Raw genomic sequence first — 72,089 nt, 5'->3', positions numbered from 1 at the left:
CGGCCCTAAAACGCAACGATTTTGTATTAAGCGGGTTCTTAAGCGTTTTTGAAAATTAAGCGGACTATTAAGCGGATTAAGCGGTCGTTAAGCGGATTAAGCGGTACTTAAGCGGTCAAAATGATTTTGACTTGCTAATTTTTCAGTTTTAAAATATTTTTTTATATAATATAACTATAATTATATTAAAAAATTAATATATATATTTTTAAAAATTTAAATTCTTACCACAATATAACATTATTTTTGAATATATTAATATTAAAATTAAATATTTAATTATATTTTATTAATCCGCTTATTGGCCCGCTTAAGATTCCGCTTAAGCGTCCGCTTTACCGCTTAAGCGCTAGAAGGTCCTTTCACCGCCTAGAGCCGATTTGCGCTTTTCATAACACTGGTAATTATATGATAGAATTTAAGATGCTAAAATTTGGCGATGAGTAACTATATGATAGACTTTATGATGCTTAATAAAATGTAAATGCATGGAGTTTCTCTAAACCACTTCAGAAAAGTTCTAACAAGTTAATTTATAAAGTATAGAGTTCCTCTAAACCACTTCAGAAAATTTGTGGAACAAGAAGAACAGCTTCATTATATTATTTTTTTTTTAAATAAATCAGCTTCATTATATTTAATTGTTAAATTGAAAATCCAACCTCATGGATGTGAAATCCCATCCTTTTTTTTCATATATTTTAGTAACTTATACCGATCATTTATTAACAAAATATCATAGCCAATCTCTACTATTGTCATTATATAAGATACTTTATTATAAAGTTAATATTTTATGACTATATTAGAGCAACTACAAGGGCTCTCTAAACAAAATCTTAAGTTTAAATTTTAAGAGCAAATCAAAATTTAGAACTCCAATGAGCTCCTAGATGCTCTTTAAAAATTTAAGAGCCCACTCTCTCTCCTTTCTTTTAAAGAGCATCTAGTAGCTCTTAACTCAATATTATATTAATTTTCCTTCAACCTTCTCTCTCTTTTAGTTAACTTTTTCCTCTCATTTATATAAAATGAATATAAAATGTGAATAAGGAGTCAAAGTATAAGGAGTTGTCACGTTTTTCAGTGTATTAACTTACTAGGAGCCACATTTTATATTATTGTTTAAAGAATGATTTAAGAGCACCGTTGGAGATGAATACTCGTTCCATCTAACAATAATAGTCTTGTTTCGATTTAATTTCGTCAAATTGATCAAAATTTTGCCGACATTTACACGTATTATATAATTAATACTACTTTAAAATTATATAAGATATATTTTTCAGAATCTGAAAATAATAATATTATAATTATTTATTTACAACCAAAAATTGGACATTTTGACTAAAAATTGAACAATACTATTATTCGGATATGGAGGGAATACTGTATAAGAAGCTGTCGTTGTTATAAATCATTATTCTATTAGAGTTGAGTTCAATGTAATATACTCCCTCCGTCCCCTTTTACATGTCCACATTTGACTTTTGACCGGTCAAATTGACCAAATTTTAACTAAACATTATAAATTATTTTTTCATTTTTTTTGAAATCTGAAAGTTGCACAATACACTAAATATACTTTATAATGATATAATTTTTATTATTTTTTGAATTATATGATATATGTAAAATTTCAGTCAAAATACAGTCAATTTGACTGGTCAAAAATCAAACGGGGACATGTAAACGGGGACGGTGGGAGTAATGTTTTTCGTAGTCTTTCTAACATTTGAATAGAAAAGTAGGGAATGGCTAAGATTAAATACAACGAAATTAGGTGGACTTATCCTATAAAAATACAAAAAATATACTCCCTTCGTTTTTTGAAAAAAAAATTGGTTAGATATAATTTTATCTCATGTATCATTAATTAGTGTATTGATAAGTAGGAATAGAGTTGAATTTCAAAAAAATCACAATACATGCGGAAATTTAGTGCAATGAGAAATAAGAATAATGTTGAGTTTCAAAAAAGTCACAATTAATATAGTAATAAATTTGTATCGAAAGAAAAAAGAGACAAGTATTTTGGGACAATTGTTTTTAATAAAACGGACTTATATTTTGAGACGGACTTATATTTTGCGAAAGAGGGAGTAGATATTATCAATGAAAACCAGTGTTCTAAAAAATCCTCGATTTAACCGATTAATCTCCTGCAAGGTCGACCACCGATTCGATTTTTGAAATCCGATTAATCCTTATATATATTTCTTAATTGAAGTATATATGATAAATTATTATAATTAAAATACTATATTACTGAGTACGATCGGATATCCCAGTGGTTAAGGGTTTATCCTCTGTCGTCCCAGGTAATGGGTTCGACTCTGGCTCACCCCGAGAATATCTTCGAACAGATACTCACTTTATAAGGCTATAAGCCATATTAGTCAAAAAAAAAAAAATACTATATTACTTTAAATATGAGTAATTATAAAGTTTATGAGTATAGTAAATATATTAGTTACTAAATAGCTAATATAATAATAACTAAATATTAAATAATATTTTAATATTAAAATAAATCCGATTTTTACACCGATTAATTTTTCCTATTAACTCCGATTTCCGATGAATCGGTAGCTCAACCGATTAGGTCTGATTCTCAATTTCTGTAACACTGATGAGAACCAATATAAAAACAAATCAAGATATTTATCAAATCCAGCTCTTATGTTTTTACAACCCTAAAACTCTTACGCAACTATGAAATTATACTGTCATGCTCAAACTTCAAAAATATCAAAACTAAAATTTTATCAAAATCCTCTGTTAAGAATAGTCATGCACTCTATCCACGATCATTTCTTTTCTATCAATATCTTGATGTTTAGCGGTGATTATGTAATACTCATCAGCATATTCATTCATGTTGTTCATTGCGATCTCAATATAAACCTTGCTGCATCGAACAAAATAAAATAATCTCTATTTTGTGGCCATATTTTATGCTCGATCATCAATTTTGGATAAACCTGATAGGGATAATCCGGATCCACCTGATCTGGACCCCTTAAAAGCTACTACCCGGGTAGGCTGGCGGTCCAACGCGGCCGGAGGTCCTAATCCGGGTAGAGTCCCTCACACACAACAACGAGACAACGAGGCTCATCCAGCTAGTCAAGTCCAAAGACACTTGCCGCACAAGTCACAGACTGTCATGATAGGGACCACACGCAACGGTCAATCATTGGGCGATACAAACAAACAAGGGAACATTCCAAAATGCTATTCAACCGCCGACACCCAAGATCCCAGGTACGTCCCTCTAAACCCTAATCATTAGATACCTGGGCACTCAACTAAATACAAACACTAAAGTCATCCGGCCACCACACAGCAGCCATACTCCCATACACTCACCCTCTAAATTGTTAGATAACTTATTTTCCGTCTTTTTATTTCCGACGCCTGTACTCACTCTCACGCCGGAGATGCCGCAGGGTTCAAACCCTTCTCCGACGTTGTTTTGCAATTACCCATCCAGCAATTACACCATGAGACAACTGTACATGGCGGAGGAAGCACCAAGAACGGGATTTGACGTTATCAAAACCTACAAAATAGAGGATGTTTGTGAAGGATTGAATGAGCCTTGATGTTGCAAATTAGCAGTCGTGCACACTGCACACTTCTATCCAAAACCAAAAGAAGAGAAATAATTATAATCAAATACTAGAAAAGAACAATTGACTAGTATAAAATTGTCGCATATTATAATATATTAAAATAATAAAATATAAGACGTAGTTGGAAAGTGTTTTCTGTAATAAAGCCAAAAACAAGTGATTTGTTTCAAGAGTCAAACACTTGATGCCTCATTTGTCGGATTCTACAAGTGTACAAAAGCTGGCAGAAGCTGACCAACTAAACACATGTATATAATTATACTACATACATTACGTCTGAGTTTATCTCACCTTACTTTTCTTAATGCAGCACCAAATTCTGTGATCAACAATCTAATCATCACTTAACAGCTTCTTCACCACAACCCATTTAGGTGACACTTCACATTCAAACCCCACCAAATCATTCGTGACTCCTAAACCACCATCTCACACCAAGTTGTTAAGTCTATTTTTGATCCAAATTGGTTAGTTTTTTTAGCACTGCTTTCTTGATTTTGCAGAGTGCTGATCTGGGTCTGATTAAGTTTTAGACTAATGGTAATTTGAATTCTGCTTCTGCTGTTGTTGTTGTATTGATACATGTAATGGGTAAATTGCAGTTGAGTTTATCTGAGTCATTTAGTTTTAGGCCTTCCCCTGTAAGAATTTTTAGTTTGGGAAACTATAAGAGTTGGGTGTCTCAGGCATTTAGTGGAGGTTTAATTGTTGTGGCTACATTTGTGTTTTTTGTCATAGCTATGAATTTTGGGTATTCGTATGTTGTTGTTGATGATGATTTTCAGCCAGCTGTACAAACTTATGATATGCTAAATGGCACAGCTTCTGGAGAAGAATGCAACTATTTTCAAGGGAGTTGGGTGTTTGATGAGAGTTACCCTTTGTACAATGCTTCAGATTGTCCTTTCGCGGAGCGTGGTTTCAATTGTTTGGCTAATGGTCGTAAAGATAAAGATTATCAGAAGTGGAGGTGGAAGCCCGAGAATTGTGATATCAGAAAATTTGATGTTCATGAGGTTTTGGAAATGCTTCGTGGGAAAAGGGTTGTTTTTGTTGGTGATTCATTAGGTAGAACTCAGTGGGAGTCTATGATATGTTTGTTAATGACTGAGGTGGAGGATAAGACAAGCGTGTCTCAAGTCATTGGGAACAGGATTACTAAACAGATCAGACATATAGGGGTTCAGTTTAAATCTTTCAATTTGACGGTTGAGTTCTATCGTTCAGTTTTTTTAGTGCAGCCTGGTGCAGTCCCAAAACGTTCTCCAAAGAGGGTTAAGTCAACATTAAAACTCGATGTCTTGGATGATATTAGTAAGAAGTGGATCCAGTCGGATATTCTTATCTTCAATTCAGGGCATTGGTGGACTCCTGGAAAGCTCTTTGACATGTAAGTTACACTTATCTTTAGCAATAGTAGTTTTATCAAACATTGAACCAATTCCAGTTAATGTAGTGGTCTAGTTTATGTTTCTTTTTGACTTTTAACCCTATATAGCTTCAATGCAAAAATTTCTCATATTTTGCTAAACTCAACAAGAGAAACTATGCAAGTATCATGTATTTGCTAATATACAAGATAAGGAAATGGTTCATCGAGTTTGTTCTTTATTAACTACGAAGAATCCATATTAATACGGTATCATGTGATGTATTTGCTTATATAAAAGATAGAAATTGCTTCATTAGGTCCTTCCTTTATTATCCATAACAACCCAATGTGATTCACCAGCCGACTGTATAAAGCTCATATAGTTGCAATTTTGTTAAGCATTTTTGCCCTATATGTTATCTGTTTTCAGTATAATAAGATCCTTGTTACACTTAGTAACGTTAGCATTATATGCATATAACAAGGTTAAATGTTGTGCAAAATTAAGCTCCTAGTGATCCACTGGTCAATCCCGAAAACAGAACTATATGAAAAGTTGGGAGAGCAAAGCTGTTGAAAATTTTGTAATAGGAAAGAATGGGATAAAGTCAATCTAAAGAGGGTGGTGATTTTCTCTGGCTTTTACTTTGATGGAATCATTCCCGTAATCCCATTACTCAATTCAAATTTCTTCTTTAGTTTTAGAATTGATTTTGGAAAATTCGGATCGCATTAAGGGGTTTCTGGTCTGACAACTATATCATGGACCATAGTTTGGGTTCAGAATATATAGCTTTAGATTGCTGCTACATTTTCACAGTGTCAAGGTTTTTTGAATATGGTGGTTGGCTGGTTGCAATTGTTTATGATCATGGTTCCTGTGGTGTTGCTGATGATGGATACAGGAGTGTTCATGGCTGCAGTGATTAATTGAGGTATTGATTGGAGTGAAGATGGCACTATAACATCGGGTGGAGCATTTATTTTCTTAACTTTCTTTCAACCTTCACTTTCATATTATGGACACATGGGTCACCACCACAGGATGTGTTGAGACATTTCTTGGTAAAGAATACACAGAGTATATTTACCAATAACTACTTGGCTAAAGGGGGGGAATTTTGTACTCAGGTGTTGACTTAGGTAAAGGCATAGGTGCGCCTTGTTGTCAAGCTTGTGTTGCATTTCAAGAATGGAAATGGTTTAATTTTCATATGTAGGTATAAAGTACAAAATAATGTGATTATATAAATGGAATTACATTTAGGAGAAGATAGATCATCCTTCTAGTAGTAATATATAGACATAATCTGTGTCCTGAATGCCTTCCTTTTTTTGACTCCTATAATCATGTACACCATATTCTATACTGAATTAGACCTGTCAGAATATAGTTTTGGATCAATTTTGGTTGATTAATATGGATTTGGACTGGTTTATGAACCAAAACCATATATTAACTATATTATACCAAATATGGTTATAATTTGGTTTGGTTTTATATGGTTATGGGTTAAAATATAGATATCCATATTTGTATCAAAATTTTAAAAATTCCAAAACAACACAAGTAAAAAACTTGGAAAGCTGTAGATGAGCTGCAGCTGCTACTAGACTCGTTGCAAGTCGAAGGCCTTGCCTGTGGTATCATCGTTGTTCACCATTACATTATCATCCCCTGACATATATATACAACTTTACGGTTGAATTTTTTTCTTGCATAGCTATGCCAGTTACACATAAACAAAATACTTTTGCGCTTGGAGTACTAAGCTCCAAAGCTTCTTAGGAATGGCTACTTAACTGTTAGATCACTGACCAATTTCCATGAAAAACTAATTAATTGTAAAGAACAAGAATGATAAAGTTAGTCCAGAGCTACGTCCAGTAATCATCACTCTGGATTTGGGCAATCTAACTATAAAATGTGAAGTCTTTTTCTTTGAAATATGGATATCATATATTTGGTCCATATTTTGGATAAAAAAGGTGATTTCAAAACCAACCAAATCCCAATAAAATATGTGACTTTTTGTTGGGCCAAGTTTTAAAAATTGGTTTGGTTTGGACTTGGATATATGGTTTTGGGCCTATATTGTCAGGTCTATACTGAATTTCACATTCGTTTTTAGAAACTATGAAGTGAAAAGTGAGTACACTTGAGTTTGAAAATGCATTATGTTTTCCTTTATATGAGCCATTTAACATCCATGTTTTAAAGGCAAAATGGCGGCTGTAGGTTTTGCAATTAAGATCATAAGCTATCCCTTGTCTAGTAGCGGAGAGGACATCTCTCTCTTTCTGGTAACAAGAGGTTGAGGGTTCAAGGCTTAATAAATGCGTGGCTGTTTGAGTATTTGTTGAAATTAAGATCATACGTTTCATTTCATGTCTGCAATATTGTTTTGACTGGTTTTTTTAGACAGGCGCTGCTATTTCCAGATTGCTGGAAAATTGAAGCTGGGAATGTCAACTGCTTCTGCATACAGAACAGCATTAACTACATGGGCTTCTTGGGTGCAAAATATGATTGATACAAATAAAACACGTGTATTCTTTCGGACATTTGAACCCAGCCATTGGAGGTGCGTAAACTGCTTAATGTTATTATTGTCAAAATAAGATTGTATCTTCACAAAATGTCAGTAACCATAGTCGGTTTCTAATTGGCTTCCACTACTTGAACTCTACTACCAGTCAATTAATAATTGTATCTTTGCGTATTTTTCCAACAAAGACTGACGCAGTGCCGTTTAAGTGTTTTTATTAGGAGATATATGAAACTTAAGTGTTTTTATTAGGTGCTGTTTAAGTCTCATGCAGTGCCATATAAGTTACATTTGCATCTGTCTGTTAATTACTTATCTTGGTTTTATTTCAAGAGGTATCAATGTGCCAAGAAACTTCAACAGAGGGAAATATTTACAACATTAGCTATTTCTTAACAAAAACTGATGTTTGACTGTGTTTCTTCTGTTAATCCATACTCCCTCTGTCCCAACCATTTCTTTACACTTTCCTTTTTGGGATGTCCCGTCTAATTCTTTACATTTTCAAAACTTACCAAAAAATAGTCAATAGGTCCCGCACTTCTCCATTTTTCTTCTCTTTTCACACTACTTTTACTCCACTATCTTTTTTTTATACATTAAAAATCAATGGGTCCCCAATCACTTCACCCACTTTTCTGTCTCTTTTCCACTATTTTATACTCCCTCCGTCCCAACCATTTCTTTACACTTTCCTTTTTGGGGTGTTTCATCCAATTCTTTACATTTCAAAACTTACCAAATATAGTCAATGGGTCCCGCCACTTCTCCACTTTTCTTTCCTTTTCACACTACTTTTACCCCACTATCTTCTTTTTATACATTAAAAGTCATTGGGTCCCACCACTTCACCCACTTTTCTTTCTCTTTTCTGCTACTTTATACATATTTCTTAACCTCCGTGCCCAACCCATTTGATAAGAAATGGGAGGGACGGAGGGAGTACATATTTCTTAACCTCCGGGCCCAACCCATTTGATCAGAAATAGGAGGGATGGAGGGAGTATTTGACAACAAGTTGTACAGTTCAAGTTGTCTATATTTATACTCTTCCCTGGTATTAAGGTATTACTATTACAACTTATAACAGACACCCACATTTAGCTGTTGAGTTCCCCTCATACCAGACTAATGGCGAAAGCTTATTTACCTCTTGTCAATAGTTTTTAGTATTTAATCTTAGCAAGTTGATTGGCATTATTGTTGTTACCAGTGGTAGGAACCATCTGACTTGCAAAGTAACAAGGTTGCCTTTGAACAAAACCAATGGCAAGGAGCAAAACCCATTCTCAGACACTATCATCAATGTAGTGAAGAATATGACAGTTCCTGTCACCGTGATGCATGTTACTCCCATGGGGGCTTCCCGGAGTGATGCGCATGTTGGTACTTGGAGTGACAATCCATTAGTGCCAGACTGTAGTCATTGGTGCTTACCAGGAGTTCCTGATGCGTGGAATGAAATTCTATTCTCACATCTACTTTCTCAGGATTGAGGTACAACTCAGTACATTATACTGCGACACCATCTTGGCTCTAACCTATACCTACTTCTGGATAATGTTGCCCTTCATGAATGACTACTTTTGAATTTACACCTTCCAAAAAGGTCAAAATATGGTAAAAGGGTCAACACTTCTCAAAAATTTTAGCACCAATTCTTTGTGTGGAAGGCTTGTACCAGGGGCTTGTTACGACTTAAGTGAATCAATCTGCAGAAAACATTACAGTAATGTCTATAGATACACATATAGTTTTTAGACAGAATGTCCTTTTTTTTACTAGATGTAAATTTTGTGAATTTGATGTTGTAGTCCTCTGAAATGTGTTCTTTTTGCTCCGGAATGATATATTTAATCTCCCTTGCAATTTTGTAGCCATTGCATGTAACTACAGTGAGCAACATTTCAATATTGTTAAACTGAAAACAGAGTCAAGTGAGGAGATACTTGCTTGAGTTGCACTCTTTAAGATATTAAAGGAGTGTTTTCTAATCTAAGATTTGCCTGCAAGTTGTAAAACTTGAAAGCATTGGCTTTTGCTTTCTTGCATTCGTCTTGGTTGCCTTGTGTTGCTTCATCAAGTACAGAAAGAAGGCATCTCAAAAAGCTGACAATGTATGCGTTAAGTAGATTGAGGAAGACATCTTAGAAGGACCTCAGGAACAAAAGCTGTGGTGTTAACAGTTGAAAACGATGTTCATATCAAACAAGATATCAGCAAAAATGAAAAGTTTGGTGGAAGAATGGTTGCAGTATCTGCAGATGAAAATGTTGCAGAAATATCTTTAGGTTAAGCTCATCAACAACTGGAGCACTGAGGCTCAGCGCTACTAGAAAAACTCAAATACCAAAATATAGTAGTAGGTTAATATAATTTTAATCAAATTTCAATTTATTTTTACTAAAATATTAATAAAATAATATTAAAATTTAAATTATAAATAATAAATTTTGAACTACATATTAGTGCGAAGCACGGGTTTATGGCTTGTATAACATACAAGCTAAGAATGCACACAAAAGTTAAGAATGGAGTTGAATTTAAAGAATTTGAATAAACCAAACTCGTATAAAATATTGTATGAGATACCAAAAATAAATATTAATTATTATTTATAATTTAAGTTATAAATATTTTATTTGATAGTTTATGTAGATTTATTGCGATCTTAATATGTGTGGGTGTGTGCGTGTATCAATTTTTTATATTCAACATATATGAATAAAAATTATGATCCACATAAGTATGAAGCTCAAAAAGAACTTTTTTTCGGTAGATATTATCAATATTGTCTTTCCCACAATTTACGATTTTTCTAAAATTTCGAAACTTAAAGAAAAAGTCTTTATTTTTCAATACGATATTTCCAACTCATTATAAACTTCTTTCCAAAATATATTCTGAACATTTTTCTAATCCACCACACTAGTCCTGATTCAACAATAAATCCAGACTATGCCTTTTAAAATGTGTTTTCTAAGCAACCATACTAGTCCTGGTTCAACAATAAGTCTGGATTATGTATTAGACCCTTATCACAGTCTTGCCAGGACAGCAGCCAGTCCTAACCCGGATCTCAGTCTTTCAGGTACAACAGCTAGTCATGATCTGGATCTTAGTCCTGCTAGGACATGAGCCAGTCCTGACTCGGATCTTAGTCCTGCAGGACAACAGCTAGTGCTGACACGGATCTCAGTCCTGCTAAAACATCAGCCAGTCCTGACCCATATCTCGGTCCTTCTAGAACAGCAAACAAACTTAAGCCGAATCTCAGTCCTGTTAGGACAACAGCCAGTCTAGATCCTCTACATCAACCCGGATCACTACTCTTGATCCAGACAAGATATCATATATGGACTAACTAATAAAACAATCTCCCTTATAATCCTGGTCCTTTACACCAATCCGGGTCAAAACATATAAAAGCAAACACTACTTGTAATCTGTATCAATCCGGATTGAGAGGCAAAAAAGCAAACATCACTCCTATTCCACATCAAGCTGGACTGAGGAGCAAAAAGGCAACCACTCTACTCCTGATTCAGATTAATCCGAATTGGGGGACAAAAACGCAAACAATCAAAACCTAATCTGGATTGGGGGCAAAAAAACAACCACTCTACTCTGAATCCATCTTAATCTGGATTAAGAGGCAAAAAGGCAGCCACTTTACTCCTAATTCGATTTAATCCAGATTGGGGGGGGGGGGGGGGGGACAAAAGCACACGATCAAACTCTAATCCGGATTGGGGGGTTATATTATAAATATAATTCAGTTCGGCTATACTTCATGATCCTGGTACAATATCTAGTTCTGGTTCGGGGAACCCAGTCCCGCTAAGAAGCATGATCCTAGGAATGAGCCCAATCCATGTTGGAATGGTTCAATCCTTCCAGGAAGCATGTCCTAGAAATGAGACCAATATGGATAGGGATGGCTCAGTCCTGCTAAGAAACGTGGTCCCGGGAGCAAGTCTAGTCCAAGAACAACCAACCCGGTCCCACGACCCAACAACAATATAAGTTCAAAAATCGATACTTGCTGCCCAAGCAACGAATCAAAACCTCACGAACGGTCAATTATTGGCCCAATAAGCCATATTCCAGAATGTTCCAAACAGTGCTCCATGATTGTCACCTGGACACTTGTAAGTTGTAAAGTATTCGGAACCTACAGGTGTATAGCTAGGATGCAAGGTACCCATCCTTAAACCCTAATCCTTGGGCTATAAATACTCCAAGAATGAAGGGTTTAAGGTTTACTCTCCACATTCTCTCATTCACTCACATATACAGTAGCCTATAAACACACCCTCCACAATATAAAAATCTTTTATATATTATCATCTCCTTCCAAAGCCACCACGTATTCTCACGCCGGAGGCGCTGCGGGGTGAAAACCCCCCTCCGTTGTTGTTCTGTAGACACCCACCAGCAGGCAGCAGCTACACCATGAAGGACTGATACACGGCAGAGGATGGACCCGATAGGAGATTGAAGTTATCGTTTGGCGCTAGAAGGAGGGGTGTTCTCTGTCATTTAGTTACGGTGCCACTAGACTCGCCACCATCAACACGTTCTCGAAAGAGAGTCCCGAGTTATGTCTGTAAGCTCTAAAGCCACTAAAATCTCTAAAATGCAACCTTCGCCTTATTTTTCTTGTTTTGTGCATAATAATGAAACTAGCTACCCAGAAACCAAGATTTTGTCCTATAACTCTTTAAAATCTTTGTTTTCATTTTACCATTTAGTCATTTCTTCCATTTGTAGTCTATTCTTCTCCACTCCTTTCACTATTTTTTTTATCATTTAGTCTCTTGCATACAAACATTTTCTTTTGACAAGCAATCATAAATCATGTAGTAGAGATCTTGTTTTGCTATTTGTGAAAGCCACTTGCAAAATCATGGTAAGAGGTGGAAAGATTCCTGGAACCAGAGCCACTACTTGGAGAGGTTCTTCAATGTAAAAAATTATCAGGTTGAGAAAACAATCTCACCTGAAATTTTGAAAAGCCTTGTGTTTTATTAATTTCATGTTAAGCAATTTATTCTTCTCATTTTTAATATAATATCTATTCAAAAAAGTTGAAAATTTATAGATTGTATTCAGCCCCCTTCTACAATGTAATTGCATTGTTTGTATTGTTAAATAACAATCTTGTAAATCTTAGCTCTTCATTCATATTGTAAAGCAGACGAGTATTCAAACTTGGAAGAGTTCTTCAATATAGAAAATTCTCAAGTGGAGAAAACAAATCCACCTGAAATTTTGTAAAAACTTGTGTTTGTTTTAGTGTTCTTACTTAGCAACTGACAGTTCTCTGTTGAATGTAATTATTATTTTAAATATTGAAAATTTGTAGATTGTATTCAACTCACCTTCAATATAGTCACAATTATTGTATTGTTAAATAACAAGAATTTCACATTTTTAATATCTTTTTCGGAAATCCAAAACTATGTAGTAAAAGATTACGTAAAAATTAGGGAGTATCTCAAGTTAGGTAAAAATTGGTAGTCTATGCGATTTTAACTCATACTTGAATATAAAATTTGAAAATTTACTTATATCATATAAAATTTTTAATTCATTCTTATCTAATTTAAAAATTATTCAATAAGTTTAAGATATAATTATAATGAGGTGAAACGTCTAATTCCCGCTCTCTTTTTATTATCTTCTCTCTTCCCGGTACTCATATATACTAGAAAAAATTTAAAATAATTTTATACGTACTTATAATATTTTTTTATAAATTTTATTATTTCATATTGCAATATAATTTATTAACGAGTTTATAATCATTTTTAAATTATATTATGAGTCTCGTACAGAACCATATGGTTCTACTTTAAAATTTCATAAATTATTTTAAAAATAGTCATACTTATGCATAAAATTTGATTCCAATACATAATCAATTTAACTCATACTCCCTCCGTCCCACCAGGATGTTTACGTTCACTGTTTGCACGCATTTTGACGCTCTTATTAAATATAGTTCAATAACATTTTTTTAATTAATTATTTTTTGAATAAAAGTTTAAACATCAAACTTTTTTTCAGGATTTTTTTAAAAAATAAAAACATTATGGAACTATATTTTATAGGATTCTTAAAATGCGTGCCAAAGAGTAACGTAACAAACCTGGTGGGACGGAGGGAGTACAACTTAAGCAAAAATTTTGATTTTTAAATTCGGTTCTACTGTAGAATACTTTGGACGAATATGTTTTTATTATAGCACCAGTCTAGATAGTATGATTAATTTTCGACTTTTTTTGAGAAAAATGATAAAATTTTATTTTTTTGATTTATTAATTATATATTTGATGAATAATGAGATTCATACATATGTTGTGCGGATATATAGGTGTTCTATACTATACTATATGACTCATATATACGTGTGTGTAGTCTTACTCCAATATAAATCAAGTTAGCTTACAAATAAAAATTCAGTCCCTAACTAATTTTGAATCACAATTTTTAACCATAGAAATAATTGGTTTGTACACTACAAATCATTATCTTATATAACATATCGTTCAAATATAAATATATACATACTTGTTAGGAATCAATAAGTTTGATGATAACATAAACACTTTGCAACTTGTTCAATTAGAATCTTTATCATTTTATCAGTTGTAATTGTTATCTTGTTTATCTTGAGAATCATTAACGGATGGATATAATAGGATGGCTAATTGTAAATATCAAATGCCATGTAATTTTGTCTAAGTGTGGGATGTTCAACGGATGAATCATAGTAATTCAACTGATGAAGGCTGTACTATTTTCGATGGATGACGATCAAGTTTTCAACTGATAAAGCTAGTACAGTGTTCGATCGATAAAGTTTATAAATCAATCGATGGATGAATTAAGCAATTTTCAATGGATGAAGCAAACAGCCGTTGAAAGTGACTAGAGTTTAATTCTGACAGATCACATGGGTTGATTACACTAATTTGGATATGGTAGCCTATTTGGGACAATAAAGAAGAAACATAAACACATATGTTTTTTGTGCAATGCAAATTGGATTATTTGAAGAAGATCAGTCAAAGATAATGACAATCCAGAAGATATGCATAAGACAAATGTGGTGGAACAAAGTTTAGTTTAGAGTGCAAATTTGTATTCTAGTTAATTTTGTAAACTTCGGATATATAACCAAGTCAGTAGCAACAATAGTTCTTGTTTGAAACATTAGCAAAGCTTGAGTGATTTGAGAGAACTAGTGTTGAACCAGCAGCTGTGAAAATTGTAATCAATCCACAGATTTCTACTTATATTTTCTCTCGGGTGGATCAAACAATTCACCCGTAATTTATATTATTGGTGTAATTTTCTTTCTGCAGTTTACTTTGTGTTTTGTTCTTGATCTTTTAAAAGTTTTAAAGGATTGTATTCAACTCCCCTTCTACAATCTTTCTTCCACTTTGTGTAAAATAACACATACTTATATATACAATGTTTATGATCATCTTTTTCAACCGTACTTCAATAATGTACTTCATATCACAATTATCATCATCATTTTTAACTTATCACCATCGTCTATCATTCGTGTTAGCCGCCGCTACTTGACATCTTAACTTACCACAACTAGCGACTACTTACCATCATAACACACCTCATCTCATCACTTACTATCATCGCGACATCCTACAACTACAAATTAATCATCAATAATCGACCATCAACAGGTGGCATATGTAGAATTTTTTAATTATGAAAAATAAAAGTAGTTGATTTTATAGTATCAAATAATGATTAATACACTATAAACCAGCGATATCAAAATTATAAGAAGTGATTATGAAACGTTTGGTTTGTATTTAATTGTTGGCTTGTATTTAATCACTAGCCCCTATATATAATTATTAGGGAATTTGTCAAAATTACCCATATTTAACATTTTAATTGCAGATATACCGTTCTTCAGATTTTAATTGCAGATATACCGTTACTTTATTAAATTAATACGAAAGCTTGCAAAAATACGGTAGTTTGTTAAAGTTGTACACAGGGCTTCCATTGCTTTGAATATTAAGAGATGTCCAAACCTTTTCACCTCCTCTCTCCATCTCTCCCCCCACAGTCTCTTTCTTTCTCTCCATCTCTCTCCTCAATTTCTCTCGATTTTCTCTCCATTTATTTGTCTCCATCTCCACTCAATCCCTAACCCTAACTCCTCTTTTCTCCTTCCCCTCCCACATCCCCCATCAAATCCGTCGCCATCTCTGGCAGCCCCGACGACGATGAATTCCCTCGACCACGGCAGCGTGATCGTCGGAGAGAAATAATGTCACGAAGACTAGAAGGATAGATAAATATTTGAGTTGCTTTTGAGTTGATTTTTTATAATTTGAGTTGCTTTTGTTGATTTTTTGGTTGCAATACTTGTTAAAATTGCTTTTGTGGTTGTTTTTGTGTTATTGTTATCGACCCTGCAGGGGCATTCGTTTTTAGCCATTTGCAACTAGTTGCAACTTATTATGCAACTAAACGTAATTTTCAAAAGATTTTTTCAAAGTTGCATTTGTGGTTGCATAGAAGGTTACTAAGAGTTGTATGTATGGTTGCAGATGCAACCACCGTGCTTTTGCAAAAAAATTGTTTTGAAAAATAGTATTTTCGCAATTTGTTTAGAAAAATAACAGTATTTTTGCAAAAATTCTTTTAATAAGAGTATGAGTATATATGAAAAAAAAACCTTAATTATTATTATGTTCAAATCAAAACCTTGTATACAGGTAACGCAAAGAGATTTTGATATACAAAAGAGAAAGTTGACTATTTACGGGGAAAATTAAGAAATCTGGGGTTTTTAATTATAAGTTGAATTCTAAATTTTTTTCGCTATCCTTTATCCTTTTCCACAAGTGCGCGAGTTTTTCTCCTCTTTGACCTCCAAGTTTCTTCCATTCCATTCTTGTATTTTTCTTTCTCATACTCCATTTCTTGTACTCCCTCTGCCTTGTTTTATATAGATCAGTTTGACAAGCACTTCCTTTAAGTATTGAACGTAGGGCTGTAAATGAGTTGATACGCTCGATAACCGCTCGGTGTTCGGTTCGAAAAAAGCTCGGTTTGACCTCGGTTCGATTCATAAACAAGTCGATCTTGAGCACAATTTTAAGGTTCGTTTTATAAACGAGCTGAACTTGAGCACAGTAGAGTTCGACTCGATAGTTCGCGAACAAGTTCGAATTATGAGTTCGTGAACATGGTTCGTGAACTTGGCTCATGAACCTGGCTCGTGAACATGGCTCGTGGATGTGGGAGTTTTATTAATGGATGATTTATTATTAATTTATGATTCCTTAAAGTATAAAAAAAAATACTGTTAGAATTTTAATTTATTTTTTTTAATTAAATTAAATAACAAACAAGCTCGTAAATAAATTTGTGAGCATAAGCTAGCTCGTTAGCAAAGTTTATTAAACAAGCTCGTGAACAAAATTAATGAGCGGTTGGTGAGTAAAAATTTGTGAGACATGTTCGTGAGCGCAAGTTAATGAGCAGTTCGTGAGCAAAAGTTCATGAGACAGCTCGTGAGACATGTTCGTGAGCGATTCGCGAGCCGTTCGTGAACAAAGTTATTTCTTAATGAGTCGATACTCAAACAGTATGTTTGGCTCGATCCAAACTCGAGTTCGAGTTCGAGTTCGCTAATTTTTTTAACAAACGATATACGAGCACTTTAGAGTTCGGCTCGGATCGGCTCATTTACACCCCTAATTGAACGTTTGAGTTGAATTTAAACCACAAAAAATGAGAGTAAAGGTTAAAAAAATTTAGTTTGAGTTCGGCTCGGATCGGCTCATTTACACCCCTAATTGAACGTTTGAGTTGAATTTAAAACACAAAAAATGAGAGTAAAGGTTAAAAAAATTTAGTATGTGAAAGTTTGATTATAATAATCTTAAATAAATGTTATAAATGGGAGGCTAATTTTTTTTAGACGTTTAAAAAAAGTGTTTCACGTAAAATGAAACGGGGAGAGTAATAGTTGATTTCCTACTCAACAAATTAAAATGTGTTTTAATTTATTTTCATATATTTTAGATGGTACAATAATATATTGTTTCATTTATTTTCATATTATTCAAATTTTTAATTAAATTATATCCCCGTTCTCTATTTTTAACACCCTTTTAGCAACTTAAAGAGTATTATTGTTACTGCTTGGAGTTGTGACTAAAAACCATTCAATCAAATAGTCCCCAGTTCTTTCAATTTGAACTTTTTCACTCCACCTTGAGAAAAAAGTCATTCATTAAAAGTCTAAAGCAGTAATGCTATATCTTGTTTCCTACCATCTTGTAATGAAATCATAAAGCAATTCTAGCAATAATTTTTAATTTTAAACAAATAATAATTATAATTGCCAAAAGTAAGAAAATAGATATAAAAAAAATACTCATACATGTGAGGCACTTTAAAGTTATCTAAATTTATATTCAAAAATAGATATAATTAGAAGTTCATTAGATTTGAAACCATAAAGACCTCATACTATTTTCACACCAAAAATCATTTTTCAATGCTACATTCCGAAAATAACTCCATCTATTTTAATACAATCGTTAGACATGTTCAAACTAAAAACAACCAAATCAAAAAGTTATAGCACCTTCCAAGTCTTCTGATTTCAAATTTCTTCACTCTCCAAGTCTTCACACATGTAGAAAAGGAGAGAGTGAACTCCACAAAATTTGAAACTTCATATCAGGAATATACATTATAATGTACTTCCACCTCCATAATTAACAAGGGCCTAACACAGGCCAAACTAGTATGTATAGATCATTAGCTTTAAGCTTGTTTAGCCAACATGACCATGTCTAATATTTTAACATCAAGTGTATCATCTAGCTTCACAATTCCATCTGTCCCATCAATACCAATGAGTTTCCCAGTTGACCCTCGATAGGCACCACCCATGATCTTTATTTTGTCCGACTTCCTTGGAACCACTGCCTCAACTTCATTAGGGAAAACAGTAACCGTCTCTCCGTTGCCGCTCGAACCCAGAGCTACCCTGCAGGAACCATCCTGTAACAAACATGCCAGCCGTTTTTTAATTGTTTGCATATCAGATATTATGATTACTTAATTAGTTTAGCTGGACAATGTCAAATAACAAAAAACAAAAAAATAAGAAAGCCAGAAAACAGTAGACGATATTCTAAGTATATTAACGCAAGCTACAGAACAGCAATTAAAAGAACAAACAATATTCTGCTTTCCCTACAGCCTTTCATCTGCAGAAAAATCACCAAAAATTGTCCTTAATAACACCCTTACCACACCACCATCCCCCCCCCCCCCCCCCCGGGTTAAGTTCTTTGACAATTAGAGAATTGAGATCTGCTAATTTGTTAAAAAGAACTTCCTACGGATGAACTTACTACTGATGTATCTTTAAATTCAGTCATTGGCTTTTCTATTCCTAAAACTATAAAACTCAGAGTTGACTTGATGCGGGGATGTAATTGCGATGGTAGATCCGGGATAACTCATAATGTTTTGTCTTTGGAGCGTCAAGGAGTTGAAAATCACGACTCAAGTTCCTTTAGAGTGTTTCAGTAATGGGGATTACAACAAAGGCATGGGAGTATATAAGCAGGTTAGTTTGCAGTTGGATGGGAAGGTAGTCAATTGTGAAGATTTTTTACCATTAGAGCTGGGTTCGGCAGAGGTGATATTGGGTATACAGTGGCTAGAAACGTTAGGTCCAAGCACCGCTAATGGAAAGTCACAGGTAATGCAATGTGATCAAGTTAGTGGGTGATTAGATTCTAATATGTTCTCAAGTTTAAATGAGGGCAATGATTAAGAGTGTAAGAAAATCTGGGGGAGGCTACTTGGTGGAATGCAATAAGAGGCACAGGCACAACCATCAAGGGGATTGATCCCACATGATACAGAGTGTATCATCCACCAGTTCTAGTGTTCTTTTCTGAACCACTAGGGTTACCTCCATCACGCGAGCATGAAAATACCATTCACTTAAAAAGTGTCAGCGAACCAACTGGAGTCGGGCCATACCATTATCCCCATAATAGATATTCTGAAATAGAAAAGTTGATACAAGAGATGTCAGCGGTAGGCATCATCTGGCCTTTGAAAAGGCCATTTTTAAGCCTGATACTGCTAGTAAGGAGGAAAGATTCTTGGAGGTATCCTATAGACTACCGCCCCCTAAATAAGGAAACTACCCCGAATAAATACATCATTCCCGTAATTGATGACCTATTGGATGAACTTCATGGGGCCAAGATTTTTACCAAGATTTTCCCATAGTTGATATGAATGGGTGTTATAGACATAATCCTATTTGGTTAGATCTTTGCAGAGTGTGTGTTTGTTATTAATTTTCATGATTGAATGGTGAGATGGGTGGTGCTTTGAATACCAATGTTCCCTGAGTGAGGAGTCGGCCAAATACATAGTGCTACACTTGTATATAAAGTTCTGTTTTTCTGTAACCGAACCGAAAAAACCTAAGTAGTTCGGTTAGGTTTAAGTTCGGTTTGAAATATAAGTTCGGTTCGGTCCGGTTTTTGAAAATATGGAACTTCGATTTCGGTTATTTCGTTGCGGTTCGATTTTTGACCAAACCAACCGTTTGCTCAGCCTTATTAATGGTTGTCATGGCCGAATTCTCGTATAACACGTCTCATTTGGCTACAAACTATCACCTTTCCAAGTGTTATATGGCCGAGAGCCTCATATTCTCAGAGTATCACATGTGGATAGTTTGGACGCTTGTCTGCAGGAGAAAAACGGCATCTTAGATGAGCTGCATTATAATTTGGTGACTGCCCAGCAGCGCATCCTCAACTGATAAAAAGCTTTGAGATGAATGTTTTGCCGTGGGGATTTAGTGTACTAGAAAGCTCCAGCCATAGCGGCTTCGTTCCCTGGCTAGTCGTCCAAATTAGAGGTTTGTCTCCCCGATTTTAAGAGCCATTTCCCCTTACTAAGAGGATTGGCATGGTCACCAATGAGGTGGCACTGCCTAACACCAGTTATCCACCAAATATTCCATATTTCACAACTTAAGTGGTTAGGGGTTCGATCCTCGTGAGCAGCATACATTTCTTTGGGAGCCACCTACCTACCTGTGCATAAGATCTTGATTTACCTAATGTTGGGTCTAGTAGGGTGGTCCGCACTAGGAGTTTACTTCTAAAGGTTCCCCGTAAAAAAAAGGCTATTGGCACGGGTTCGGTATCCCCAACCATTCCCCCTCAGCATTCTGTTGGGGAGAGTTACTAGTGGAGCTGGAGGATTTAATGGATGCTCGTCGTAAGACACCAACATCAGCAACGTGCACTGAAAGTTTTGATCGAGTGGAAGGCTTATAGGAAGAGAGGCTACTTGGGAGGATATGAGTCTGATGCACCAACGGTTTCCGTCCTTTCATCTTTAAGGACAAGGTGAGTCTTTGGGGGCGGAGTAATGCCATGCACCCACACATCAGCCAAGAGGACGAGTATATTCGAGGAAGAGTAAAAAGGTCTTTGAGGACAAGATGAGTCTTTGGGGGCAGGGTAATGTCATGCACCCACACATCAAGCCAGGACGACGAGTATATTTGAGGAAGAGTAAAAAGGTCCAAGCAGATGTTACTGAAGGGCGGAAGAGTCTTTTCAATCAAAGAGGATAAAAGGGAAAGAGGCAAGGGAAATTAGGATTACCTGATTGTTGTATTAGTTGCAATTGAGTGGAAGAGAGTGGACCTCTCGAAAGTTCATATTTATCATCATTTTTGTTTTAAATTACTGAGATCTGAGTTGTAATCGTACTGTGCTTGTTAAATATTTAAGTGGTGGTTCAATCTGAGTGCAATTTGTTGCTATAATCATAGCGAGTCCATTACATACAGGTTACTGGTAGTGTAGTTGTATTAAGGTAGGATTGTAACTACCCTATGATGGATGGGGTATGTTCCTAGTCTTGTACATAGTTTTCTGTTTTTATAAAATCTAATATCTAGCAAAAAAAAGTAGATGGCACTCAGTCACCAACTGTAGAACGTTCTACTACTTATTTAAACTACGGCAAAAGAGTTATCAACGTTAAATAGTTACCGGAAGGTGGGTAACTTGACAACATATTAAAATTTATGATTTAGTTATATAGTATACTAAAACAGATGATATTACATTAAAAATACTGACTGCACGAAAATATACTATTATACTATATATATTTACTAGTACAACATTAATATACTACATTTAATATCACATAGATCTTCATATTCAACTTTTTTTCCGACTCATAAACATGAGCTAATACAGGCCTATACCAAAGATTGAATGATATTGATGCAGATTTATAAAAATATATATATACACATTCTTCTAGTTACCAAAACCAAATTCGCAGGAATAGGCAGTAACAACAGTAAAATCACAAAGTTATTCATACCGGAAGCAGCTCCCGAACAACTCCTAAAGATGTTTCATCAGCAGACCTCCGTAAATTAACCAATATATTTGGAAGAAACCAAGGACCCTCGTGATCACCACCTGTCAAATAGTGACATTTAGAACCAAACTATTGCTTCCAACTAGATGAAGAGAAAGAGTATACTGCTACAATTCATTTCAATATATAAATATGACTAGATGAGCCAGTTCAATTTGGCAGTCTAAACAACTTTGACAAGAGAGTTGCCAATGAAGATACTATCCATCTGATATGTAAAATGGTGCAAAGTACATAATGAATATTAATAAAAAATTCTTATTTGCTTCACAAATTTTTGATTTATTTTTAACCTCTAAATTCCCCTCCATCAATGCATGGCAACACATGCCAAAATACAATTTCTATACATACATAAATGCTGTACTGTGGGTCAGTTACCACATCATGCAAATTTCTAATTTAAATCTTAAGGGTCTGCCTTTTAAGCCATTCATGGTTCACCTGATAAAAACCAATGTTCCGGTATCTGCATTGCTCAGATTTCAGGACTTCCACACACACGAATATATACACACATCTATGTGATAACAGTATTATATTTCCTAAGCAAGGGAAGTATGGAGAACAATATTATATCTCCAATTCTCCACAGAGTGAGAGACAGAGAAATGAGCAGCACTTCCACACACATATATACACACAACTATGTGATAACAGTATTATATTTGCTAAGCAAGGGAAGAATGGAAGAAAGAGAGAGGGAGATTACCAACTACAGGGGACATCATATCCAATCCACCACCTCCAGGTGTCATCGGTTGCCCCCCAGGTGTACCAGGTAGGTAGGCCGAACTAGGTGTCATAGGCGGCTGACCGCCAGGAGTTGACGGCAAGTATGGGCTGGGTGCATTGGCTAAAAAGGAAAATTAACTTTTAAATAATGATATATAAAAGGGAAGGTCACTGTTCAGCTTCTCAGCCAAGAGTAAAAAAAACAAATTTTTTATCAGCTTACCATAGGCTGGACTGCTATCCCTTGGGGTTCCAGCTTCACTGTAATTGCCACTAGGGGTGTTGGCCCAACCTGAACCAGGTGTTGGTGCTTCATACGTTCTTGAAGGAGGACTTCCCGGCTACACACAGCACTTCTTGAGTTTAATCTCTATTACCTTTTATCAGAATTTTCAAAAAACTAAACTTTACATTGCACAGATGCCTAACCTGATACTGAGGACTTGTCCCCCAAGATGCAGGGTTTCCGTCTTCCCAGTTATCCCTATATTGTTCAAAAACCAACCAACAATCATTAGAAATCGCCAATTTAAACCTGTTGAATGCACTATAAATTGATAAACAGTTGAAAAGTCAAATATACACCCCAAAATACAAGGCACTTCGACAGATGTTAAGAGGATATAAAAAATGTCTCGCGGATGCATATATGCCGCATAATGACATACACAGGATACTCCAGGGATCATTTTACGAGAGTGCCAATTATAAGTAGTACAGGCAACTTAGGTATTAATATGCTGGATCACAAACAATGTATCACATAGTGCCTTAATTACAGAGGGTGAAATCTCTACAACTGCAACATTATCAGTACAGATAAACTATAACAGCTATTGCTCCTCACTTTATTAGTTTCCATATTCTTTTTATGTACAAACCAAGCCCAACTTCCATTATATTAAGGTATCATACTAATCACTTAATTGCATACATGTTCTAGACAAATAGACTCTGTTCAAACCATATACTAGTTAAAACATAATTAAGAGATTCCTCCAAATATAAATATACGACGAGAAAAACAAGTACATACCTTGGTGGACTCATTGGTGTGTAAGGGTTCCAAGCCCTGTCCCGCATTGGGGTCCTCATACCATCATGAATAGGTGTGGCTGAAACGAAAGCACAAGAAATAAAATGCTTATTAAAAAATACTTGCATATTAATACTTGGTACCATAATTGTCGGCATATAGAAATATCTAACCTCCGGAATCTCTCATAGGAGTCATATAAGGATGCATTGGTGTACGTGATGGATGCATTGGTGTCTCATTCCCCGCACCATATCGTTGTTGCTCCCTGATAAAACATAATGGGTCAAGAAAGTAGGGATTTGTAAAGATGATAACAAACAATACTAGGCTTCCCGTACCTGGATGGTGTTGCAGTAGTAATGGTATCAACAATTTCATCACGATTGACTGCAAACATGAACCCAAAGACATGATCCACTGTAATCAGACATAACAAAAACCAAGCAAGAAAAAAAAAATTAAAACTAGCCTGTCACATCCTTCATTTGAGCCTCTAATTCAACACGAACTGTTTGTCCTTTAACATCTTTAACAATTCCTTTGCAGCCCTTGTAACGACCCAGGCGAACTCTTACACTAGTACCAATCAAAGAGTTATGTCCTCTTCCACCTCCAAACCTACCCCCAGCTGTAAAATAACACATTCTAATGGTAAGAGATATATATTAGATGATAACTATTAGCTTGAGCATTAAAAACACAGACAAAGTTATAGCAAGGAAACAGCAAAGGTGATACGAATACATCAAAAACAGAAGAATAAAAAATAGTGTTCGTCACATTCTTCAAAACATTTTAATTACGAAGTTCTGAACATAGGAACGTACAGTTATAGTGGCCTCCTCTAGGCATTCTACCGGGCGATGGCGGAACACGATTGGGAGGCTTGAGAGCAAATCTTGAGGTTGGATCCCCCTACAAAGTTGATTTGACGATAATGAATATTGCTAAACAGAACTATTTAAGATGTCTTATAGCAAGTGACTGAACAATAAAGGCATACATTTCTATCACCATTTGCACGTCCCCCAACTACCATGCAAGCTTGGGATTTGGCACAGATAAAACCAGCATGCTCAAGATGGTGACGATCGTATATGAACAATATTCCTTTAAAGATATGTTCAACAGGTCCTTGCTTCCCCTGCACACAAGAAAAAATATAAGTACCTAGGGAGAATAAACATAACCTTGAACTTACAAGATTGGACTGATAGTCTCACTTTGGAAGGTCCATCAAGAACTTTCACAACATCTTTCACCGCTATTATGTTCCGTGACCGATCTTGTGCTGAATTCTTTCTTTCAATCTTGTACTTGATCTCTCTGAGTCTAACGAGTGCAACTTCAGGTCTTTCATGCACTCCCTTAAGCACCTGAGATTTAATATTTTTTATTAATGAACATATTACACATTATGATTCCCGTACCTCACATTAAAATATGTTCACCTGAAAAGCTTCATTCTCAACCCGTATAATCACACCGAAGCTCATATTGCTGCAGAAAACTCAAATCAACATCGGTGCACTGGCATGATTACAATATAATAACTATTACTCAAATGAAAAATCTTACTCCAGCAACACTAAATCATGGAGCTCATAGTCCCCGATTCTTGTCTTGCCAGATGTCACTTCAGAACTTTCAACTACATTGTCAGAGAATACTTGAATCTGCAATCATGGCATGTTTATAATACCACATCAATCATTCAGAAGGAAATAGGAACAAAACGGCAACATTTTATAACTTACAACTTCTTTAGTTGTGTCAGACACTATGTTGACCAGGTGCCTCTCAACTGTCACTACCATGCCAGTAGCACCTTCTGTCGCACCAGATACAACCTTCACATGATTACCAGGTTCGAAGTACTTGCAAAGCTCCTTTTCGCTTACAGCCAGTGTTTTCTACAATATTAGAAATGTACAACAATGATGAATATATATTCTAAGATCAATAAGTTCTGGATCACATCTAGACAATCAGAAGCATATTGTAAACATGACATTATCTTTGAGTTAAGAAAATATCAACTACAAACAAATTCTAATAATAGGAGCAGTTCTATAATTACCGGAAGGCCTTCATCATACGGTTTGATATGGACAGTGTCTTCCTCAACTTTCTCGACCACCCCCTTCAAATTTTTAAGATCACCTTTTACAACTATAACTCTATCTCCTTTCATAAAATGACCTTTCTTTCGGTTTGCAAACAAGGTTGACAAACTAGCCATATCACCATCCCCATTCTCACCAGGTTGCCGAAATTTCTCAAGTTCGTCAAAGCTTGGTTGAATATTTTGCGTGCTGATAGATTTCATTGATACAGTTTTGTATAAGAAACCATCTTTAAACATCATACCATTGATGTTCTCAAAATAATCCCCAGTCATTGGATCTCGCCTTCGCTCAACACGAATATGCATTTCCCTGGAGACAAAACCAAAAAACTGTAAGACAAAGCCAACGGATAGGATATTCAAGTGTAGATTTAAACTTACCTAGCTTCATCGACATTCATAAAACGTGGCGGCGGGGTAAATGTTTTCTTTTTTGGAACTTCTCTACCTTCCTGCCAGGAGAAATAATGAATTTGTTATTTAAATAAAACCAAACAATTATTTGATTCACTTTTAGTTACTAATATACTGTTAATTAGAGACAGAGAATATAAATATTTTGAGAAATAATAACACCTCTATCATAAAACTAAAAAGCAGAAGAACCCACCATTCCATGTGTATTCCACTGAAGCAAACTGAAAACAAGAATGAGAGAGTAATAACACATACCAATTTGTTTGCCAAAGCCTGCAAGTCAATCCTCGGAATCAATTTGACTGTAACTCTCTGCCTCACATTGTCCACATCCACAACCTATATGGAAAGGAGAAATTATAATATTCTTTATGAAAAAACAATTGATGATATGATGACAGTGACAAAACGTGTACCTTGGCAAGGTCCCCCTTGTAAGTGCCAATTTTCATCCTAACCCAGGTGTCCCTTGAAAGCTCAATCGCTTTGCTTTCAACAGCAAGGACATCCGTCATTTCTTTAATAGGAACAAGCAGAATCTTACTGCCTGTAAATATATTACGCATACCCTTGCAAGCCTGAAAAGGAATAAATTGAATGGTAAAATAGGTCATATCACTAAAAGAATACCGTTGATCTACTTCTGTACACGACTAAAGCCTAGCGACGGCTAGCATACCTCTCTAACATGGGCTTCCTTGTCTGCTTCTATATAAACGTAATTTTTCAGATGATCAAGTGCTATAGCAGATCTAATTTGCAACTCAGGTCCTCTATCAATGCACTTTTGCATGAGGCAAACAGCTACCTCCCGCTCATGGCCAATCTAGCAAGCATAAAAATAAATATTAAGGAAACCATGATGCTTTAAGAACTTGCATTACAACAGTTTGCTAGGCATATGTTGTTTCTGATCAATGATCATACCGCACATTTGACCATCCACAACTTTGGGTCCCTCACAGACGGTAACAGAGCTTGCTGCTCTACATCTGTGGTCTCCTCATCATATTCCGTATGACTGGACCTGGCATACCTAGCCTGAATGCTTCTCTCAAGAGCCTCAACATCCTCCTGGTCATCCTCACGAGGAAGCAGAGGTCGACGATGTAGCCGTCTAGCATCCTCGTCGTCAGGCAGATCAGCTCCATTATCCACAATGAAATCTACAATATAGCTCCCAACAATCAGTAAAAAAATAAGAAACAGAAATTCCAAAAAGGAAAACAGTTATAATTTGGGGGGGGGGGGGGGGGGGGGGGGAATGAATCTATATTATCCCTATTGTAACACTAAAGAATTTATGGAAGCTGGACATCATTCATGTACTTCAATTCCTTCTTTACAAGATCTTTTTTTTGGGTTTAAAAAGAAAATAAAAGGAGTCCTTAATTTTATTAGTGAATAAATTTTATTAGTGAATAGTTTGATCATGTTTAGTGTTTGAAAATTACTGTAGCTGTTTATTTAATTATATATGTGGGGCAACTAGTTTATTAGTTAAGTAGTTCATTTATAATAAAGCTCAATTATTATCGAGCCTTAGTCAGTTTTATTAAAGGCAAAAAGCGGGGTGAAGCGTAAGGGTCTCTTGCATCTTAAGCGTGAAGCACAAAGCGAATCACAGGCTTTTGTGAACAAAGGGCACTATATTAATTAATACAAATGTTTACATATTAAGATAATTGAACATGGTTATTACTATTTATAAACTCAAAAGAAAAAACTAGGCCCATGTGTCATAATACTAAAATATATTTGGAAGTGGGTAAAATGCATTGGCCACTCAGTTGTTGGCGGAGGATGATTGAGGCGGCTAGGATTTTTGGAGTGTATATGTGACTAAAAGTCGTGTAAGTATAATGTACAGGCTTTTGAACAATCCTAATAATATAAAATATTGACCCGTCTTTGAAATTATGGTCATATATAATAAAAAACAGCCATTTACAAAACAGTGCACTTTTTAAGCTTTTTTGCGCTTTGGGCCTTTGGGCTTCAGCATTAAGCATGCATAAAGCGGGGCTTCTGTATTGTATTTGCTCTGTGCTCGGAAAAGCAAAGCCCAATAGGTGCGCTTCAATGAGCTTTTCGCTTAAGCAGCGCTTTAAGCGCGCTTTTGATAACCATGGCATTTGTCCATTACGTGTTTTATTCTCTATATAATGATGAAATCCCCACATATCATGGTAGCATTTGATATTCGAAAATTATTTTCTCTGTATTGGAATTGATTATTGTCAATTTAGGAATTGCGATTCAATCACTGGAGGGTTTGTTAATCATAGCTTTTGCTTTATTGTCCAGCATTAGTTTCCTCTTCCATCAATCGTTACTTTCTATATTATTTATATTATCTTTGGAGTACTGTAGTAAAGGCAAGGATAAGGAATTTCATATAAGTTAAAAAATTGCTTCATCAATGTAAGGCACGTGACTAGCATACATATTAAAAAATTGCTAGAAGTGTAGATGAGGATAACAAGCAATTAATTCAAAGAAACAATCTTGCTACGGAGAAAAAGTTAAGTGAATTACTTGTCCCTTATTTTATTTTATATTATGTTTAAGCAATGCTAGTATGTATACAAGGAATATTGCAACTAAAAATATGTCCGAGTCTTGGTTGCCTATCTGAATAACTAAATAAGAATATATTTTTGTCACCGAATATGAATTTTACTCTTTTAAAAGTATATGCAGTTATCCTGATCCTACAAGATAACGTTTTTGTGCTATTCCTGAAACAATAATCCTAGAGCGGCATCCCCAAATTTTTAACCTTGGGCATTAAATACAAGTATAAAAGACATAAGCTACAAGATCAAGACTAAGAATCTAAGATTCGAGTCGTTGACGTTAAAGCAAAACAAGTGAAGCATAATGAAGCAAGTAGAACTAGTAATTACGAACTGTCCAAAAACCTAATAAACGAACAGCAATGAATAGCAGCTGGAAATTACGAACCGACCAAATACCTCATCAATGAACAGTAATGAATAGCAAATTCCAGTATAAAGACAAACATGAAGAGACAGATATATAGAGAGAGGGAGAGAGCTTACCATCCTCTCCTTCATCTTCTTCGTCGTCCTCATCACTATCCACCTGCGCTTCCAAGTCGAAAAAATGCGAACCGGAAGTCCGTTTCTTGGGCTTGGGCGCACCGGCTTTTCTGCCACCGCCTCCATAATCCTCATCATCGTCGTCATCTTCTTCTTCCTCTTCTTCGTCCTCATCTTCCTCCGCCGCATCGTCGATGAACTGGGATCTGGAACGCTTCCGTCCGGACTTGTAATCGTCGTAGTCCTCTTCCTCGTCTTGGTACACTTGCTCGTCTTCTTCCGGCTCCAGATCGTCGTCGTCGTCTACGTCTCGCCGCGGCATGATTCAGTTTCTAGCTAGGTCAATTACAGATATAGATGTGTGTGTGAATAAATAAAACCCTAGATGTGTATGTGTGTGTGTATGAGTTTGTGTTTGTGTATGTGAGTGAGGAGAATTGGGAAAATTGGGAGAAATGTTATGTTATGTAAGAATGAGGTGATATAGGAGGGAGGACTGAAGAGGAGGTGTAAGAGGGGAGTATTGGGCTTGGACTTGGGTCGTTGTGGGCTTCAAACACTAATCAATATATCAATATCAATCAATCATCAATCATCAATATACTTATATAAAGGAGAAGCATGGGCGTGTAGGTGGCGCCTCTCAGATAGCTCCGTTTTATTTTTCTAATTTTCTGGAATTTTTGGATGAAAGATATTAAAAAATAGAAACTACTCTTTTTGGTTTCAGATTAATTGATATGGTATATATCTTGACATTAATTAATCTGATTCTATTTCAGATTATTTATGGAATATAATAGCTTGCAAGTATTAATCTGATTTTATTTCGATTATTCATGGAATATAATAGCTTGCAAGTATTAATCTGATTATGTTTCAGATTATTTATGGAATATAGTAGCGTGCAAGTTTTTGAATCTGATTCTGTTTCAGATTATTTAATTATGGAAAAGAGTAGCACAGAAGTCTCTCTGCACCTATAAATACCCTTAAGAAGCAGTGTTTGGAAAAGTTAATGACACTATTAGTCAAGAACATGATTACTTTAAAAAAACACAATTAAAATTAAAATTCATCATGTAGAAATTTATTATCATTTTTTTATGAATTATCATCCAATTTTGCAATTTTAAATATTAATATTGGTATTGGATCGAGATGTTTATAATATAAAATTATTGGTATTGGATCGAGATGTTTATAATATAAAATTTATTTTATTCTACAAATATTAATTTTGAATCATTAATATAATTTTTATAAGTCGCTGCAAATTGATTTTATTCTACAAATATTAATTTTGAATAATTAATATAATTTTTATAAGTCGCCGCAAATTGATTTTATTCTACAAATATTAATTTGAATCATTAATATAATTTTTATAGGTCGCCGCAACGCGCGGCTTCTCAACTAGTTTACTGTATATGGATTCAAGTAGATCAAAATTTTCTCCAACAAACACTGCGTCGTTATCTCGTTAAATGGAAGATTTTTTCAGGATGAACAAAATCGAATGAAAAAAAAAAATCGAATGAAAATTAGAACCGAATCCGTCGGAATCATAAACAATTGAACAAAACCGTATTATTAAAAATCAAACCACTGCTGTAAAAAAAAACAAATCAAACCACTAATATGGTTGTGGTTTGGTTTTAAATTTTTTAAAACCAAACAAAATTAATTATATAAAATATATTAATTATGTATATTAATATTTTAATTTAGTTTTTACAGACTATCTTATAATTGTCCAATACATTATGGGATGTTTTTCTCTTCTTATCTCTGCTTTTCTTCGTCAGGATTTAAGTTTATATGCTAAAACAGAATGAGGCAAAGGTTATTTCAGTAACCATATAATTTATTGGAGATGCTTGTGAGGTTGTGACGTTGCCATCACTCATGGATACTTTATTCTATATATTTAAATTATGTTAATATTATATCATTATTTGTATATTCATATTGCATTTTAATAAATATATTAAAAAGAATCTATATATTTGGTTTTGAAATTGAAATCACATCATTTAAAACCGAAACCGATTTCGGAAAACAGAACCTCACCATTATATATGGTTTGGTTTTGATTTTTTATTTTTGATTTTAGAAACCGAATTGATAATTTTACGATGCGGTAATCAAAACCGTACCGAACCACACGATACTAAAAAAATATATAAAAAATATCTAGGACCGGGATAGGTTCAATGATTCGTGTATCATAACCCCGATCCGTCTCATAAATTTTGGATTTTCATATATAATATAAGTATTAAACTTTTATATTCATATATATATATATAGAGTGTTACTCCAGTGAGAACTTCTTAAAATGAGAACCGTGAGAACTTCCTTAATTTATCATATTTTGACTAATCTAAACATCAAACTAGTGGGTACCCAATATAAAAAGTGTATATAAAACTAGTCTCTTCCTAACTAGTCAAAAAAAAAAAAATCAAAAAAAATTCAAAAAAAAAGTCCACTGCCACGTCATCAATGATTTTTTTTTATTTTTTTTTTTTCGGCTAGCTAGGTGGAGACCTTAATTATATACATTTTTTGTGAAGGTGCCCCTGGCGGGGCCCTTCAAATGAATGAGATATTGATAAATTAGAAAAGTTCTCACGGTTCTCATTTTAAGAAAGTTCTCATTTGAGCAAGTGCCTATATATATATATATAGGGTCTTACTCCAGTACAAACTCCTTATTGTACAAACGTACAAACCAGTGATTATGACAATAATATTTAGTGATTACCAGATTTTAATTTAACAAATACATACATACATACATACATCATCCCCGTCACCACAATCACCTCCAATCACCACCACCACGACCACCCCACCCACCACCAACCACCACTGCCCAGCGTCACACTCTCTCTCCACCATCCACCACCAACCAACACGCCCAGCACCACTGCCCAACGCTAGGGATGAGCAAAACCGAACCAGAAACCGAAACCGAAACCATAAAAAACCGAACAAAACCGCACCATTAAAAACCGAACCATTTAATAACCAAACCGAATAGAAACCGAACCAATAATATGGTTACGGTTTGGTTTTAAATTTTTTAAAACCGAATATAAACCAAACCGAACCGAATAGAATTAATTATATATATATATATATTAAATTATATATATAATAATAATATCTTAATTTAATTTTATAAATTATATTATAATTTTTATGCTGCTGGCCAAGTTTATTTGTAACCCAGCCCATTATTAATTGTTAGTATCCACTGTCTTTGGACTTTAATATAATTGCAGGCCCAGAGTTAGTCCAACAGAGATACCCATTGTCACATTACAGTTTACACAATACACACAGCGAGCCGACTGTTTTCTACTAAATTAGGTCTTCTGTTCTCTCTCGACTCGAGCTGCTGGCCTGCTGTTGTCTTCAATGGAGCACACTGAAGAAACTTTCAAAGTCACAAATGAGGAAAACTTAGAAGCTACAAAAGAGGTACATACTTATAATGTTATGTAGTTGTATGTATTTATATTTTTTTCTTGTGTTTTGTTGAGACGCGCTTGTTGAATATTGATGATTTTCAGAATCCACTAAACCTAGAGGATGATAAAGAGGATGATAAAGATGTAAGAAAGCGAAAAAAGAGAACTTCACAAGCATGGGAGCACTTTGATGAAATGCCACTTCTAATGACCTAGCTCTCAATCAGTAGATCTCAATCTACTGATTCATGATTGCTACCAGCCTTGAGCCTACCACTGTTGCCTTTCTGTTCTGTTCTACTTTGAAAAGACTTTCTTTCTAATTAGTTGCATAATCTGTTCTGTTAGTTTTTGATCCGGAGGAATTTGTAACAAACTGCATGTTTTGTTCCTGGACTGCTGGTCTGCTGCATAATAGTCAGTGCTTGAAACGGGCATGCTTTAGCCCTGTATTATGTTTTTTTAAATTCTGTATCTTAATCAGATTGTTATGCATCATTTTTATTATCCAAATTGCTAGCAGTATTTTACAATTATGCTGTTGAGTGTTGCTGGCAGTATTCTTTGTGCAGATTGTATTCTGACAGGTTGCTCCTGGTGGCCAGTTTACTGGCTAGTTTAATTTTGAGCAGTGTAGATTTTGTTACAAGCAAAGGTGGAAAGCAGAGTTGGGATTTAAAGGACATTAATAGAGGCCATTTCGAAAGTTACTATTGGCTTCTTGCTGTTCCCAGAAGCAATGCACAGGGATCTATTTGACATGGTTTCACTAGCATTTTAAATCTGGAGCTCCGTGTGATTTGTTCTGTGATTACTCTTTTGGTACTATTTTTTATTATTTGGTTTTTAAACCGAAACTGCACCATTTCAAACCGAAATCGAATTAATAAAACCGAACCGCACCAATATTATTTGGTTTGGTTTTGGTTTTGGATTTTAGAAACCGAATTAATATGGTTACGGTTTGGTTTTCGGTCGAAACCGAACCAAACCGAACCACGCTCATCCCTACCCAACGCCTCACACTCTCACCCACCACCAACCACCACCACTGCCAGCGGCTCTCTCACTTTCTGGTTGTTCGCTCACCGACCAGTGGTACACACACACATTCACCACTGCTTTTCTTATCTCCCTCCATCGTGTCTCTCTCCCTCAATCATGTTTCTAGCACTGCCCTCGCGTCGGTGTCACGGCTGCCGTCGACCGCGCTGCACCACCACTCGTTTATGCCGCCCCGTAAGTGCTCCCCTCCCCTTATCTCTCCATCAGGGGGTCAGACCCCCTGGTAGATTTAGTGATTATGTTCAATCATTTAGTGATTCTGTTCAAGTCATTTAGTGATTGTTTGTACGTTTGTACAATAAGGAGTTTGTATTTGAGCACTTGCCTATATATATATATATATATATATATATATATATATACAAGTGATCAAATAGAAACCAATATTATTCTAGAAAATAGAAACCACTCCTTGAACCACTGTTTATAACTACAGAAATCACTAGTTTCTCTGCTGTTAATCACTAATTTATACAGTATATTCATCAGTTTTTTATTTTTAATAATTGAAGAAAATTTACTTAGGATTGACATTGGCGGTCGATTATTGATGATCAATTATAGTTGTAAGAGGTATGTGATCATGGTAGAAAATGGCGGGATGAGGTATGTGGTGATGGTAAATAGTCATTGGTAGTGGCAAGTTATGATGACAGACGGTGATAAGCAAAAATCATGGTTGTAAGTGAAGGCAGGAGGGGTTGATAATGATGCCAGGAGTTTCATCAATGTAGTATGATTGAAGATGATGATGATGTACGTTGTATATATGTGTATTTATACATCTATATTTGTCAGATTTTTGCATATATAAATTAGTGATTTCTGATATACTAATGAGTGATTTATGTAGTTAAGAACAGTGATGAAAAACTGGTCAGGGACTAGTTTCTAGTTTCTAGGTTAATTTAGTTTCTAGTGGAATAAACCCCTATATATATATATAGGCAAGTGCTCAAATGAGAACCCCAACTAATGTGAGATATGAGATCTAATCTCAGCCCTCTATTTTATAATACAACTTTTAATCCCAGCCCCTTATTTCTCCATAATCTCCTTTCTCTCCCGTGACTTCATCTCTGCCCATTTCATTTTTCATCTTTCTTGCATCCACCTCCCTCACCAACCACCACTGCTTCTCCTCCACTCCCCACGACTGTTACGACGTCGCTTCCACTAAGTCGTCGCAGCCGCCTTCCTAGTGACACGATCAACTGCTTATTTGATTCTTTCACCGCGATTCTTTTGGAACATCACCAGGCCAAACCATCGATTTCCGTCATGATGTTGGTGTGGAGCTTCTTGGCGGTGGCGATGGAGGAGCCGGTGAAGAAGAAGGAGGTGGAGTTTTCAGCGAAAAGGAAGAAGGAGAAGACGGGATCGGAGGCAAAAGAGGAGATAGGGGAAGAAAGGGTTAATCGGTGGTGGAGGGGCGGTGTTTGAAGGTGGATATGCGTTGAAATGGGTGTTGTGGTGGCGTCGCCGGAGACGCTATTGTTGGATCTGTTTTGCTCCGCTTAGTAATTTCTGTTTTGGCGTTGGTGATTTTATTTTTCTGGAGTTGATTTTTTCCTTTACTGATGATGATTTTATATTTTACAGTGGTGATTTTTGTTTTCTAGCACTGATTTTGTTTTGTAGTTGGTGAATTTTCAGATTTAGGGTGTTTGTGGATGGTGGAGGTGGTCTGTAGATGGTGGTGATGTGGTGATTTTCGTTTTCAGACAGTGATTTTCAGTTTTGCAGCGGTGATTTTTAATTTTCCGGTGGTGATTTTCGGTTTGACGGTGGTGATTTTATGTTTGTCGGTGGTGATTTTTCGGTGGTCGCCGGAGGTGGTGGTGGCCGGAAATGATGGTCGGCGGTGGTGGGAGGTGGTAGGTGGTGGAATTAGAATGATAGATGGTGATAAAATAATTAAATATTAAAAATTAATGTGTGGTGAGAGATTGATGTAATGTATAAATTGAATGGTTAGGATTGGATCCCATATCTCACATTAATAATGGTTCTCATTGGAGCATGACTCTATATATATATATATATATATATATATATATATATATATATATATATATATATATATATATATATATATATATAGGGTCCTACTCTGGTACAAACCATCTTAACGTACAAACTACAAACTAAAATTAAAAAGTCTCTAAATCAAATCGAAATATAGCACATATGGTATGGAAATTGATCGTTGCGAGATGAACAAAAATACAGTGAAGTCGGATTTCAAAAAAAGTTCACCGATTAACGGGAAAATTCAAATTAAAAACGGAGGGGAATCTGCGGATCATATGTGACAGGGTGTATATTAACTGGTGTGTGGTTGCCCCTGCGGGGCCATTGGATTAGATTCATCCAAGAGCTTATATTGAGTTTGTAGTTTGTACACTAACTTAGTTTGTATTTGAGCACTTCCCTATATATATATATATATATATATATATATATATATATATATATATATATATATATATATATATATCAATAGTTTTCTCATTTTATCGATTAAACTTTTTCATATTATAATATGATTAACTATAATAAAATATGATAATTTTTAATTAAAACAACAAATTTACCATTTAACTTTTTATAATTATAAATTAGGTCATCATGTGCGTTTTTTTTTTTGAAAAAATTATAGTAGTTATTTTAAATGTATAATTTTTCATCAAACAAATAAATGAATATTTAATTAGCAATTATTCACCTTTTTCACTTACAAAATACATATAAAAATGAACCACTGGTCACTACCTTGTACCACTACGATTACTTCCTTCGATTCTAGCCACCACTGACACTAGTGCGTATGTTTACTTATCAAAAAGAATTAGTTAAAATATATAGATCGATCAAGAGGTCGGGGAGAGAGAGGTTAGCGGCGAATAAGAAGTGTGATAGTTGGAGAAGAAGCGAGGAAAGAAGAATGGTAGAAGATCGGATGACGCTAGAGATGACAATGGGGTGGGCGGAAAGAGGTGAGGCACGGGAGAAAAGTAATGTCCTGGAAGAGGGCAGGTCGATTGGGGTTGGGCGGTGACGGAAGGCTGGTGAATGGGTGGTGTAATATACGAAGTAAAAATAATATTTTCAATTTAGTGACTATATTGAATAATTAATTATCATGTTGATTATGAAGTAGGCCACTTACTGCGTTAAATGTATCAAATGAGTCATTGATTACAAAACTGACTCATACGAGTCACTAATTTGAAAATGTTTATCAGAAATTTCACTATATCGTTAGTCGAAATCTTTAAAATATTATATATTGAGTTTCACACATTTTTAATAATTGGTATTACATTAAAATGAAATATTCAAAATTCTAGTATTTTAGATAATATTTTTAGATTTTTAAAAATTTATCTACAATCTAGTAAATTTTCAATTTAGTGATTATATTGAATAATGATTTCTAGTTTTATTTAAATATTAGTTTTTATCTAGCATTTGTTATATCATACTATTTGCTGATAGAGGAATGGCACAACACCTTCATTTCAACACGGAAAAATCGGAAGAGAATAACCGCCCAAAATGAGGTTTACGATCACCCTTCCGAAGAATATGGGTTGTGTTTAAGAAATGGTAAGCGTTGTGTTTACAGATTTCTGGTGAATAGAGCGATACAACTCTCTGCACAGCCATTCTAAATCGACCAGAGATGTGTATCTCTCAAGTGTAAGGTGCTCTCGACCTCACAAGAATGATACCATTCCCCGTAAAGTGCCTTCATACTCCTTTATATAGGAGATCAAGCTCACCGTAGTTCTATTCCATCAAGTCTCTATGACTTATACTCTAAGTCATGTTTTCCCATGATTTTGTATCCTCAAAGAACAGATCTCCAGTAGATAACTCTCATCAAGACACTAATTTCATAGTGTTTGGGGAGATTCTGGAGTCTTTGTAAAGGAAGAATTGTGAACTTTAACATCCTTGATGTACCCAGCCTCTAGCCTTCAAGTTTATCATCAATTCCTCGCTATTATCCTTGAATACGTAGTAAATATGTGATATAATACCTATAAGAACGTGTTCCTAAATATTAGAAAGTTGTCTATGTCTTCTAATAGGACTCTGCTGGGTAGCTTCTTGCCCTGTAAGAAGCTGTTTACTGCGAACTTCCTATCTTCCTACAAAAGTTGTGGACCTCTAAATTGACCATGTGGAGCTCCATAAACAACCCCATTTATTCATTCTGGGAGCTACTCAAGTGACACCCTAATGATCGAATCTAAATAGGTTCCAGGCCATCAAGGAACCTCATTGTAATTGTATAAAAGCATTTACCTTTGAGTTGTTCTCACTCCACTAATGAGCTCTTATAACCATTTTAAGAGCATCCTAGATAGTTTCAACTCCTTAGTTTCCAAGAAGGTTTCTTGTCAGCTATGAACCTCCTTTTAGAACCTATTTTCTTAGCACAAAATAATTCCATTATGGACCTACAACTTATCACCACTTAGTAAATTGGGCCAATACCTGACTAGGGGCCTCCAATATTGCTATACTAATATTTGGGTACAACAACTATCCCCTGGTTCCTCCTTGTCATGAAGTAAAATGAGGAACTTGATCCTCACACATAGGTACATTGAGCTTCGTATTATTTCTTCCTATTAGCAACTTGTATATCACCTATAAGCTCACGTGGACGCACTCGTTGTCAGAAACAAGAGGTCCTGTACATCCACATCTTTTCAATTACTTACCGAAAATTTGGAATACGCTTGACTTTAAAAAGAACATCCTCACAAACCTCTTTTAGACAAACCTGTTCACCAAAAAGTGAAGAAACTACGAGAGGATGCTAAGGTCGGGGGGTGAGAAACTGAAACTTGAAGAAGCCATCAAGCGATATAAGGTCGCTCCAAAGAGAATGCTAGTGATCAAATACAAACCAACTCTTAAATACAAACTATAAACCAATTGGATTAAATCTCAAAATGCTCAATCAACTGAAGGGCTAGTATCAATTGTCTCACTCTAGTTATCGGCATCTCAAGTGTATCACTATACTAACTAGTAGTGACAGCGTTGTTAACTTTTTATGTTGACCTAACGGGACCATGACTTTAACGTTTAGGCTATGTGGACACACGTTTATGCCACTTGGAAGATGATATAGCAGACATGTAAGCGGGTCAATTGTTAAAACTCCAAACAAAAATAAAGCCGTTGATTTTAATTTCAGGGCAAGTAAAGTCGAGGAGAAGTTGAATTTGTGGGGGTGGGGGAGTTGGGCGAATTTTAGGGCAAGGCTGAATTCGATCAAAATCTTTCAATCGACTTGGATTTTGAACATTCCATACATCATCTTCGACATGTATTACCAAGTATGAACCTTAACTCAGCTGTATAAATGTTTTTAATGTGTGTATGAATGTATTGTTTGTGTTTGTGATGTAGATGATATGTGTATACTTCTATATGTTTTTTGAATTGACAGTATGTCTACTTTGTACTTTCATCACCACGGTGATTTCAGTCCCCCTCCTAATGTTAAGTATATGGGTGGTAAAGTTGAAGTGATCCATGATTTTCGTAGTTACTTTAAGTTTTCATGATTTAAAAGGTTTTACTAAGAAGTATGAGTATGATGAGGCACTAGTATATTTTAGGTGTGATGGTCATATTTTATCAGTTAGGGATTTGGTTGCGTTGTGTAAGCCATATTGAAAAACTAAATTGTATGTTGATCATTTTAATTTGAATGAACTTATAACAATCCACACTCGCCAACAAAAAAATCTAATACCAGAATGCACAAAACACAAAAGCTAGGGGATGATATAGAATTTGAGGACGGTGGGAATAGTAGTGGTGTGGAATATAGCGAAGACACAGATTTCAAGTCAAGCATAGCACTAGCCTTGTAACTGTTGATTTAGAAAGGAGGATGCGTTAATGTAGGAAATTATAGAAAAGTACATCAAATTTTACTTTTTTTGAAATAGTCCTTAATTTTATGACACATGAAAAAAACACATATTTTACATTTACATCCAAAAAATTATAAAATATAGAGTACATTTAAAAAAAAACCCTAACAAGTCCTTAATTAAAAAATAATAATAAATACCTGATTGATCCCTAATTTATGTTTACTTTTTTAAAAAAACATTAAATTAAATATCCCTAACAAAATATAAAATTGTCAAGAAAAGACCTCAAAACAAGCGTCGATTACCACCATGAAACAAGCGGCTCAACTGGTGTTCTTGTACTTCTCAATCTGCTCAGCTTTTGTTCCTTTCGAGGAATTAATTTCTGGGCTGTTCCCCTCATCTTCATATGTGTATGTAAGTGATGAAACGTTGTTGATAATGAATGTTAGAAAACCCAGTTTTCTTGACATGGGTCTTTGCTAATTGTGTTTATCTTTAATATAGTCTGTGGTCAATGGCACAACTGCTAACAAAATTTACCCTTGATTATCTTGCCAAGAATTGTTCTTTATCTCTAAAAGTTTCTTCTTTTACTTTAGTTTTTGTGAAAGACCTGAAGATTATTCAAGTGCCATGTGTTAGATATGGATACCCTTTGTCTTTTTGTTCGAATCTTTGCTGTACAAGTAGTAATGTAGAAAGGGTTTGGTGGGAAAGTTCTTCTCAGACACTTCTGCTGAGGAAACTTGAAATTAGTTTGAAAGATCATGATTTGGATAAGGCGTGGGATTCGTATAAAGGGTTTAAGAAATTGTATGGGTTTCCTGAAAGGAATGTGATGAGTAAGCTTGTTACCAAGCTGTGTTACTCTTCTGATGCCAAGTGGCTTCGAAGAGCTTGTGCTTTAGTGTCTTTGATTCGGAAAGGGAAATCAGATCTGCTTCGTCCGTGTTTGTTGACTAATTTGTCGCTGTCGTTGGCACGAGCTCAAATGCCGGTTGATGCCTCTAAAATTCTCAGGTTGATGCTTGAGAAGGAGTGGTTACCGGAGATGAATATGTTGGGGTTGATATTTCTTCATTTAGTGAACACGGAGATTGGGATGTTTTTGGCGTCAAATATATTGTTTGAGATTTGTGAATGTACAAAAACATCTTCTGGTGAAAATCAAATAAAGGTTGATACTGTGACTTTTAATCTTGTTCTTGATGCTTGTGTAAGGTTTGGATCCTATTTGAAAGGTCAACAGATAATTGATTTAATGGCAAAAGTAGGGGTTGTAGCTGATGTATACACCATCACTGCAATTGCTCAAATCCATGAAATGAATTATCAGAGGGATGAGCTGAAGAAATTTAAAGATCATGTTGAGAAGGTTTCATATCGTTTTGTTCATCATTATCAACAGTTTTTTGACAGTCTCCTGAACTTGCATTTGAAATTTAATGATGTAGATTCTGCTTCTAGTTTGATAATGGACATGTATAAACATCAGGTGTCTATTTCTTGTCAAGACGATACAATGAAACCACAGAACCCTTGTCTTGTCCCTATTGGTTCACAAAATCTCAAAAGTGGGTTAAAACTACAAATTTCACCTCAGGTGCTACAGAAGGATCCAGTCGTTCAGGTTGAAGGCAAGCAGGAGCTTATTCTACACCAAAAAGGCAAACTTGTTCTCAGCAACAAAGCACTTGCTACGATCATCAGTATATTCAAGAGATCTGGAAGGATTAGCGACCTCTCAAAGCTTTTAATTAGCATTGAGAAGAATGTTACTTCAGTGCAAGGAGAAAATTTATGTTCGGGTGTTGTTGATGCCTGTATTCACATTGGATGGCTAGAAACTGCCCATGACATTTTGGAGGATTTGGACTCGATGGGGGTACCGTTGGGGATGAATTCTTATTTATCACTTTTCAAAGCTTATTACAAACAACAGATGTTTAGAGAAGCAGAAGCTCTGACTAAACAAACCGAGAAAGCTGGGGTCTTTGGAAATATGTCCAGTGAGTTGATCTACTCTACATTTCTTTCCCTTCACGAAAAGAAAACTTCACATGCAGAGGCAGTATCAATATGTGATAAGTCAGATTTGGCTAACTCTCTAGTGCGAGAAATAATTAAAGAGCAAGAAGAGACCTCATTTGTGGTAAACGAGCTCAACTCCTCTATCTCCTTCTTCATGAAAGCGAATATGATTGATGACGCAGTGAAGGCATACAGAAGAATGCAGGAGATGAGTATACATCCCACACGGTTAACTTTCTTTACTCTGATTTCTGGCTATTCCTCTTTGAATATGTATCGTGAAATTACAATCATATGGGGTGACATCAAAAGGAATATGGAGAGTGGTAGTCTAGCATGTCACAGGGATTTGTATGACTTGTTACTGTATAATTTTATTCGCGGTGGATACTTTGAACGAGTAATGGAGATCATTAGTCACATGAAGGACCATGGGATGTTCATGGACAAATGGATGTATAAAAGAGAGTTTCTAAAGTATCATAAGGCTCTTTACAGGAACTTGGAAGCTTCCAATGCTAAAAATGAGGTTCAAAGTAATAGAATTGAATATGTCCAGGCATTTAGAAAGTGGGTTGGTATTTCTTGACGTGAAGAAAGTATTTAGTTTCTAGTTTTGGGACTGTCTTCCAAGCTTTATTGATTGACCACTAACCCTTCTCAAACAGCTTGTAAGTTCAAGTTTTAAAATATGTATTAGCTTCTGCAAGTCTTTCTTGGTGCTTAAGTATCACTTGGGCACATGCTGTTAATTTGAGTTTTTGTTTATATTGTGTTTGGTGAGTGTGCTACTATCTTCCACAACTTGAAAAGCAAATTTTTTTACCAATTTGATCTCTCTGTTCTTACTTGCTGCAGTTTATTAGTTAGATAAGGCACTATCTCTTTGTCACTTGTGTTAGTTTTATGTCCTTTTTTCTACTGTGCGCCCTTTGTTTATTGGCTAAAAATTGTGTGATTGTCCATTTAGGGAATCAGCAAACGAGGATCCAATGAGCTTTACACAAATATGTTAGCAACAAAGTATATAATGTTTAAAATATAATATGTTGCATGTCAGAAACATATAGGACAACTTCAAAGAAACCATAACTTGGTCAAAAAAATAGTACTCTTTGCTTTGAGTCTGTCAGTTGAGAAACAAGTTCTGGTTGAATTTCTTTTGTAATATACTCTAGAAGTGACTCCTGAGATCCCAACTTGCTTTTTCTCTCGCTACTTTGCCCGGATAGTGGTTGTTAATTACAATGCTTATAATTGTTCTATACTTCATCGTAACTTTTATATCATACCAAATAAAGTGCAGGACTCACCAAGCAACTACACAGAGACATAGAACCCGTACTCGCATGGACCCAACTGCCAAAGTGAGTTTTTGTCCATTGTCTTCACCCTCTGTATATATGATTAGAAGCACAAATGGAAGAACCGGCCCATGCCTTTTGATCGAGCTGACAAGCTGATGACAATTTTGTTTGAAATGAACATTTTGACGAATACAACTCTCGTACACAAATTTCAGGGGGTGTAAGAATTGCTTACTGAGACAATTTTACAACAATCATCATCCTGTGTGGGTACAATTACCTTTCAACTTAACCCTTGTAACCGTCACCGGCCGTCAACTTCAACTGCTGATGCCTTCCTGAGTCTTCTTGCTTCAATAGTCAGATAAGTCCTTGTAAGATGAGTGAAAGGAAGTGACTTGCTCGAAGATGTATTTTGAACAAAATTTCCCTGTCTTACTTCAGATTTTTGTTTAAGCACATATTTCAGGTCTCCAGCCAAGATCCCACAGATCAAAAGTTCAAAATTGTTAGTTATGCTTTTCAGCTAAACTCCATGGTTTTGGAATATCTAGTTCTTAACTTTGATTAAAGGTCGATTTTGAGAACTATTTAGACCTCTCAAAATCTGGACTGAATTTTGATTTTTCCATTTCTAGTTATTTGGTCCATGCTTAGCTGTTCAATTATAACTTATACTTTTTACAATCTCACAGTTCATCCTAAACTCAGAAAGGTTTGCATAGCACTGCGTCGTATTAAGTTAAATTACATGCAAATTAGCCAATGCTGGCTCCTCTAATTGTAAAGATACTTTTACAACAAAGATTAAGCAATTTCTTTATATATCGTTTAGTTTGTTTTAGTTGTAAATCATTTGGTTGTGACCCGGAGTTTGCTAAAATTTGTTTTGTATTTGGTTGTGGGTATAGATTACAGTAGAAAGTAGAGAGTTACTATTACTTGGAAATACATATGCTTTTTTTTCATTGTATTCCGTTGGGATATAGGATATCTGATATATTTCCTCTGGCCATATAGAATTCAGATATTTATTATTTTGACACTTTTAGAAGTCTTGACATACAGTGGCAATATAGCATGTGCTGTGAAATGTATGAATGCATATGATGTTTTAATATTCTCTTGTATGAAACACTTCATCATTCAGATTATAATACAGACGGAATAAATCCGTCACTACAGATACGAGCAAGTTGCGATACAAGTAACATATTAAAAATAATTACATGTTTCGTTTTCTTATCATTTAACACATAGATGCCTCTCTGTACCTGCTAAGTTCTGGATCCAAATCCAAATAAAATATTTCAAGCGATCCAAATTACACTAAAGTTCGATAAAGCAATAACCTCACAGTTGACTTTATCACACAAAAATGTGTTCAGAAATCCTAATCGATTAAACTAAAATTGGAGTAGTATCACAACTATCCACATGCTACATGCTGGATACCAGACATGTCTAAAGTGTATACCTCTATTATATGACAATCTTTGATTGTAAAAAATAAGCTCTTTTTTATAATTACTATTGGCTCAGATTTGACGCTGGCTTTCCAAATCTCTAAAAATCTTAATAGAATAATTCTCACAGATCCAATGTCAAATAAATCTAAATATAACTAAACAAATATATAATGAAACACTCTAGAGAAGAGATAAAACAATCACTCCAAAAGGATATACACGAAAACACCCAAAAAAAATCGCGTCATATTGATCAATGACAAATGGAAAAAGAAAACAAAGTGGTTGAGGTTTTTCGCGACCCTTCGACTAGCTTGAAAAAGGACAAAAATAAAGAAAAAGAGAGCTCTTCAAATCCTAGTTTTTGAGAGAGAATAAGTTCATGACTATTTATACAAATTCTAGTATATTTTTATCTATACTTTTATATAATTTTAATATGCACATAATAATTTGAGAATATATTAATTTTTGAACAAACAACTTGTTTATGAATTTATGTTTTAGATATATCTTTTAGTACTTCTTATATATTTGGATTTCGGTTCAAACTGAACCTACCGAAAATCTGTGATTTGGTTTTAGTTTTTGAACTTCAATTTCAATTCGATGGTTTTAAAAATAACTAGTCAATTTGGATTTGAATTTTGTCAAAATTGAATCATACCCATAAATTGCCATCCTTGCAATTTAAACATAATGATTAAAATATACGCATATGGTTCGTGTTTGTTTATTGTTTAGTAGCATTGTTATATTGTTCGCAACATCATTTATTATGATTAGGTCTTTGTTATTCTTTTATGTATCTATTGAAATATTTTTCATGAAATCGTATGCTCGTCTTTTATTCTTATGATATATTCATTTTTTGATATTAACAAAAGTTTACAACATGATATTTACGAAGATGATGGGAGAAATTAATGAGCCTCTCGTGAGCCTGATGTAGAGTGATTTATATTCAAAATCTTGACCAGTTTTATATTTGAAAGATTTTGATATTGTGTCGGATGTTGAAGATTCTGCTATTTATAATATTTTTGGTTAATTTGTATATGTATCTGAGAATTTTGTATGTGATATCAACATCTATTATGATAATTTAACGTCTTTCTCCTAATTTTTTGGTTGATATGTATTTGTATAGCATGGTTTTATATATGTGATGCCAACTTCTATTAGATTATATTTATAAATATATTTTATATTAGAATTATGATACCTAATGTGATTTATTTATTTTTCTAAAAATTTATATGATTCTAGAATTAAAATTGATAAACATAATTTGTTTTGAATTAAGTAAAAATATCTTAACATGCAAGCAAAAGGTAAAATTTGATTTGGATTAAGAATAGATTTTTGTGTTCGTTTCTCACATAAATTCGACTTATTAATCTTAATATTGTGCATAATATTATTTTTATTTAGTATGTTGGAAAATATATTAGATAAAAATAATTTTGGGACGGTGTGATTTATATGTTTCGACAATTAAAACTGGTAGAAAATATTTATTTTGAATTAAGAAAAATCACAAACATGTGAAAGGTAGAATTTGTTTTGGATTAAAAAAAAAATCAAAAATATGCAAGTAGATATGAGTTGTTTTATAGAATAGAACATAATTTTGTTCAAATCTAACTGTGCTTATTTGTTACGTGTATGATTGAATGGATGATAAACTTTTGATAGTACTTATTATAGATAAAAATATAATATAATTTCAACAAAATTCTTGTGTTACTTTAGTTTCTTAATTCCTTAATTATATTACCAAATTTTCTTTGGAATATAAAATATATTAGAGTATTGATATCCAGAATTGGATGACGTGTTAATAATTTTTTCAATAATATTTATAAACATTCGATAACATAGAGATTATACACTACAACATTAGTCTTTTAATTAAAAGATTGAACAATTATTCATGTAAATCGCCAGACGTGTATAATAATATCTATACTATACTGTTAAAGTCGAAACATTGAAAGTTCGGTCGGTCGTTATTTAGGCTAAAATACGGGTCTATTTATATAATCATTTATTTTTTTAAACTAAAATATACCATCTTTTTTATATTTTCTAAATAAAAAAACTCAATCTTTCAAAATAACATCGAGCAACATAATAATTACCTTTTTAACTAAAACACATTATCTTTTTTAGATAATCTAACTAAAAAGCCGAGCTTCTATAATTAACACGGGCTACATTAACCTTATTTTAAAATACCTCAATGGTCTCACTTTAAAAGTAATATTATAAATCTATATTATACTATATATTATTATACCATTAAAGCCGAAACATGAAAAGCTCAGTTAGTTTATTGTTCGGCCGGTCAGTCGAGTTTGGTGAGCCGGTTAATATTCGACCCATGAACGTCTTTAATTAATAAAACATTATAATGTATTTTCTATTATTTTTTAAACCAAAACATTAAAAATTAGGTTAATATGATGGATCGGTATTGCCTATTTGGGTATACGCGTCTTTTTAACTCATAATATGTTCTATATTATATTATTAATTATTAATAACGAAAATTAAAAGGTTCATTGGTTGGTTTATATCCAGGTTTATAGGTATTCTTAAATTGCAACATGTAAAAAAACATATTTTAAGATTCTTATTAAAATATATATGTTCGATCTAATTTTTAGCTATCCATTTGACAGGATCAATTATTAATTATTTATTCGACTGTTAGATAAAAAATTTATTTAACCACATTATTCTATTATAATTTTATTTTCAAACTAAAAAATTAAATTTGATATATATACAATAAAATAAAAAATATTATAATCGACGGCGACGGGTTATAAGCTAGTAATACATAAAAAGAACAATGATCTAAGTAATTATTAAAGTTGAAATAAGTTAATGATTAAATTTACTCAAATAAAAGTTAATTATTAAATGATAATTATATTTAAAATTATTTATAAATATTGAATTATTTATAAATTTGAATAACCTAACTACGCAGAGCCTAACTCTAATTAAAAATATTATTTATGACTAAATTAATAATTTATGAATTCTACTCCAATATCTCAGCTTAAACGCCGATGACATAAAACCTAACTCAACCAAACTCACATATACTTTTAGTGGTCTATTACAAATCTAAGATAAATTAATGCAATAAGGATTGATTCTTTAATTAAATAATCCTTTGATTGTTGAAATAGACAGGAGTTATGAATTCACACAACATGTAAATTCTGGGTAACCAATTAAATGCTGTATGAGAAGGTATAGCAAGCATGACAGCTTTCTACATTGCAACAAACAGTAAACTAAAATTAGTAGAGAAAGATTGGTCCCCAAATCTGCAGCAACCTGTGAAAAAGGACTCACCAGATTCTGGTTTTGTTTGTATACCACATTACACTTGCCAACACAGTTTAGAAATGTCACACTTCTTGAACCAACAACAAAACACCTAGCTAACTAGGAAAAGTAAGACAACTAGAGCCCAATTAGAGCATATCATAGTTGGAAATTTCCATGCATGCATTTCTTGCTCTACATGGAGTCTTCTTGATTGCTCACTTGCTTCTGATCATGGTTTGCCTTATTGCCTTGCCCCATCTCCAGAGATGATCCATCACTAGTTTTCTTGCTGCCCTTGTCGCCGCAGTAGACTGCATACAAGATCAGTTGGACTATGCCCAGTGCACATCCGAAACCATTCGGAACCTGCAAATAACATTTTTAACACAAGGGTAAGAACCAAGAACTAAGAACTAAGAAAAGATTGAAAGTAGTGAATGACAATACTTACAGCTACAAAAGGGTCTTTTCCTAGAAGGCCATAAACAAACCAAGAAGTTCCACAGAGGAAACTGCAAAGAGACAAGAAGAAGGGCATGTACTCCACACTCCTTGTTTTCATTACCAGCCTCTGCACAATTGAAGCAACCAAAAGCCTTAAAACAGGTGGAACTCACATTTTTATGTGTACAACAAGTTCAAAAGTTACAAAACTTCCTCCTAATGTAATCTTGAAAGAATCAATCATAAGTAACTTCCAGCATACACTTTTTTGATAACAAAAAGTTTCAGCTTGTAACATACTTGAACAAAAGAAGGCTGAGAGTTGTTCTTACAATGACGGAAAGAGGGGAAGCATACATAATGACAGAGAAGATTGCAGCAGCAAAACCGCAAAAGACCTTGCGCTTCTGATGATGAAGAGCCAAGACAGATACTAAGGCCACAGAGCCGAAGATAGCGAGCATGGCAGCGATAAGTCCAAGAATCTTGATCTTCTCTTTCTTGGAAGAAAAGATGAGGAAAGTGATGACATAAATGGATTCAATGACTGTACCGACTCCGTTTACCACGGTGACTAGTATGTTGTTTGGTGACACAAAAGGCAGCCCATACCTATGTAGTGATAATATTCAGCAATCAGAACAAACACAGAGAGGGAGAGAGAGGGCGAGAGAGGGAGAGAGAGGGAGAGGGAGAGGGAGAGGGAGAGAGAGAGAGAGAGAGAGGGGGGGGGGGGGGGGGGGACAGAAAGAGAGAGAGAGAGAGAGAGAGATTACCAAGCAGAAAGCAAGCAGTTAAGGAGGGTCATGACATAAGGTATGCCTGAGAATTGCTCTGTGCCCTTGTTCTGAATGATCCTCTTGAATGTGATCCTACACAAAACCCATGAAAATGTCAATCAACAACTTGCGTGTATGTGTCTCCTACAATCATCTCTGCCCCCATATCAACTGCATCAAAGAACTCAAGAAAACCAACAAACTTGACAAAATTCAACACACCATTACTACTACGTGTGTTTCTTATATGCATACAAAAACAGTAACAATGTTGATGAGAATTTCATACATTGGGGCCAAGAAGAGGAACAAACCAGTGAAATCCCCTGTTGACAAGAAGAAGAAACAAGCCCATTAGTTAAAATCAACACACAAACAAAACCCAAGATGAAACTATGAAACCAAAGATTCACCAAATATCCCAAAAACAGAGTGCAGAACAGCAGCCATCTTTCAAGAAGAGAGTGTTTTCTTCGAGGAACGAGGAGAGAGATGGTATCAACAACTTGAAAGCAAGAATGAGATATCTGATGGTTCGTTGTGTTGAGTTGTGAAGAAGAATGAGAGGAGAGGTTTGTTTTTATAGCAGAAATGAGAACGTACACAGGGCAGCCCTACTTTTAAATCAAAAAACAAATTCACTGCCTGACAGTTAATTTCTTCTTCTTCTTCTTCTTATCCCATTTTGATAAAATAAAAATAAATTAGTATTTATTAATTAACACCAAGCCTCTGTTTCTAAACTTTCTAGTTACTATCATTAAATAAACTGTCTTTCGAAACAAACATTAGTTAAACTAGCAAATTAAAGGAAAAAAAAATAAGGACTTGATAATATAAATCCAAATATTGTAGCATATAGAGTAAGAATTTAGCATTGGTTTTAAACGGGACATTTGTAATTCTGACCGTACATAAGATCTGTTGCAACTTGCATGTAACACTTAAAAATCTAGTGCAAATTATGCAATACATTGTTACATACCGTGCGTGTTTGGCCTGATGGACTTCCGAATATTCTTAGTAAGAAGTCAGGTTTTTTTTTTAGTACCTCGTTTGCGTAAAAAACAAGAAATATTTATAAGAAGTTGTGGGTGTTTGGATGGAATTTTTAGTCTCGAAGTTAGAAGCGTAAAAAATCAAGAATCACTTATAAAAAGTTAAGAATCCTAATTTTGTTTCATCACTTCACTTTTTACCCAAATACTTTAATCACTTATAAGTATTAACTAATTTCTAGATAATAAGTTGTGAAGAAAATTATTAAATTATGAAAGTCGGCAAAAAATATTTTTTGTCACAGCAAAACTTGTCGAGAAATATTAATATAAATGATGAAACAATACAAAATCTTAAATATAAATTATAAATATTTTTAAATGATTTCAACTGTGGAAGTAACTCCTTCCTCTTCGTCAAAACTTACAAATTGTAAAATTCTATAATATAAAAAAATACATTACTTTCCTAATTTCCTTCAATACACAAACCTTTTTATGATTAGTTAATTATTTTGTACTATGATTAATTAAGAATAGATTTACTATATATATGCATATTATATAAAATAGCGTCTTTAAAAACAATTTAGGGATCATTTGTTAAATCTGGATAGCTGATTCTTGATGACCGGAAATCTGGATGAATAGTTAATCTGAATTTCTGAATGAATGATTGTTATTTGTTAATAATTATTTAAATTTATCTGGATGGTGATAATTTTTAAATATATTTCTGTAAATGACTAACGTTATATTTGTAGGAGCCTTCTTTCGGTTCTGTATTCATTTTTATTAATAAAAAATTTATTCTCTTGTTCATTCATCACTTTTTCCTCCATTTTAATTTATACATTAATAAAACATAAATTAAAAAGGGTTATAAGAAAATTGGTAAATTTGACATCTTAAAAAAATATTTATATATTCAATAACAAACAAGTATATAAAAAACACTATTCAAACGATTTTTAAAAGGGAAACAATGTGGCAGTAATTATTATTGTTATCAAAGAGAGAAGTGGACTTGAGCAGGATTATTAGCTGGACGATTGAGTGAGGGTAAGTTAGGCTCTGTCGTCCAACGCTTTTCTTGTATCGTCCAGTTGAAATAACTGCTAAACAAATGATCTTAACGGGACGAGGTTCTGAATGATCCAGCAATCCACTCATTCACTTGTTATCAAATGGGGCCTTAGAGAAGACCTAGTACATTTTATGTTTAACTGAATGTTGACATTAAGCTTGGTATACTTAAGCTAATATAAATTCTTCCAATTAATAAATTTTGTGTTGAAATAAAATTTCAATTATACATATTGTAAATTACTGACCTTTTAAAAAGTTTTGTTATTCCAGTAGCATTGTACTTCCGATGAAACTAATTTTGGTGTACGTTTGTGCAAGGACATTTCTGTTCTGGACAAATAGCTTTAACCAATGCCTAGTAAGTACCATCTGAAACACCACAATATATTCTGAGTTGTAGTCTGCCAAAGCTGAAACCGTAGCTGTTAGAACTTGCATTTGCAGCTGCAGATCAAGAGTCTTATTAATGCCGAGTTATAATGCACATATTGACATTTGCTCGTCTACTTCAAGTCGGTAGTTCTGTCCATCCCTTGTACTGTATACATGTTGTGACAGGTCCTTCGTTCTATGTGAATGGATGCGGAATTTTGAGACACTTGTACCATGCACATCTCATATAAAGGCCCTCTTTGGCAGCCGGCAATTAACAATTAATGGTTAGTCGTTAGGTGATTGATTAGTTATTTTCATCCGTTGATTAAAATTGGACGATTGAATTTTTGATAAATATAAGTTTTGTTATGTATAAAAATGTGTTTGTGGTCCCGGGCCAGATCTTTGCTAAATGGCCCTCTTGAGAAGGGAATGACACGCCCCTTTGTTTACAGATGTGATCACTTGTGGATGATTGTTTAGGAAATACACTAAGGACTAAATAGATTAGGGGCGCGTCCTTTAAGATACAATTCTTGAAGAGGAGATCTTGTAACTTGATAGTTAGAATGTAGAAAGGAGTTTCATCGTCAAGGGTGTGTTTAATGAAGACCCTGGCGATCCTCAATCATGTATTCTATCAGGGATTAAGATGATCACAATATTTATTGAAGGCCTGCGTGGTAGTTTGAAAAATGATCACATATCTTGATTCTGCATATTGGCAGGTTATCATCACGAGTGATTGAAATGATCATGTCTTGATAAGTTATGGGGACAACTTGTTTTGTAATTTGACGGATAATCCTACTAGAGTAAGATTTCGTCCATACACATTACGGAATGGTCATGGTTATACCATGCGTCTCACCCGCGGTACGACCAAATAGTTATGGGCAATGCCTAATCCATGACGTATTTGGATTTAAAATGAGGTATTGGGTTTTAAAGTTAATCCCTCCAATCATATTGGGACCGTCGTAGCAGAATAATTTAAAAGATTCGTCTATGGGCTATCACCTTGGTTATTGCTCATCCACAAGAAACACATCTATAATTGACTTAGATTTTCTACTGCTCGAGAATTACTTATGACTTAATTTCTATATATACAGGGTAAAACGACACATCGAAGCGAACAAAAGTTGATAACAAGAAAACAATCAAATTTTTTTTGATCGCAGTCATCCATAAACACACAACCATCAAACTCGAACGAATATCCCGTCAAATAACCACATTATAAATCTTTAATTCCGGCGACGAAACTAATCTTTGTTGATTACAAATTTGCTTCATCAACATGTTTAATTATCATTTATTAATTTAAATAGACAAATAAAAACTTCTTTTGATTTATATATCTATGTCTAACATGGACAAATTTCTATATTATCTTCGATTCTAATCTTTTCCGTATACTTCTAGCTTTACAACATGACTACTATGATTTTAATGCTAATGCTTGTTTAGTTTTTTCCTGATATCGTATTTCAATTTCTTTAGAAATACATACAGGTGAAGTTGTTTGGTTTAAAAAAATACGAGAAGAGTAATTTTCATAAAAATATGAATATCTATGATACTAGAAAGAAATATCTATGAAATGTAAGAAGTTAGTATTTACTCACCCCCACTCTTCTTTAATCATACAATTCTCGTTTTAGCTTTTTCATTTTCCGAAAATTTAAATACCTACCTTTTATAAAAAGTTAAGTTTCCAATATAACTGAACAAGCACAGCCGTGCATCAGAATTTATCTGGATAAACAATTCAGTCTTTGACCACTTGGTACAAATATATATCTAGGCCAACATTCAAAAGAGGGACTCCTTATATGGAGTTACATAGTGCGCCACTATAAATCATCAATTTTATTATAAATTCTGTTATAGAATACATATAAAATGTGATTCTAATATAAAAATACTATAAAATAAATCTATTTTAAGTAATTTAACACTTAAAATTTGATTAAAAAAACATATTTTCGAAACTGATTCTACAACAGAATAATTCTGGATGATTATTATTCTGTTATAGAATCATGTTGAGATATTGCATAATTTTAGATGATCTTTGGAATAAAAAAAATTGTATAACTTCGTTTTCGGTTTAATAATCAAAATTTGCAATTATATTTCATAAAAAATATAATAGAATATATATTATGTACATATTTATAATGGTGTGCTACGTAACTCCATATAAGAGGGTATGCTATGGAGTGCTACCCTATATATCTAATTAAAAACAAATTGTTGGATAGATTACATAAGTGGATAATTGATCCCCATAAATCATTCCTGTATATTCTTCGAACACCGCCGATTTGCTGGTCAGATTTAGAGGTAGTTTGAGTGGTATTAAAATTATGATTTATACTTTATAAATTTTTAATGTAATAAGTGTTTAGTTAATTATTTATTTGGATAATTAATATTATAAATGAACTTATCAATAATTGAAAAATTATAATAATAAATTTAATTGTTTATTTATTTTAATGAATTTGATTTTTATTAAAAAATCACAAAAAAAATAATTTGATTAGAAAAGTACATCGGACCAACTTCTGCTTATTTCTAACTTTAAACTGATTTCAACTTTATTACCCACTCAGAAATTTTCAGTTTAAAAACGAAATTGGTTTAAAATCTAAATATAAAAACCAGGAAAACCACTTTCATGTTGTATTTGGTTGGGAAGAATGGAACAGAATGAAATGGAATGACTAAAAATAAATTAAAATAATAAAAATAGGATAATTTTTTTTAAAAATATGAAGTGAGTGGAAAATTATTATGATAAAAATTCAGAAGAAAAGGAATACGAAACATTTCTTTTTCATATTTATAGGGTGTAAGGATTTAGATGACCCCTATCATAATTTAAATTTCGTTGTGTTTCTTTCATATTTATTCATCTCAATCAAATACAATTTTCTAATTTGACATATTCTTTCGTATTTATTCATCTCAACCAAACATAAATTTCTAATTTGACATGCTTGTGTGTACTGCTGTATCTATCTGCTAATCCAGTTCCTTTATACTCCATGCAGGCAGGAGACTAGAATAAAATACTACACCTAAAATTGACTTTGAAGATCAGATTTTGTTTCATCAACATGTAGATTTCTGACGGATACGAGGAATCAAGGATTTCATGAGCTTTGTATATAAACCAAAAGTTGAAGTGCAAAGCACAAAAGGCAATCTCAACAAAAAGTATGACATGAGTTTATTATATAATTTTATCATATATATCACTGGATCTTGTTTATGATCTTCCTTCTGTTTCTCACCATGTATAATACTCCATATAGTCCCTCTCTCCTATATTTATTGTGATATATTTTTAAAATATTTTAAACTTTACTTTTCTCACTTATTTTAAAAAGGTATAGTGTATTAATCACATATTCTGTTCTATAAAATTAAAATTAAAATTATCATGTCACAAATATTTTTTTTATTTACCAAAATTCTTTACAAACCACAAATATTTATTCTTAGATTTAGGAAATAATAAATATCATGAGGATAGTCAGATAATGATTTTTGAGGGTGATATAATAAAATAAAATAATTTATGAAGGTTGTAGCATGATTTCAAAGAAGCGGACCGGACCGGATGGGAAAAAAAAAATATTTGTATAAGTTTATGGAACAATTAATTTATTTAATTTTCAAATGAGATGGGAAAAATCCGACAAGACTGAAATCATATCGGTTTGGACCAGTACACATATATTTGAAAATTATATTTTAGTGTCATTCTATTTTTAACGCATAAATTATTTTTGAATTAATATTAATTTAGGATAGATTATATATCTTATATTTTTTCAAAAGAAGAAAGAAAGAAGAAATCATAGATATATGAGTTTCGATTTATAGTTAATTTGTTATGATAGATATAAAATTTAGTCATTAAGCTTACTGAGATTATCACTATTATTCAAATATTATATTTTTTTTCTTAATTAACGTACATAATTCTGACATATTCTCTTAAATTTCTAAGATAAGTTAAAGAGTTTATAAAAGAACAGAGCTTTTAAACTGGAATGGTGGATCCTGTATGTCGACATCTGTAGATTCGGTTCGATGCAATTTAGCGATGAAGATAACAAAATTATGATGTGTATCTCATTTATTAAATTTATAAATAATAGATTATAAATTTTTTAATTTCAAATTTGGCCTCAAATGTACATCATATTATTAAATATTTTCCATTTATTTATTTGTCAAATTTTATTTTGAACTCAAATTTCATAATATTAATTTTCTCGCGCAACATAACAAAATTTTCCTGCCCGGTGGCAACACAAGTAGCAGATCTTTTGGGTATATCATGTAAAATCAGAAAAGATCAAATCACACAAATGATCAAGAATCAACCATTGATTTAGAATAAATTTTATGCAATCAACAAAGCAGATCCATAGAGCGGTAAAATAATAAATACCAAGCTTTGCGATCTAATCCTGTGCTCTTATCATATATTTGGTGGTCAACAACTTGCCCAGTGAAAACGACGGCAAATGATTTTACTCTTCACTCTTTTAATATTAAAAGTAAAGTGGTTAGTATGCGTTCTTAGAAGTTCCTGAATTTAGCGGTCTACTCTTTCCTCTGTAGGAGTTACATCACAAAACTAAGGAGCGGTTTGGTTTGGGGTATTCAGGAAAGAAAAAGGTAATAAGCCTGATTGATTCCCTTTGTACGTGTTTGTTTTATAAAAATCATCATTCCCTTTCCCTTTTTTTAGCAGTGGGCTTACCCAATAATGCTCATAACTCATTCCCCACCTCTAACTAGGTATTTGGATTCCCTTTCCCCGCATTTTTTCTATTTTGAGTTATAATTCATATTTTAAACAATTAAAATAAAAGATGATCATATAAAGTATTTTTAAGAATTAAAAATAATTTTAAATTTAGTTTTTTAAATTAAATATAATTGTGACATAATTCACATGTTAATTTATTTTAAAAAATTAATAGTATGGTTAAATAAATTATATTAATTTATTAGAATGTAAATAAATTATCTTGTTATAGATATGAACACATTTAACTCTTTTGAAATTATATAATACTAAAAAAATCGAATATAGAATTAATCACACAAATTTCCATTCCGTTTCTGCAACAAAACCAAACAGGTAAAACAATTCTGGATCATTCCTTTCCTTTCTCCACGTTTCTCTTTCTAGATTCCATTCCGTTTCTCCGAAGTGAACCAAACGGCCCCTAAAGCTCGGTAATGCTCAAGCCCCACAATCATACGAAGTATTTGATCGGTGTCTAGATGGGTAGTTATAGAGAGCACATCTGATTAGATATAATTTTCGTGCAGTACAACTAATTAAATGTACGACAAGATCTCTTTTTAAGCGCATCATTTTTTCTTTCACCATTTCTGCTTGATATATTCATTCTATTCCGTCATCCTTTTTGTCAGATTTGATTTGATTTGTAGGTTTTTTTTTTTGGAAACAAAAGGCTTTCATTACTTCTTTAAATCATCCAAAATAATCTCCACCAAATGAGCAGAGTAGATGTAAACACAACTCTTGCTAAATCATGAGCTACCCTATTAGATTGCTTGCGAACATGACATAATGAACATAAGGAGATTCTCGAAGTATGAGTCTGCACTGCTCCAGGATATGACCAACTTCTAGTAAATTCATCGTACCACTCATCAGAGCTCGACATACTAGCAGCGAGTCAGATTCAAGCGTCACCCTCTGTCCAGATTGTTTCATAATCCAAGATAAAGCCTCCCTTACACCAATACATTCAGCCTCCATCACAATTGCTGGCCGGAATAACGTAATACATTTCCGCCTACAAATGCTCCCTCCTGATCACGAAGTACCATACCTACAGAGAATGATTCATGCCCCGGGAAAAATGAAGCGTCAACATTGAGTTTCAGCTCCCCTGATACTAGAGGTTGCCATCTCTTCAAGTTGCTGGCTCCGTTAACACTCATAGCTCTCGTGTCAACACTTGATTTACGAGCAGTCTTCCATTCCTTATACACTTTGAACGTAATCTCCATTGGAATGGCATGGTTCATCCATTGGTTTTGCCAGACCTTTTTATTCCTCCAGAACCAAATACCCCATAACACCAGGCAGATAGAGACAATATCTTCATATTTAGCAATGGCCGATTCATGAAGTAAGCAATCTGAAACTGAATACGCCTCCCTCATGTCATACTTGAGATCAACAGATTGCCAACAGTTTTCCGCAAATCTACAGTCGAAAAATAAGTGAAGAAGGTGTTCTTTATCCGCATTACACACTGGACATGTAATTGGAAGTCTAACACCTTTATGCATCAACCTTATTCGAACTGGGACGTTATTTCTGCACAATCTCCAAACAAAAATCTTAACCTTATGAGGGATAGATAACCGCCAAATTCGTCGTCAACCCTCTGATTGAGTACATAATGTCATTGCGCAGTACATATATTCGTAATTTAAAATAAATTACTTAACGTATGAATCAAGACATGTAAATTAAATACAAGTTGAAAGGCATATGTTTAGCCTATTTGTATTTAAGAGTATCAACTCAACTCTGATAAGAAAGAAAGTAAATTAGCAAGCACTATTGAAGGAATCCGTACGAAGAACGTCAAGTGATTTATTAAAATCATATGTCTGAAGAATTTCAGGATCCTGCTGCACACCACTGAAAGAAGTTCATTTATATGTTCAAGCCTCAGTGTACAAATAATATTTTGTAGCACGTCCAGAAGTCCAGAAGGTAAAAAATTTTTAATACTTTATTTATTCAGAAGATTCCAAACTATTTCTACTTATGAAGAAGAACTACGAAGACAAAGACTCGATGAACAAGCCACTTCACAAATGTTTAATTGATAAAGAATATTTGATTCAGCTAGATACAGATGAACCAGACAGTACATTTGTGTGTCAGCTACTCAGATTAAATATTCTGCATCAACAATAGGTGGTCGTTCAATCAAGACAAAGAATCAGATCTTTTAAAAGGAAGTCAGAAGACCTGCTGCTGAAGAAGTGCTCAATATAATTATTCTTTTAATTAATTCACATCTCAAAATAATTATATAAGTTATGTAATTTATTTATTAAATTAATTCACACTCGAATTAATTTCATTTATGAATTTATATAATTAATATAATTAAGTGGATAATTATTGGATTAATTATATAAGAAAAATCATTGTTTATATGCTTTTTGGGCACGGTATGACAATCTAAGGGATTGTCATACCGCACCATGACTTGTGCCTATGTCAGACGGCATGACAAACCATTTGGTTTGTCATACCGAATGATTAAGGCATGACAATGGTGATTGTCATACCGAAATCACAAGGTATGACAATCCCTTGGATTGTCATACCACATGAAGACTTAGCCTCCAAGGTTTGATTGTCATACCTTCCCACTGATTGTCATACCGTTTGTCATACGGATGTCATACCTATTCAAAATCAGCATGACAATGCTTGTAATTGTCATACCTTCCCTTGTATTGTCATTCTGATTGTCATACCTTCCCTTAGATTGTCATACCTTCTCATTTGTGCCATGACAATGCTTCTAATTGTCATACCTTTTGTCATAGCACTTGTGTAATTGTCATAGAGCTTCCTAAGGGTTGTCATGCCTAGCTTTGTCATATTAGTTCAATGGTTTGCCTATAAATATGGCTTCACCACTTCATTTGTTCAATGTTCATTGCATTGTAAAGCTTTCAAGTTGTGCTAAACTTGCTTTTGTTTAATCCACAGTTTTCTGTGCTTTGATCACTCGGTTGTTTTAATCCGCTAAGTTAGAATACTTCCTGTCAAATTTATTCTACGAACTAGTGGACTTTAAAACGAACCATATTAATTATATAACGACTTAAAAATTGTTATATTAATTAATTTAAATCTGATTAACAAGTTACACTCCAATCAGATTATTCCGCCGCGATTATTTTGTGACGATTGTATTCAACCCCCCCTTCTACAATCGTATCTGGACCTAACAATTGGCATCAGAGCAGTTGATACCATTTTCCGTATCAGATCCAATACACACTCTGTTACGTCCAAATATTTTTTATTCGAATTAATTTTATTCCAAAAATTAATTTTGATTTAAAATATTTTTCTTTCAAAAATCCAAATCTCATCCAAACACTATTCACTTCAAATTTAAATATTTTTAATTCGAATTAATTTTTTTAAATTAATTTTGATTTAAAATATTTTTCTTTCAAGAATCCATTTCTCATCCAAACACTATTATTTTTAAATCCTTAAAAATGAGTACACAAAAGATCAGTAGCATTAAAATCCCACCGTTCAGCAAGGAACACTTTGGCCTATGGAAGAGGCATATGTTATTGTTCCTCCGCACCGCCAACAGAAAATATATCGGGATATTAAACAAGGGTGTTTCTATTCCGGTGAAAGTCATATTAGCACACGAAGAAGAAGGTGTGTTAATACCTCATCAGACCATTCCGAAAGAACTTCATGAGTATACAGATGAAGAGGGTGAACAAATGAATTTAGATGACGCTCTTCAACTGATTCTGGTAGAATCTATAGATCCAGTGATGTACAATACTGTTGTAAATTGTACAAACGCCAAGCAAATCTGGGATACGTTAGAGATTATCAATGAAGGCTCAGAAGAAGTTAGGGAAAACAAGAAGGAAATACTGATGGCTCAGTATGAACAGTTTGGTTCCAATCCTGGTGAAGGAATTTCAGAAGTGTTTATCAGACTTAATAATTTAATAAATAATTTAAATCTGAATGGGAAACACTATGACACTAAAGAGGTCAACATGAAGTTTCTTTTAACACTTCCCGAACATCTGGAACACAGAATCACTGCCATCAGGGAAAGCAGAGATCTGAATGAGATTTCTCTGGAAAGACTCTACGGAGTTTTGAAAACTTATGAACTGGAGTAAGTTCAGAGTAAACAGAGATATGGATGGGGTAAAACACAGAACCATTCGAGAGCTCTAGTTGTTGAGTCACCTATACCGGAAGAAAAGAAGGATGTTGTTGTTCCTTCTAAGACTACTCAGGAATTTGTTGTACCTGAGATGGGTCAGACTGCTTCTTCCAGTGGTGACGAAGAGTTCTATACAATGGAAGAGCTTGAACAGTTAGAAGATCAATCTCTATCACTGTTTGCCAAGAAGTTTGGAAACATGAGATTCAGGAAGAACCCCTCCTACAAGTACAAACCTACTGTCAACAGGTTTCAAACAGGAGGTTACTCATCTTCTACGAGCAAAGGAGGATACAAGACTGGGATGGTGGATAGAAGCAAGTTCAAATGCTTCAACTGTGGTGAACCTGGACACTTTGCAACTGAATGCAAACAGCCCAAGGTTCAAGGAAAGAGAAAAGATTCGTACGATGAGCTGAAGCAGAAGTATGATGCACTTGTGAGAAAGCATCAGGGTACTTCTAGAAATCAAAGCTTCAAGAGCAAATCATATCTGGCAGAAGGGAAAAGCTGGGATGATACAGATAGTGATGAAGAAGAGCAGATTGGGAATGTTGCTCTCATGGCTAATACTGGATCATCTTCACCTCCTCCTGCTGGAAGCTTTCAGGTAGATCCTACATGCCCTAAACTTTTTATGCAATTAGGACTTGAAAGAGATGATGCTATTAAAAAGTTGAAAGCTGCCAATCTTAAAATTGATACACTAGTCTTAGATATTCATGCTTATAAAATGAATGAGATGAACGTATTAAAACCTAAAATAGAACAACTGACTATGGATTTAGGATTACAATGTGCTAAAGTCAAAGTTCTAGAGAAAGGTGAGATTGCTTTAAGACTTCAGCTAGACGAAGAGAAAGTTAAGTGTAAAGCCTTTAAGGATGCCTCCACTATAGTCAAGGAACTTAATGATAAACAAGAGATCAAGAGAACTGTTGGAATAGGTTTTGACTATAACAAATCTGTAGGTAAGGCTAGTAACATTACTCCCTTTAAGAAGAGTGCTGAGGAGAGAGGGATTCCTTTTGTTTTGAAAGATTCCCCTAAACCTTTGTTTAAAACCTCAGAAGCTGAACCTCTTTTAGAGACTCCTGTTGTCATTATATATGAACTCAAACAGGAAGACCTTAAAATGAAAGAGAGTAATGAGAAGAGAGATGAGATCCTGACATCACTGAAACCAATCAAAGTGAAAGGCAATGTTAGGTTGCCTAAAGCTGGTTTAGGTGTCAACTCTGAGAGAACTAAATTCAACAAGCCTAATAATTTTGTGAACAGTAAGAACAGAGATAATAGATGTCATTCTACTGAGAACTTTAAATCTGTTAAGAATGTTAGAGTAAAATCTATTGATGTTCCTACTACTATGACTGATATGCCTGTTGCTCCTGTTTTTGATGCATGTCATAAATCTTGTGGTGTTGATAACTGTATGCTTTGTGCTTTCAATACAATGTCTGCTTATTTTAGAAATTTGCATGCTAAAAATGAAAACACATCACCTAGACAACACACAAACAATAAGCATGCTAGATCAAAGACTGCTAGTCCTCCTCGTGTTAGGAAGGAGACTTATGTTCCAAAGCCTAAAACCAAGGTTTATAAGGCTGTTGTTAAGGAAGTAAGTTCAGTCAAGAGTGAGCCAAGTATCAGTCCAAGAGGCTCTGTTGTATTACCTGATAGAAATCAGTTCTTTAAGTTTGCTGGACCCAATCAAGTGTGGGTCCCAAAGAAGGTTTAATCAAGTTGTCTTTTGCAGGGTGCCAGTTCGAGTTACTTGGGTGCTTGACAGTGGAGCGTCAATGCACATGACTGGCAATAGATCCCTGCTGGAAGACATAAGAGAAGGAGCTGGCCCTACAGTCAGTTTTGCTGATAATAGCAAAGGTCGTACTGTGGGATATGGCAAGTACAAAATTGGAAGGATCATCATAGAAGATATTGCTATAGTTGAAGGACTTCAACATAATCTCCTGAGTGTCAGTCAGTTTTGTGACAAAGGATATTATGTTCATTTTGAAAAGGAGATATGTATCATCAAACATATCAAGGATAAGCGTCCTTCACTATGTGGCATAAGGAAAGGCAACATATTCATAGCTGATTTATCTTCAGGACCTGGAAACGAAGTTCACTGTTTCTATGCAAAAGCGTCTGCTGAAGATAGTTGGTTATGGCATAAGAAACTCTCGCACCTCAACTTCAAAACCATGAACTCTCTAGTCAAGAGAGATCTAGTGAGAGGTCTTGCAACAAATTCAATTCGTTGCAGGACAATGACAATGAGTTTAGTGCCAATCATAGCAGTGTCCAACCGCATCTTTGTTTTGTATGCAATTATTATTTTTATTTGTTAGGATTTCGGTGATTGAACACCAATATTATGGAATTATTATTTTATGTTATGCAAGATTTAGAATTACTGCTTGTTGTTCATCGATTAAGAAGTGCAGGACATGATAGGGTGATAAAACAAACGTGCAGGACAAAATATATGCAGCCGTTGGATGTTTAATGATTGGATGGCCAGGATTAGGTCTCTACAGTCTCCAAATAATCCAGTCTCCATAGAACTTTCTTCATATTATAGATACTATAATAGCAATTTTATAAACATTATACAAGTATATATATTTTAAGTAATATTAGAAAAAGTAGAAAGTGTTTTAATAAATGCTATGTTTTTTTGTCATAATCACTTTCACGTGGATGAATTGTACCGAAATACAATACTCGTAAAACGGAGTTCTTTCATTCAAGAAGGTTTATCATCTAACCGAAAGACATGCAGAAATGTCCCCAGAAATTTAGATAATAAAACCTTCAAGTATGAAAATAGAACCAATGGAACCTGTACAAAACAACAAAACTAATGTCAGAACAATAATCTTATTAAACTAAAAATAATAATTATAAAAATAATTAAAGAGCTATTACTATTAAAATCTCTTAGAAAAATAAAATAAATAATTTAATTAAAAAATTATAGGTCTAATAAATCTAACCAAAGGGATTCCCTTTGGTTAAATACGGACGAAGAATTTGATAATTAATAAAAAAAATTATAAAATGAAAATATAGTAATATTTAACCTCTAAATTGCAAAAACTTGGAATTAAAAATAAATATACTAAAGTATATATTTCATTAATAATAACTATAAGCTCACTAGTTATATTAATGAAAAATATTTATACATATATATATATATGTATATATTTATATAATAAATGTCTAAATAATTTAAATAAGAGCCAAAAAGCGGTAAGTGCAATACAATGAATAATAATCTAAATAATTATCAATAAAATATACTAATATTTATTAGTCATAAAAAATGACTCCAAATTACCTCTTAAAGGCACAATTATTCCATCAATTATGACCCCCCAAAAAATGGTATTCAGGCTATTAAAAGCCACTAAACAAGCCATAAGGCTTGACCGCCAAAAAATGGTACTCAATTATCTAAAAATTTCCACTAAATAAATCACCCACATTCACACATTATATTAAATGACTTTTATGAATATTAAAAGAAAATTATATGTTATTAAAAAAATATAGTTATACATAATTAACAACATTGATTGAAGAAATTTAAAATTTGAATCTTAGAAACCTAAGAAAAGGAGTCAATTTTCAAATTAAGAAGGTAACTGATTATAATTAAAGAACAATCAACCAACTTTATATAATATGCAAAACACATTTAAAGAGCATTAAAGACACATTTAAGACAAATAAATCACACAATTACTTGCCTAAAATATGATTATTAGCAGAAATGAACAATACTAATTCATCGATTTTAAAAACATGATAGATATGATAATTGTAAAAGATTTTCATGATCCTTAATAACCTAATCTAAAAAACTACGATTAACAAAATTTGTTTACAATCTACCTCTTGCCTCCGCAAACCCTAATTTCCCCTCCTCTGTCCCTTTCTTTGCTTAATAGCAGCGGGGGCTTCCACCGGATCTCTACCGGTGGAAAGCCCCAAAATTTTTTATTTCTCTTCTTTTGTGTTTGCTTTTTTCTTCCAATTAAACTTCTTTGGCATTTGTTTTTCCGGATCTAAGGATTCAAAACCTTTTCCGATTTGGCCTTCTTTTCTTAGATCTCAATTCCACGGAACTACGGATTTCTCGTTCTTCCCGGTGCTTTTATCCTTGAAAGTGGCCCGAGTTATCGTGTTTCTGTGAGTTTTGTTCCCCAGATCTAAGATTGACTTGGTTTAGCCAATATTTCATTTACGGATTTGGTTGTTAGGTTATCACGTTTGGTTTGGTTTTTTGTTGTCTCACCGTTTGTGTGAGTTTTGTTATTTTCTCACCGTTTGTGTGAGTATGATGTTTGATTTAGTAATAGAAATTGTCAAGGGATTGCATTCTCAGTCGATAGCTCAAACTGTTTGTGACGGAAGCGAAAGTGGCAAAGTTTGTGTAGATATCATCTTCAACAAATCACGTGATTTTATCTCCAAGATGAATGGATTAATCAGTGATTGTTTCTGTATTTTGTTTGTTCGACGCGACTGTTTATGTAGATGCCGTATGGCTTTTTATTATTGAATTAACTCATTTATCAAAAAAAAAAAAAAAAATTTGTTTACAAATTCATATCAAGAAATCATGGGAACACACACAAACTAGTTTATTTTATGAAGAAATCTATTATCAATCCATAACAATATTGTGACTCATCACCAAAAGAACAAAAATTAATGTAAAATTCCATACAAAGACTATACAAGCATCACGATCAAATAAGCATATATCTCAAATTCGATAAATTAATAAAATGCACCTTCATGCACGCTCAATCAAGAAGATATACATCAAAATAAGAAATGATCCAAAACCAATTTTGTGTGATTCGCAAGAAAGACGATACATACTCTATTATAAACAAAGATAAGAAAGATAAAACTTACTCGAATATATGACTCAACCGAAGACCTGATATGAAGACGTTGTCTTGATCTCACATCCATACTCGAGGATGATTGCCAAGAATGAAGATCTGTTCTTCTTGTGTGCGTAGAAATCTGACGCGTTTTTGGTACTTGAATCCAAGACTTCGAGTAGATCAAGATATTCTTTGAGTATATCAGTGTTTTTTACAAGCAATCCACTATACTAACTATATAATCATGTGACCAAGTATCTGACTCTTATCGCTTCCATGTGCTCCTGAAAAGCCTTAGCTGGTAAGCTCTTCGTGAAAGGATCTGCGCGGTTATCCTTTGATGCTATATCAGCCACAATGATATCTCCTTGCTTAGCAAACTGTCGTATGAGGTGATACTTACGCTCTATATGTTTTGTTGCCTTATGGACCCGTGGTTCCTTGGTATTTGCCACAACACCATTATTATCACAATAAATCGTGATTTGCTATGGCAAATTAGGAACCACATCCAAATCCGGAAGGAAGTTTCGGAACCATATAGCCTTTTTGGCTGCCTTAGAGGCTGCCACGTATTCGGCTTCCATGTTTGAGTCTGCAATGCATTTTTGCTTAACACTCCTCCATATTACGGCTCCACCTCCCAAAGTAAAAATACATCCCGAGGTGGACTTTCTCTTATCCTTATCTGTCTGGATATCTGAATCGGTATATCTCAAAGGCAACAAATCAAAGGACTTGTAAACTAACATATACCTCCTTAGTCCTTCGCAGGTACTTGAGTATTGTTTTTACCGCACTCCAATGTTCTTGTCGTGGGTTTGACTAGTATCGGCTAACCATGCCTACGACAAAGCAGATATTAGGCCTCGTACATGACATAGCATACATTAGGCTTCCACATGCCGAAGCATAAGGAACTGCTTTCATGTTCTCTATATCCTTAGGTGTCGAAGGGCACTGACTCTTTGATAGAGTAACTTCATGTCTGAAAGGTAAATTACCCTTCTTCGAGTCCTGCATGTTAAAACGAGCTAATACATCATCTATGTAGGGCTCCTGAGATAAAGCCAACATCCTTTTCTTATGATCCCTTTTAAGTTTGATCCCAAGGATGTATGCTGCTTCACTTAAGTCTTTCATTTTAAATTGTTTGAACAACCATGCATTTATTGAAGACAACATCTTAGCATTGTTTCCAATAAGTAAAATGTCATCAACATATAGCACTAGAAAAACCACTGCATTTCCCTCACATCTCTTATACACGCATGCTTCGCTTGGACTTTGATCAAATCCATACAACTGGACTGCCTGATCAAAACGAATGTTCCAATACCTAGAAGCTTGTTTAAGTCCATAAATAGACCTCCTAAGCTTACATGCAAGATGCTCTTGGCCTTCTTTAATTAATCCTTCTGGTTGCTGCATATAGATGGTTTCTTCAAGACTTCCATTAAGGAAATCTGTCCTGACATCCATTTTCCAAATCTCATAATCGAGATGAGCTGCTATTGATAAAAGAATACCGATTGACTTAAGCATGACTACCGGCGAAAAGGTTTCCTCATAATCGATACCTTCTTTCTGAGTATACCCTTTCGCAACAAGTCTTGGTTTCCAAGATTTCACCTTTTTATCTGATCCCCTCTCTTGTAGATCTAGTTACATCCAATAGGTTTTATACCTTTGGGTAATTCCACGATCTCCCAGACCTGATTAGATAACATTGATTCCATCTCAGATTCTATTGCCTTTTGCCAAAGATTTGCATCTTTGTCTTGTAATGCCTCTTCGTATGTCCGGGGATCATCATCATGTTCACCAGAGACCAAGTCCGAAGACTTTCCCAAAAACTTGAATCTATCAGGCTGTTGAACAACCCTCCCACTACGACGAGGCACTGGTGGTATTAGTGACATGTTGTGGTTCCTCTACTTGTACTATAGGTTCATGGGTATTATCTGTCCCTCCCACTAGTTCCTCTAAAATGACACTACTCATGGATTTGTGATTCATTATATAGTCTTCCTATAAGAATCTTACATTGGTGCCTACAAATAACTTTACTTCTGTAAGTGATTCTAACTTAGTCGCGTTCTTGTTTAGCAAATGTGCTGGACAACCCCATATCCGAATGTGTCTTAGACTCGGTTTATCCCCGATCCACAATTCTAAGGGGGTTTTAGGAACCGACTTAGAATGTACTAAGTTCAGAACATAAGCTGCTGTCTCTAAGGCATGTCCCCAAAACGACTTGGGTATATCCGAATAACTCATCATCGATCTAACACTCTCTAAAAGAGTCCGGTTCCTTCTCTCTGCTATACCGTTCTACTAGGGTGTGCCTGGTGTAGTTAACTGGGATTCTATCCCATTTTATGATAAATATTCCCCAAAATTCTCCAAAAAAGTATTCGCCACCACGATCTAATCGTAGTGACTTGATACTTTATTAAGTCGCTTCTCCGTTTTAGTTTTGTACTCTTTGAACTTATCAAAGCACTCAGACTTGCGGCGCAACAAATAAACGTATCCATATCTAGAATAATCGTCAATGACAGTGACGAAATACAACCATGAAAGGCATATGTTCAGCCTATTTGTATTTAAAGAGGTACAACTCAACTCAGATAAGAAAGCTCAGTAAATAGCAAGTCATCGGAATCCGTACGAAGAACGTCAAATGATTTATGGGAATTATATGTCAGATAAATTCCAGGATGCTGCTGCACACCACTGAAAGAAGTTCATTAATATGTTCAAGCCTCAGTGCACAAATAATCTTTTGTGGCACGTCCAGGAGTTCAGAAGATATAAAGTTTCTATACTTTATTTTATCAGAAGATTCCATTTAATGAAGAAGTACTTACAAGACGAAGACTCGACGAACAAATCAAATTCTTAATGTTTATTTGACAAAGAATATTTGATTTAACTAGATACAGATGAACCAGACAGTACATCTGTGTATCAGTTATTCAAATTAAATATTTGAAGTCAAGCAGATTTGGTGGTTCGTTCGTTCGACAGATCAAGACGAAGTAATTTATTAATTATGTAATTTATTTGTTAAATTAATTCACTCTCGAATTAATTTAATTTATGAATTTATATGATTAAATTAATTAAGTGGATAATTTTCTATTTAATATAAACAACAAATTACATTCAATCACCTACTCAAGCTCAGCAAGACAATTTGTATTGTCTTACCGATTTTCTGCTAAAGGAAATGAATGGCAGCAAGACAATTAAAATTGTCTTACCGAAGTGTGTTGATCTTCTGCCAAGGCAATTGCTTTTGTCTGACCGATTGTGTGAGTCTGCAAGACAATCACTTTGTCTTACCGAATGTCTGTGGCTTCCAAGACAATTATGGATTGTCTGACCGAGGTAATTGCCTACAAGACAATGTCTGTGGCTTCCCAGACAATCTTGGATTGTCTGACCGAATGAAGCTTCCAAGACAATCCTTGATTGTCTGGCCGAATGGTTCTTGCAGACAATTCCAATTGTCCTACCGAAGGTGGATTGTCTTGCCCTTCTTGTGGATTGTCTTTCTGCTTTGTCTTGTGCTTGCAAGGCAATCTGCATTTGTCTTGCCCTTGCCACTTTGTCTTTGCTACATATAATTGTCTTGTCTTTCAATTGTCTTACAAGTACAAATGCTTTGCCTATATATATGGCTTAGTATTCTTCATTTCAAGTGTTCATCACTTTGATATTCAAAGCATTTGTAAAGCTTTCAAGTTGTTTATAACTTGCTTGATCGTTATATCCACAGTTTTCTGTGCTTTGATAACCCGGTTGTTTTAATCACTAAATCTAGAATATACCCTGTCGAATTTATTCTACGAACTTTAGTGGACATTAAAACTGAACCATATTAATTATATAACGACTTCAAACATTGTTATATTAATTAATTATTATAATCTGATTAACAAGTTTTATTCAATCAGATTCACTTCCGCGATAATTTGGTATCGATTGTATTCACCCCCCCCCCCTTTCTACAATCGTATCTGGACCTAACAATTGGCATCAGAGCGGTTGATACCATTTTCCGTATCAGATCCTATACACACTCTGTAATGTCCAAATATTTTTTATTCGAATTAATTTTATTCCAAAAATTAATTTTGATTTAAAATATTTTTCTTTCAAAAATCCAAATCTCTCCAAACACTATTCACTTTAAATTCTTAAAAAATGAGTACGCAAAAGATCAGTAGCATTAAAATCCCACCGTTCAGCCAGGAACACTTTGGCCTATGGAAAAGGCACATGTTCCTATTCCTCCGAACAGCGAACAGAAAATACATTGGGATTTTGGACAAAGGTGTTACTACTCCGATGAATGTCATATTAGCACACGAAGAGGATGGTGTGTTAATACCTCATCAGGTCATTCCGAAAGAACTTTCTGAGTACACAGATGAAGAGAGTGAAAAGATGAACTTAGATGACGCTCTTCAACTAATTTTGGTTGAATCTCTAAATCCAGTGATGTACAATGCTGTTGTAAATTGTACGAACGCCAAGCAAATCTGGGATACATTAGAGATTATCAATGAAGGCTCAGAGGAAGTTAGGGAAAACAAGAAAGAGATACTGATGGCTCAGTATGAACAGTTTGGTTCCAATCCCGGAGAAGGGATTTCAGAAGTGTTTATCAGACTTAATAATTTGATAAATAATTTAAATCTGAATGGGAAATTCTATGACAAGAAAGAGGTCAACATGAAGTTTCTCTTAACACTTCCTGAACATCTGGAACACAGAATCACTGCCATCAGGGAAAGCAGAGATCTGAATGAGATTTCTCTGGAAAGACTCTACGGAGTTTTGAAAACTTATGAACTGGAGCAAGTTCAGAGTAAACAGAGATATGGCTGGGGTAAAACACAGAACCATTCGAGAGCTCTAGTTGTTGAGTCACCTGTACCGGAAGAAAAGAAGGATGTTGTTGTTCCTTCTAAGACTACTCAGGAATTTGTTGTACCTGAGATGGGTCAGACTGCTTCTTCCAGTGGTGACGAAGAGTTCTATACAATGGAAGAGCTTGAACAGTTAGAAGATCAATCTCTATCACTGTTTGCCAAGAAGTTTGGAAACATGAGATTCAGGAAGAACCCCTCCTACAAGTACAAACCTACTGTCAATAGGTTTCAAAAAGGAGGTTACTCATCTTCAACAAGCAAAGGAGGATACAAGACTGGGATGGTGGATAGAAGCAAATTCAAATGCTTCAACTGTGGTGAACCTGGACACTTTGCAACTGAATGCAAACAGCCCAAGGTTCAAGGAAAGAGAAAAGATTCGTACGATGAGCTGAAGCAGAAGTATGATGCATTGGTTAGAAAGCATCAGGGTACTTCTGGAGGTCAAAGCTTCAAGAGCAAATCATATCTAGCAGAAGGGAAAAGCTGGGATGATACAGATAGTGATGAAGAATAGCAGATTGGGAATGTTGCTCTCATGGCTAATGCTGGATCATCTTCACCTCCTCCTGCTGGAAGCTTTCAGGTAGATCCTACATGCCCTAAACTTTTTATGCAATTAGGACTTGAAAGAGATGATGCTATTAAAAAGATGAAAGCTGCCAATCTTAAAATTGATACATTAGTCTTAGAAATTCATGCTTATAAGATGAATGAGATGAAAGTATTAAAACCTAAAATAGAACAATTGACTATGGATTTAGGATTACAATGTGCTAAAGTCAAAGTTCTAGAGAAAGGTGAGATTGCTTTAAGACTTCAGCTAGAAGAAGAGAAAGTGAAATGTAAAGTCTTTAAGGATGCCTCCATGATAGTCAAAGAACTTAATGATAAACAAGAGATCAAGAGAACTGTTGGAATAGGTTTTGACTATAACAAATCTGTAGGTAAGGCCAGTAACATTACTCCTTTTAAGAAGAGTGCTGAAGAGAGAGGGATTCCTTTTGTTTTGAAAGATTCCCCTAAACCTTTGTTTAAAACCTCAGAAGCTGAACCTCTTTTAGAGACTCCTGTTGTCATTAGATATGAACTCAAACAGGAAGACCTTAAATTGAAAGAGAGTAATGAGAAGAGAGATGAGATCCTGACATCACTGAAACCAATCAAAGTGAAAGGCAATGTTAGGTTGCCTAAAGCTGGTTTAGGTGTCAACTCTGAGAGAACTAAATTCAACAAGCCTAATAATTTTGTGAATAGTAAGAACAAGAACAATAGATGTCATTCTACTGAAAACTTTAAATCTGATAACAAGGTTAGAGAAGAATCTATTGATGTTCCTACTACTATGACTGATACTCCTGTTGTTCCTGCTTTTGATGCATGTCATAAATCTTGTAGTGTTGATAATT

General features: G+C 34.3%; 5 protein-coding genes across 6 annotated transcripts; 2 read left to right on the top strand and 3 right to left on the bottom strand.

Moving 5' to 3' along the window:
• The first annotated feature begins 3,823 nt into the window (after nucleotides 1-3,823).
• On the top strand, nucleotides 3,824-9,487 carry LOC108211819 (protein trichome berefringence-like 7). Its single transcript, XM_017383513.2, has 3 exons — nucleotides 3,824-5,028; nucleotides 7,437-7,595; nucleotides 8,773-9,487. The coding sequence occupies exons 1-3, from the start codon at nucleotides 4,226-4,228 to the stop codon at nucleotides 9,053-9,055; spliced, it is 1,245 nt and encodes a 414-aa protein (XP_017239002.1). The 5' UTR covers nucleotides 3,824-4,225; the 3' UTR covers nucleotides 9,056-9,487.
• Nucleotides 9,488-18,098: 8,611 nt separating this feature from the next.
• Nucleotides 18,099-29,946, bottom strand: LOC108214436 (putative transcription elongation factor SPT5 homolog 1). Its single transcript, XM_017386429.2, has 22 exons — nucleotides 29,467-29,946; nucleotides 27,329-27,567; nucleotides 27,081-27,227; nucleotides 26,818-26,979; nucleotides 26,657-26,740; nucleotides 26,366-26,436; nucleotides 25,937-26,294; nucleotides 25,614-25,769; nucleotides 25,435-25,532; nucleotides 25,308-25,356; nucleotides 25,080-25,232; nucleotides 24,860-25,000; nucleotides 24,684-24,771; nucleotides 24,326-24,484; nucleotides 24,195-24,243; nucleotides 24,027-24,121; nucleotides 23,854-23,932; nucleotides 23,247-23,301; nucleotides 23,041-23,158; nucleotides 22,795-22,938; nucleotides 22,023-22,123; nucleotides 18,099-18,635 (listed from the first exon to the last, which is right to left on the bottom strand). Exons 1-22 carry the CDS (start codon nucleotides 29,786-29,788, stop codon nucleotides 18,396-18,398), a joined length of 3,108 nt encoding a protein of 1,035 aa, XP_017241918.1. The 5' UTR covers nucleotides 29,789-29,946; the 3' UTR covers nucleotides 18,099-18,395.
• A 10,269-nt stretch (nucleotides 29,947-40,215) lies between these two features.
• On the top strand, nucleotides 40,216-43,953 carry LOC108215332 (pentatricopeptide repeat-containing protein At4g17616). Of its 2 annotated transcripts, none has more exons than XM_017387784.2 (2): nucleotides 40,216-42,630; nucleotides 43,266-43,953. In XM_017387784.2, exon 1 carries the CDS (start codon nucleotides 40,443-40,445, stop codon nucleotides 42,546-42,548), a length of 2,106 nt encoding a protein of 701 aa, XP_017243273.1. In that variant the 5' UTR covers nucleotides 40,216-40,442; the 3' UTR covers nucleotides 42,549-42,630; nucleotides 43,266-43,953. The 2 variants fall into 2 exon arrangements, with proteins under 2 accessions (XP_017243273.1, XP_017243274.1); XM_017387785.2 differs by having other exon boundaries at nucleotides 43,261-43,953.
• Nucleotides 43,954-48,032: 4,079 nt separating this feature from the next.
• LOC108213589 (bidirectional sugar transporter SWEET1) lies at nucleotides 48,033-49,861 on the bottom strand. Its single transcript, XM_017385399.2, has 6 exons — nucleotides 49,723-49,861; nucleotides 49,599-49,635; nucleotides 49,307-49,402; nucleotides 48,863-49,142; nucleotides 48,538-48,657; nucleotides 48,033-48,452 (listed from the first exon to the last, which is right to left on the bottom strand). The coding sequence occupies exons 1-6, from the start codon at nucleotides 49,757-49,759 to the stop codon at nucleotides 48,279-48,281; spliced, it is 744 nt and encodes a 247-aa protein (XP_017240888.1). The 5' UTR covers nucleotides 49,760-49,861; the 3' UTR covers nucleotides 48,033-48,278.
• Nucleotides 49,862-57,597: 7,736 nt separating this feature from the next.
• Nucleotides 57,598-58,137, bottom strand: LOC135151475 (uncharacterized). The gene has a single exon (XM_064089935.1). The coding sequence runs from the start codon at nucleotides 58,135-58,137 to the stop codon at nucleotides 57,598-57,600; it is 540 nt and encodes a 179-aa protein (XP_063946005.1).
• Nucleotides 58,138-72,089: the final 13,952 nt, after the last annotated feature.

The sequence above is a fragment of the Daucus carota genome, chromosome 3, assembly GCF_001625215.2.
Source record: "Daucus carota subsp. sativus chromosome 3, DH1 v3.0, whole genome shotgun sequence".
Lineage (NCBI taxonomy): Eukaryota > Viridiplantae > Streptophyta > Magnoliopsida > Apiales > Apiaceae > Daucus > Daucus carota.
This window is presented reverse-complemented; position numbering and strand designations above follow the sequence as displayed.

Bases quoted from the DNA above. Each gene is read 5' to 3' on its own strand.
- LOC135151475 (XM_064089935.1), bottom strand. From the start codon at position 58,137: ATGCATAAAGGTGTTAGACTTCCAATTACATGTCCAGTGTGTAATGCG.
- LOC108213589 (XM_017385399.2), bottom strand. From the start codon at position 49,759: ATGGCTGCTGTTCTGCACTCTGTTTTTGGGATATTTG. The intron at 49,636-49,722 runs GTGAATCTTTGG...TCTTGTCAACAG, and splicing joins CTCTGTTTTTGGGATATTTG to GGGATTTCACTGGTTTGTTC. The intron at 49,403-49,598 runs GTATGAAATTCT...GGTTTTGTGTAG, and splicing joins TTCCTCTTCTTGGCCCCAAT to GATCACATTCAAGAGGATCA.
- LOC108215332 (XM_017387784.2), top strand. From the start codon at position 40,443: ATGGCACAACTGCTAACAAAATTTACCCTTGATTATCTTGCCAAGAAT.
- LOC108214436 (XM_017386429.2), bottom strand. From the start codon at position 29,788: ATGCCGCGGCGAGACGTAGACGACGACGACGATCTGGAGCCGGAAGAA. The intron at 27,228-27,328 runs GTATGATCATTG...TATGCTTGCTAG, and splicing joins TGTGGATGGTCAAATGTGCG to ATTGGCCATGAGCGGGAGGT. The intron at 25,357-25,434 runs GTAAGATTTTTC...AGTTTTCTGCAG, and splicing joins CATGATTTAGTGTTGCTGGA to CAATATGAGCTTCGGTGTGA.
- LOC108211819 (XM_017383513.2), top strand. From the start codon at position 4,226: ATGGGTAAATTGCAGTTGAGTTTATCTGAGTCATTTAGTTTTAGGCCT. The intron at 5,029-7,436 runs GTAAGTTACACT...TTTTTTAGACAG, and splicing joins CCTGGAAAGCTCTTTGACAT to GCGCTGCTATTTCCAGATTG. The intron at 7,596-8,772 runs GTGCGTAAACTG...TGTTGTTACCAG, and splicing joins TTTGAACCCAGCCATTGGAG to TGGTAGGAACCATCTGACTT.